This window comes from Hipposideros armiger, unplaced genomic scaffold (assembly GCF_001890085.2).
Source record: "Hipposideros armiger isolate ML-2016 unplaced genomic scaffold, ASM189008v1 scaffold_1810, whole genome shotgun sequence".
NCBI classification, from domain to species: Eukaryota; Metazoa; Chordata; class Mammalia; order Chiroptera; family Hipposideridae; genus Hipposideros; species Hipposideros armiger.
Window position 1 is genome coordinate 36,334 of NW_017733160.1, and position 63,629 is coordinate 99,962.

General features: G+C 40.8%; 1 protein-coding gene across 1 annotated transcript; it reads left to right on the forward strand.

Annotated features, from left to right (window-relative positions):
- Nucleotides 1-9,627: 9,627 nt before the first annotated feature.
- On the forward strand, nucleotides 9,628-60,254 carry LOC109378222 (uncharacterized protein KIAA1257-like; the record flags this gene model as incomplete). Its single annotated transcript, XM_019634681.1, has 10 exons — nucleotides 9,628-9,709; nucleotides 10,332-10,627; nucleotides 14,161-14,351; nucleotides 15,424-15,628; nucleotides 20,117-20,248; nucleotides 21,779-21,854; nucleotides 23,282-23,406; nucleotides 29,293-29,439; nucleotides 33,917-34,101; nucleotides 59,350-60,254. Coding segments are annotated over exons 2-10 (2,228 nt in total), but the record flags the coding sequence as incomplete, so codon positions are not given.
- Between the last annotated feature and the right edge of the window lie 3,375 nt (nucleotides 60,255-63,629).

The following is a 63,629-nucleotide window of genomic DNA, read 5'->3' on the forward strand; positions in this document are numbered from 1 at the left end:
TTGTCATCCACCTCAGAGCCCAGCAGTACCCCTAACTCCAGCTCCTACCCTTGCTCTGACATCACCCCTCTCATCAGAAAGCAGCTCCAGAAGAGAGATGCATAGCCCCTATTCCTTAATAATCATATCATAAAAAGGCTGGAATGTAAGGTACTGTTTTCCCTGAAGGCCAGCTCAGCCATCCAGTAATGGGCACACACCCCTCATCCTGCTTGGCGTGAAACCCAGTGGGCAATACATTATCCATATCCTGCTTGACACAAGCAGAAATTTTCCATTGCCTTACCTCCAGCCATTGCCACCAGCCATTGCTACCACCAGCTGTTGCCACCGGTTACTTACTTCACCCTATAAAAACTAGACCCTTCCCTTAGTCGGGGCTGATGCCTCTCACAGCCTCAGCCCGGCAGGTTAATAAACTTGCTTGCTTGAATATTGGTGTCTCTTGCAATCTCTTTCCTTGGCAAACCTTTCACAAATTACTTGCTCAACCACTAGGGCCATGTGAGCTCAGCAAACATCCTCAACAATAATATTGTCCTTTGTTACTTACATGCAGCCCAAGGAAGAGTTTGTGCCATACTTAATACCTTCAGCTGTCTCTGGATAAATACCTCTTCCCAGGTAGAATTAGAAACAACTAAGCTTCTTAAATTTGCAAAATCTCTTAAGGGACGTTCTAGTTTTGCCTCACATGCCACTAGCTGGTTAGGGTTTAAATTTTCTGATACATTCAGCTGGTTCCCCACTGGGCTCAGGGTTATTTTGAGGTCTGGATTACAAATTGTTCTACTTTATTTAATATGCTTTATTGTCAAGCTGTTGATGTTCTGTATAACCAGGTGCCTAGAGTCCCCTATAAAGACCTGAGCAATGGTTTCATGAAGGATAAAAATGATCAATCAGGCCACTTTATCCCCTTTATTTTTATAATCCATGATAGTTAAAACCTTCACTCCCAATGTTGAATACTATTAGCCAATTATCCCTGGCTTCTTGATGTCAGAAATTGAGTATCCTTGCTTGTTCTATAACTCTTTTTGAAATGTTCTAACCATTTTATACTAGGGTGTAAAAAAATTCTGCTAGACTCAAATCAGTGTTTCAAAATAAACTTAACATCAGAGAATTTCTATGAGTTTGACTGGCACCTGGGAAACCTTTTGTAAACAAATGGCCCTAGTTACTCTATTGGTTACTGCCCAACCATAGGAGTTCCACCAAGGGACTGAATGGGCCAAGAGCAGGTAGCCAAACCACTCTGGCACTGATGTAGGACAAGTTGACCTGACAGGTTTTGATTAAAAGGGAAAAATGTGAAAGCCAAGAAGAAATATATCTGCTAAGAAGGACACCTCATAGTTAACTAGGCCCAAATTTATTACCAGAGCCTAGCAGAAGCCTAGAAGCCTCTCACACACTGTGCATTTCAGGGAAATGCTCCAGACTGAGCTTTTAACCTCCTGTACTATGCTCCTGCCATCTGAGTCAACTATTATAAGAGAGTTCCTGGTTTCATCTTTCAACCAATGGACCTGCCCTTTCCAAGCAGAACTACGCAAGTATATTCTCATTTGCATCTAACTAGACCAATCAGAACTGCACTATATTGACCAATCAGAACTGTACAAATTTGGCAACCTTGTTTGGACAAAACTGAACTAATCAGAAACCTGGGTGAGAAATTTCTGTATCAAAGGCAGCCTTCTCTTTGTCTCAGTAGAGCACACTTCTGGTTTGCATCTGGAGGCTGCATCTCCCCAGTTTGCAAACTGTGCCCCTAAATAAAGTTTCTCTTTTTTATGCAGCTTTGCAGTCCTTTTCTCAGCACAAAGAACTTGGGGGTCTTTAGCCACCTGCCATTCTCCACCTGCAGTCAACCTAGGGTCTTAGTACTTTGAGATGGCTCCCAACAGGGAAGGGCCAAGGTAACCAGACTGGGGACCCTATGTGGAACTGTCCATACATTGGTCCCCTTCTAATGTGCAATGAGTTTTGAGTTTTGGCCCTGATTGATACCAGCGCAGACTGCAGCCTGATTTATGGGAACTTAGAACTGTACCCTGACCAGTAATTGCCATTGATGGCTATGGGGGAAAGACTATTAAGGTGAAGACAGTCTCCTTACCACCGGGCATAGGTAGACTGTCCCTCCATATTTACACAGTGCATATCTCCCCTACACCTGAGTACATTCTAAGGGTGGACGTGTTGCATGGCCTCAGCTTAAAGACCTCGGTCAGAGAGTTCCATCTCTGGGTCTGAGTTGTGAAGACAGTGACACACAGGCATACCCACCACCCCCCTCAAGTGCTGCCACAGCCCTGGTGTGTGGACACAGTGCAACAGTACCCCTGTTGGGGGGGGCATGAGAAGATTGGCAGTACGGTACTAGAACTGGAGAAAGCACATATCGTGAGGCCAACATATAGCCCATTTAACTCCCCTGTCTGGCCAGTGAAGAAGCCAGACAGGATGTGACAAATGACTGTGGATTATAGATCACTGAACAAAGTGATGCTACCTCTGCATGCTACAATACCTTCAAACCAGACTTGATGGACTGGTTAACTGTTCACTTGGGCACGTGTCATTACATATTGGACCTGGCGAATGCCTTTTTCTCCATTGATATTGTGCCTGAGAGTCAGGAGCAGTTTGCTTTTACATGAATGGACATCAGTGGACCTTTCAAGTCCTCCCACAAGGATATTTGCACAGCCCCACTGTGTGCCATGGGCTTATAGCACAGGACTTGGCACAATGGGAGCACCTGTTCTCTGTGGTCCTTTTTCATTATGTTGATGATGTTTTACTAACTTCTGATTATCTTTCAGGTTTGAAGAAAGCAGCTCCCTCTTTCCTCTGCCACCTGAAGCCATGTGGCAGGGCAGTAAATGAGAAAAAGGTCCAGGGTCCTGGCTTATCTGTCAAGTATTTAAATGTTGTTTGGTCTGGTAAGACAAATGTTATACCCGACAGACATTTTCCCAGCTGACCAAGGTCTCCCAACTATAAGCGTATTTAGGCCTGCTGGGATATTGGCAGGTGTTGGTTAAGGATCCTACTTTTTGTTTCTTGCCTGGTTGCCAGCGAGACTGTGGTACAGAAAAAACCCTTCTGGGTTATTGGTGAGTATTTGTACCCCATTAATACAAGTGGCAAAGCCCTTGTATTCCATGGTGAAACAAGGCACCCCATGGGATTGGACAGAAGCCATAGACCAAGTCTTTGTTGCTACAAAATGGGCAGTACAGCAGGCACAGGCTTTACAAGTGTTGGACCCTGGTCACCCAATTGAACTTAGATATTCATGTAACCCAAAAGGGGTATGGTTGGGGTCTCTGGCAATGACAAAAACGTTCCTGGTCACCAGTGGGCTTTTGGTCCCAACTGTAAAAAGTGACAGAACTCTGCTACTACTTCCTGATAGAAAAACAATTAGCTGCTATGTATGCAGCTTTGGTGGCTACAGAAGCCATCACGAGGATGGCAAGGGTGTTGGTGCGCACCACCTATCCCATCCAAGGTTGGGTTCATACATTGGCTCAAGGACCCAAAACGGGAGTGGTGCAGACCACCACCATAGCCAATTGGGGAGCTTACTTGGAGCAATATAGCACCCTCAGTTCAAGCCCTTTGAGTGCACAGCTACAAGTTTTTGGGCCTATTGAGCTTCTAGCTCAGGCTGTGCCAAGCACTCTTCCTACAGGGGAAGACTTGGAGCCCTCACTCTATAAAGAAGGGCAGCCCCCGGTACCTAAAGATGCCTGGTATACTAATGGCTCTTGCCAGGGGGACTGCTGCCATGTGGATGGCTATTGGAGTCCAGCCCCAAACAGACACCATTTGGTTTGATACTGGGGTGGGCCAGAGTAGCCAATGGGCCGAGCTGCGGGCTGTATTGATGGTAGTCAGTCACAAGTCAGGGCCCCTAGTCATTTGTACGGACAGCTGGGCAGTGTTCTGGGGCCTAACGTTATGGCTCCCCACATGGAAGCACCAAAATTGGTTAGTGGGACACTGTCTCTGTGGGGTCAGGCCATGTGGCAAGACCTCTGGGATTTAGGGCAAGAAAAGGAGGTGACCCTGATACATGTTACGGGTTACTCCCCCTTAACATCCGCAGGTAATGATGAGACTGATACCTTAACCTGGGTCCAGAGGTTAGAATGGCCCCTGCCACTGATGTGGCTCATTGGCTACATAAGAAATTGCAGGATGCTGGGAGAAAAGCCATGTGGCAAGTGAGCAGATGCTGGGGATTGCCCTTGAAGTGGCAAGAGGTAGAAGATGCCTGCCACGACTGTGTCTTTTGTGCTCAAGACAGTCCCCAAAGGCGGAAGCTACCCTGGGAAACACAGCAACTCATGTGGGAGAGGGTGCCCCTCACTCGCTGGTAAGTGGATAACATAGGACCTCTACCAAAAGCCCAAAACACTGTGCATGCCTTTACAGCAGTAGATACTGCTACAGGGTTATTGTTTGCTTAGCCATGTTCGGCTACAGATCAGTGGCACACAGAGGCCACTCACATGGCTGTTTGCCCTCTATGGGCGCCCCCAAGTCATTGAAAGTGAAAGGGGCACACATTTTACAGGTCAAGAAGTGCAGCACTGGGCTGCCAGGATGGACATACAATGGTTGTTTCATACCCTATACAATCCACAGGCAGCTGGTATGATTGAACACTATAATTGAAACAGGAGTTTTTTGATGAGTGTGATTGTGTGTGTGCTGGGATCATGGTCTCATGGAACCGAAGAATAGAGACATAGACCAGAGAGGTAAAGTTGCAAAAAAGGAGTGTATTAGAAGAAAAAGTACATTTCAAAGAAACAGAAGTGGGCCAAGCAAAAGAAGCTCACAAGGCCCAAGGGGCCAAGGGCAAGGGCCAGGGCCAGGACCAGGGAGTCATTATTAGGAGAAAAAGTGCACTCCAAAAAGTTTGGAGTGGGCCAAGCAAAGGAAGCTCAAAAGGCCTTGATGGGCCAGGACTTGAAGTTTTTATCCCTTCTTTCTCTAGAATGGGATGTTCCTCTCTGTGCATGGGACCACTTGATTGACACCTGTGATTGACAATAGGCTATTATTTCATCACTTTAGACTGCACATGCTCCTTCCCAGAATTCAGTCTGTTATAACAATATTAATGAATTTCTGGGCATATGTATGATATTATAATGATGGTATAATGACACCCAAGTGAAATGGAGGTCATTATGGCCTTCACAGGTGTGGGTGACTGGTTTAATCCAGTCGGATATTTTGTATGCATTTGTTTCCCTATAGGGGTAGATAATTATGATAAAAAGGAGATGTTTTGGGTGGAAAGGGGAGGTCTTTTGGGCGGTCACATTCTGTGGGACATGCAGGAATGCAGAGACCCAATGCCTCCCTCTAACTCTCTGCCTTGTTTTCCCCTTGAGAGATGTGATCCCCATAAAAATCTCAATGGGAAGTTGAGGGACAGGAGGTCTTTTCTTCTGTATCTACTTCCTGCTGGGCAGGGGCATATAGCTGTCCCTGCCTATTTGGGGGATTCATGTAACTCTCACCTATCTGATCTCACATGAGAGAAAGGGGTCTCGAGATCTGCCTGGAAGACCATGTTGGCTTCTTTGGTTGTGACTGGCAATCTTGCTGGGGTGCCTTCTGTATCCCCAAGATGCCTAAATGAAGAAAAAAATTTTAATTAATAAATTTCTTAAAAAGCAGAGCTCAAAGCTAATGATGTAAGGTGGCTATGGATTTGGAAAGAACATTAGCCTTTAATGTTTACAATCAACAAGTATACTGGACTGGGGAAATGTTCAAATCTATTTAGTCTCTGGGATGAGATTATCCAAGAGTTAGGTCCGAATATCTTGGGGAATGTTAGGAAGCCACACGTTTTAAGTAGTTATCTAAAGCTGGGGTGGGTGAGAGATATTCTCTGATTCAGTCTAGGGGCAATCTTTAGTCTAGGTCTCAGAGACGGATTAGAAGAGTAATCAAAGCCAGGGGCTAAGAAACTAGGGAAGAGGAGACTTAAATTTTTTATAGGAAAACTTAAAAGTTGTCCAGTGGCAGCGGGCGGAGGGAGGGGGGAGTGCTACTTGCTTGGTCCATATCATAATGGCCTTCTGAAGCAAGGCCTTTGGGTGTTCAAACACCCTCCCATGATGTGTGACTGGGTCTCACATCTGTGGGATGTTTTGAGAGCCTCGAATGAGAGTCCATGGAAGGGAAGGCCTTCACCAGTAGAAGCTTTGCTGCATCAGACAGCCACTCCCATACAGTTACAGGTAACTAACTACAAGTAAGACCTTGTTGAAGCCAAGGTACAGCAAAAATGGGAACATTTTGCTACCAGCGCCCACATGACTGAAAGCAGGAGAACAACTACACTGGACTTGGCCCTGGAGGATCAAAAGCCCTCATTGCTGGTGGTTGGGCCTGGTGGTCCCTTGGGGAGCTGGTGTGACCCATGACTTACAAGTCACACCAGGGGTGGTGGCCAAGTGGCCACCGCAAGTGACAGTGGTATACAAAGGTCCCAATACAGGGACAGTTTTGCCAGGCACCTTTGTGCTTTCACTGTGGGCCACCTTTTGGCAGCTCAGCGGCAGCTCAGCTCAGGCGGGACTTGGACCACTGTTGCTCAGAGCTCACACCTACGGGCAGAAAGAAATAGTGGTTACAGGAACTAACAATTGTGTGCAGGCTGACGTGCAGACCCTGACTCTGGACAAGGTCTGGGCCCATATGAGCAGGAGCTGCTGACACGTGGACCCTGTCCCCAGACATAAAAAACTTTTACTCCAGAGCCTGCTGCGCAGGTGCTGGGCTCTGGTGATGTAAGCTCTTTACGTAAGCATATTTCACAGCTGCAGGAGGGAGCATGCCACTTCTGTATGCTCGCCTCCCCCAAAACCTCTATATCATGGTTGCTATTGTTGAATAAAGCTGTGAGCTAGCTTGTCCCTCTTATGTTGGCTCTGTGTGCTTTCTTTTCCTTGGGTATCTCACCGCTGAAAGCCCCCCTGCATCCCCCCTGTGATGACAAATGTCAAGTCCCTCCCACCTGGGAGAATACAAGGTAGCCCACACCTATGACAGAGTGGCCAATGTCTCCAGCTCCTGGATTTGCATGGAGTTTCTGGCCAGTGCTGTGGCAGGGCTGCCGTGGCATATTCATCCAGCTACAGCACAAAACTGCACTTGGTTGCCAGACTGGAACTCCCGGCAAGCGGCCTGGGACGTCACCTGGCGATACATCTTCTCTCGCATGCAAGCTCAGAGAAACCGCACAAAGCCATGGCTGAACTATGCTGTCTGGGATGGATGGGGGTGGCTCATGAATGAAAGTGTGGAGCTTGCCTAAGTCATTTCCCAGTGTTTGGAACGACAGACCAGCAACAGAGTCATGGGCTGGGTGCCTGCAGCCCTTAGCCAAAACATAACCCGAGTGCCTGAAGGTCGTATGTGGTGGAATGACCAGAAGCAACAGAGGTTGGCCCCCACTACTTTTGTCCCAAAGTGGAGCCAGTGGGTTTGTGGCTCATATGGCTGGCCCTAACTCCCTGCTCAGTGGACAGGGCATTGTATGTGGGGGTGGCCTTACCTTCTGGCCAGCGCACGACCCACATTGGAAATTCTACCCCACAATTGGGAGATGTCCAAGTTAAACACCGCTGCATCAAGAGGACGCCTTCGTGGTTGTATCCCTTGTCTATCATTAGCCCCCAGGGTAGTTCTATTGTGGTAGAACTGCGGTTGACTGCTCTTGCTGAGCACACCACCTGGGCCCTCAACCAAACTCACCAGGCCCTGGGCCTCCTGATGGAAGAGGTAGACCAAATGAGGAAAGTAGTCCTCCAAAACCTTTTAACTGCTGCCCAAGGAGGGACCTGTGCCATTGTGCATGCTGAATGCTGTGTGTATATTGCAGATAATAAGAATGTAAGCCAGGGGGCCATCGAGTGGCTCAGTTGGTTAAGAGCTTGCTCAAGAGTGTGAGCTCTGAGCAACAGTGGTCCAAGTCCCGCCTGAGCTGAGCTGCCGCTGAGCTGCCAAAAGGTGGCAGGATGGCTCAGCTAAAAAAAAAAAAAGAATGTAAGCCAGGCACTGTCTTCCCTAGCTGAAGAGATTGATGGCATTCAGTGCTGGGCAGAAGAACCCCTGCAGGAGTAGTGGGCTCATCTTTCCTCCTCCTGGAGGTGGGCCTTAAACTTTATGGAAGGAGTGGCTTGTTTCCTAGTGGCTGTCTGCTGTTCTTTGTATTGCTGCTGTGGGCTCTGGGTACAGAGCTCTGCCCTGCTCTCATGGAGAGCTGGGGTGCAGAGTCCAGCCCGAAGAGGCAAACAAGTCGGAGAGGAACCCTGAAGGGGTGGAGTGTAGGGAAAATAGAGTTAGTCAGGCTCTCTCACCTGGCCATCTGGAAGGATTATGACTCGCCGGGTTGAGGGAGTGGGATGAGCTCAGGTGCTGTGCACCCTGTTTATGTATATACTGATATAAGTGCCTTGGCTGTGTGCCACTTTTGTCCCTGTATAGCGTAAAACCTGGCTATTGTACCAGGTGGGTGGTACCTAAAGAGTCAGTGAATAAAGTATGTCTCTTCTGCCTGAGGCTCTGCGTATCTTCTTCCAGCTCCCAAAGGCAGCACTTCCTGCTGGAATTAATTCCCTCACCCTCGGACAGTGGTGCTACTCTCTCTGGCCAAAAAACCTAATATGACTCTCTATTGTCCACCATCTGAGTGCCCTACCTGCCCTCCACTGCTATGTACCAGGGGTCCTATGTACCTATGTACCAGAGACAGGAGATGACACTCCAGTCTCATCATCCCTACCTGAATTTTCCATGTGCTTTCACCCCTCTGGGCCTTTGCAAATGCTGTTCCCTCTTCCTGGAATGCCGTGTCTTGCTTTCACTGCCTGGCAAACCCCAAAGGCTGGCTTTTGTCTTCTCCTTCATGAAGCATGCCTCTGACCCCTCCTGCCAATTATCTCTGCCCTCCTCCCATCCCCTTCGGTGTTTGGTGGCCTTCTACAATGGGAACAGCAGCCAGGGCTCTCTCAGTGGAAAGACAGGGGAAGGGGTAGGAGGGATTTTACAATTGACCCCAAGTCAGATAATCTGGACTTCAATCCAGTGCTGCCACCACACACTTGCTGTGTGACCTCAGGCAAATCACTGCACTTCTCTAAGCTTCAGTTTCCTCATCTGAGTTTCCTCATCTCACAATCACTAACAGAATTTGCATGATATTTTAGAAGCAAAAAGTCTGTATGAGACAGGTTTGGGGTGGGGTAGGAGGATCCGAGTTTGCAAAGCCCATTGCTTCCTTTGCCTGTACTCTAAGTAAGGATCAGTATTATGGGTGCTCATGTTCAGAGCAGGAATTCCTTATAGATTAAATTTGTGGGTGGATGAATGAATGCAGCTGTTTCCGAATTTAGTTACACTATTTGCTAGACTTCGTTTATACAGCGGATCTGAGACTTCCGGCTGAGGCAGGAAGTCCCGCCCCCAGGAAAGCCCCGCCCCAGGGCCTTAGCCTCGCCCGTCTCCTAGCAACTGTCTAACACAGTTGCGCAGCCAGTCTGGGTGGACTGACTGCGTCCTCCGGGGGCTCCTAGCCCAGGCGGCTGTGCAGCGGGTATGCAAGCCAATGGACGCCGAGGTCCGAGCCCCGGCTGCTACCTAGCGCATCCGCTCGCAGGTACTTGGCACCTTGAGGGTACCGTATGTCCCACCCGCTTCTCACCCGCTGCCCCTACCCCCGCCCACCACCGATTGCAGCCGGGGCTTATTTTCTTAGCTTTAGCCCAGTTCCGCCTCCTTGTACCTTGAGCGCTCAATGCCCATTTGCCTCTGGCCTCAGGGTTCTCGCCCTCCTTGACTTCACTAGACATTTGCACATGCGATCTTCTCCTGCCTGCTTTGCCTGTCCCCAGATGGCAAATGCATATTGTGCTTTGGAGCAGCTCACCCCAAGCCTTCCCTGAATGGAAGCACACGGAATTCTCCCCTCACCCCTTGTGATTCCCGGGGAACTGCACTCACCTAAGATAGATATTCCAGGAGAACCAAATGATTGACTTCTGATTCATGAAAGGAGCAGCTGGGGCTGGAGGGTGGACACAGACTCAAGTCAGAGAAACTGGGGTTACTCAGTATTATGATTACTGCCAGCCACCATTCTCTGTGTGTATTACGTTCAACCTGGAACAAGACAAGGGAAATTAGGGAGAAAAACGGTGTTCTTGAAAGATGTTCAGGAACATCTCAGGTGTTCCCTGAGAGCAGAGGGTAGTGACAAAAGTGCCTTAATTTTTTTCTAGCCAGGAGTGCTGGGCGTGGTGGGCACTCTGCAGCATGTCACTGCATGCCTGGGAGTGGAAGAATGAAGACAGGGTGAGCATGGGGACCATGCCCTCCATAAGCGGCTTTTCCCAGTCCATGAGCGAGTGTGATGTGGAGTACCTGAATGCTAGGGCTCAGGCCCCGGAGTCAGATTCTGAGCACCAGTGCAGCAGCATTGAGTCCTCAGATGGGCCTGCCAGCATTTTTAACTCCGACATGCCCCAGGTCGTCCCCTGCAAATTCATCATCTCATTGGCCTTCCCAATGAATATTGGTAAGTACTAGAGCAGAATTCCAACTCCCTGCAAAAAGGAGTGGACTAATGACCTTCTCCTAGGAGTTTAGGGCACACATGCTCCCTCCACCAGCTCCCCCCAGTAAGGTGGTATATTCTAGGAGCAGAGGTCAGGAAAGAAACTGCAATTTTAGGGGCCCACTGAGAACCAGGCAAGTAAGTGGTTGTGTGGTCTTCACATACTTAATCCTCTCAATAACCCTAAGAAGTAGGTGATGTTATTTCTGCTTTTTGCAGATGAAGAAATGACAGAGAGGTTAAGGCCTTGGTTCCCATAAGCTGGTTGTATATCACCCATTCCTTACTTAAAATACAGATTCACAGATGTATTGAATATCTGAGTGTAAAGATAGATCAATTAGCTATTACTGCAACAATGCTGTGTAACAAATCCAAACAAGCTCACAGTTCAGTAGCTTCACACAGGAACCCCTGTTGTCCTGGATGAGCAAGTTAGCAGAGCTAGCCTGAACTCCCTGCAGTTGCTCTGGGATGAGTATCTCTCATCCTCCCTCCCTCCCGAACATGTGAGCTAGCTCAGACACATTCATATTACCCAAAGGCAGAGAGACACCAGAGGGCAAGCCCAATCACTCAGGTACTCCTCAAGTCTTTGAGCACCTCCTGCCTGCTAATTTTTATTGGACAAAGTGAGTAACGTGGTTGAACCCCAAAATTAGGGGCAGAGAAAAATACTCCACTTTATGATATACCTTTTGTTTTTTTGTCTACTTAAACTGTCCTGCCCACGATGATTAATTTCAGCTTCTCCTTGTAGCTGTCAACTGTTGCTTCAGATATTTTAGAGGCTATGTGGTAGGTGTATATACCATGTTTAGAATTGATCAATTTTCTTGGTGAGTAGAACTTTTCGTCCTTATGTGGTGACCTACTCTACCCATAGTGATGCTTTTTTTTTTAAAGATTTTTTTATTGGGGAATTGGGGGGATGGAACAGTGCTGGGGAATTGGGGGAAGGGGAACAGACAAGTTGCTGTCGTTTTGTTCTTCAGTCTAGCTGTGGAGGACGTTACTTCACTGGCCCAAGTTGGCACCATCATTGCGCTCTTCCCGGGAGAGGCACATCAGTCGCCGGCTTCTGGACGGCTGCTCACTGCGGCTGCTGGCCGCTCACACTGGCTGCTGGCTACATACGGCAGCCTGTGGCAACCCACTGTCACAGGGGCTGCAGCCTATACCGTGGCTGGCGACTCATGGCAGCCCAGCTCCAGGTTGAGCTGTTGTTCAGCATCTCAGCTGTGGAGGGCAGCGTCACTGGCCCTCATATGTGGGACCCGAACCGGGGCCCTCTGGCATCCCAAGCCAGTTCTCAACCATCGCGCCACTCGGCAGGCCCCATAGTGATGCTTTTTATCTTGAGTCTATTGATATCAAGCAAAAGAGCGTGGAAAAAGACTTGTGGCAAATACTAACCAAAAGAAAATTGGTGCTTACCAGATTACCTTAACTTTTACATTTCTTACAGCATCTTCTAGACTTGTTTTTCTTATTTTGGTGCTTCTTCCTAAAGCATTTACAAAATAGATCTCTGTGCTGCAAAAATTTATGAGGCCTTGCATGCCTGAAGAATCCTTTTTATTAATTTATTTTCCAATTACGGTTGACATACAATATTACATCAGTTTCAGGTGTACAACAAAGTGATTAGACATTTATATGCCTTATAAAGTGATCACCCTGGTAAGTCTAGTACCCATTTGACACCATACATAGTTATTACAATATTATTGACTATATTCCCTATGCTGTACTTTATATCCCTGTGACTATTTTTATAACTGGCAATATGTACTTCTTAATTCCTTTCACTTTTTTCATCCACCTCCCCAAACCCTCCAATCTGGTGACCATCAGTTTGTTCTGTATCTATGAGTTTATTTCTGCTTTGTTTGTTTACTTTGTTTTTTAGAGTCTTTCTGTCATGCCAATACCTTTGAGGGACATATACCTGCTGGGTATAAAATTCTAGGTTCAATGTTTTTTTCTTTGAATATCTCAGTATTTATGGATTTGTTTTTAAATGTTTATTTAAATAAATTATTTAGATCCTAAGCATTCTGTTCTACAATGTGCTTTTAAAATTTTTGACGATATGTCTTAGCTGTCTGAGAGGAAATGAGCATATTTGTATTTACTTTGCTGTTGTTTTGTTTTAAACACCTACACAATATTCTATTGTGTGTTTCTAATTTATCCTACCCCTTATTGGTGACATTTAACTTGTTCCCAAAATTTTTCTGTTACAGTTCTGCAGTAGCTCTTCTTGTGGGCATGTTTCTGTGTGTGTGGGTGGGCACTTTTGTAGCCTGAATTTCAAGAAGTGGAATTGCTGGGTTTAAGATACAGGAGGTCCTTGACTAATGTTGTTTAATTCAACGTCATTTCATTATAACATTGATGAGATGCCATAGGGACTTAACTCTTGTTTATATCAATTAGCTTATGGTAAAATTTAGTTTCATTATATGTTGTTTCATTTAAAATCCAGGACCTACCATTGACATTAAGTGAGGACTTATTGTATGCATTTACATTTTCTTATAGACATTGTTGAATTTTCCATCAAAGGGGTTGTAGCAATTTTCTCTCCTATTGACAGGAAGTGAGAAGGTCTGTATGCCTCTCCACTTGCTGGCTCACCTTATATTGAATCAGAACACAGACCTGTAAAATGCAGCAAGCTTTCTGATCAGTTGCACCTTTATAAGAAATCCTAATGCCTACCAAGGACTCGCTGGAGACCTTATTCCGAGCACCTCACAAAAGCTAACTCTTCTGGTGGCACAAAATTAATACAGAATCCTGGGTGTTAAAAATGTAAAAATTTAAAACTACAGCTTTAAATTTAGTAGTCATAATATTTTTATAGAATGAAATTTGAATTAAATATTTATGGAGATCCTGAAGCATCTTCTTCTGGTGTGCAAAGCCCTAGCTTGGAGGGTTCAGTTTAAGGTCAAGGGCAGTGGAGACCCTGGGCTCTGCCTGAAGCCCAGACTTAACTTTCTGCATCCTTTTACCCCATCTATCCACATTGCACAGCTTCACTCATGAGGTTTTGCTGGACTCTGTCCTCTGCCTGGAATATCTGCCAGACAGAGTTTACCCCTGCCTTCTCTGTTGTTCTTCAGAACATTGTTCATGCTGCTGGTATTACACAACACACTGTGCTGTGTTTTTTTTAACTTCCATCTTACTGCAGAGACTAGCGTGAGGCAGGTAAGTGCCTGAGGTGAATAAATATATGGAGACACTCACTCTCAGAGTCATGCACTGAAATTTTGCAACTTGGTGCCTAGTCTTAGTCCAGAGTAGCCTGCTACTCTGCTGGCTAGGAAGGCTGGACATGCATCTTATCCCCCAAGCCAAGCAAGCACAGGGATGTGACCTCCCACAGCCTTGGGCTCTTTCTTGGTTCCAGGAAACTGCAGGGATGGGTGTGCTTTCCCATGCAAGGTTAAAACAAGACTTATTAAATCTATATCTTCTAGGTCACAAAGGAAAATGTACAAGTTTGATAGAAAAATACAGAAAAAACCCTAAAATGGACAAGCCTGTTGCAAAGGTTCGCCATTTCTACCACATTGAGTATTTTCTGCTGCCAGATGATGCAGAGCCTAAAAAAGTAGATATGGTGCTATTTCCAGCAGTGGTCAAAGTGTTCCTGGATTCAGGAGTAAAGGTGTGTGTGTACCCTTATGTATAGCATACAGCCTAATACCCAGTATACAAAGTGTGCTCCCTTGTCCTGGAACTTGTTAGAAATGCAGGATCTTGGGCCCCACCCCAGACCTACCAAATGAGAATCTGTACTTGTTACCAGAAAAATGATGTTGAACCGAGGTTCTTTGTCTTCTTGAAGGAAAGACTTCAATCAAGAGATGGAATTTGTGCAGCATGAACAGCAGAAGTTTATTAGTAAAAGAGAGCACACTCTGAGACATGGAGAGGGCTGACCCCAGGGAGGGAAGCAGCCTAGAACAGCAAGTTTATTAGAAAATACGAGGACACTCTCAGATGGGCGGGGGTTGGGTGGGTGGGGGAGGCCTGACCCTGGGAAGGGGAGCATCCCTGCCTTACATTGTGTGAAGGCTGTTATCTGTATGTGTAGAATTACCTTTCCCTCTCCCCTCCCATGTCTTTCTCCCCCTAAGGTGCCTAGTCTAATGGCATTTAGCAATGCATTTCTTTGATTTAGGGGCATTAGTAAACACATTCTTTTGGGGTGTTTAAAAACCTGGAATCCTGTGGGGCTAGTAAGGTGTTAGAATCCTGACAAACAGAATGTGTTCCACCCCCTGCAACCCCCCCGCCCCCCCCAGGCCCTTCTATTTAAATATTTTTACCTAATAATTGCTTTGGTTTTTCAAAAGTTTTTGTAGCTCTTGCAATTTTTTCTTTGTGTGTATGCATGTGAGGACATGTGTGCGCACACCCAACCGCCCCCCATACACACACAGCTGTCTGTGGCCCAGCTCAGTCAGGGATGGGAGTCACTGGAAAGGACACTATTTGCAGGTAGTTGCTTTGACTTAATTTTTTCCATGGATTCCAGAGGTGTGTCAGGGCACAGCCCATGACACCCATTTCCCTATGTGAGTCCTATCCTGGGGGACAGCCAGACACAGAAGACAGACAGGTAAAGAGCAGAGCCCTGCTTTGCTGCCAATAGGGCAAGGCTTTGGTGATGAGTTCTAGGTTGCTGTGCCTCCCAGCTTTCCACACTGAAAGTCTCTTGATATTCTTTTACACAGACCGTGAGGCCGTGGCATGAAGGGGACAAAGTTTGGGTGTCATGGACCCAAATTTTTAACATCAACATGACAAAGGAATTACTAAAGAAAATAAATTTTCACAAAATAACTTTGAGGCTCTGGGACACTAAGGATAAGGTTTCAAGAAATGTCAGGTATTATCGATTAAAGACTTCTGGATATTCGGAAGATGCAGGATCTTCGGGTAAGTCAGGTATTTGTTTTGTATTTGAAAAGTTTCTAGAGGCTTGTGGCTTCTTACCAGTGACAGGATAAAAGCCAGCATCCCCTTGTTTCCTCTGGCTAATTTTCCTAGTGCATACATTAGTTTCTTTATCAGTGGTATGTGTTGATGAAAAACATCCAGCCTAAGAGAAAACTTGAGTTTATTTGAGCCAAACTGACGACAATTGACGGGAAGCAAAATCTCAATGGATTGAAAAAAATGCTCTGTAAAATGGCAGTTTGAAGTTTATTTTATACATAAAATTCCAGGAGGAAGGTTATATGAAATCCATTGGTGATAGAGGAAGGGGGTGGGAAAAAGCAAAGTGGGGAAATCTCTGGGATTGGATAAAAGGTAAAATGGAGAGACAGGTACTTCTTTTACATAGGTGGGTTCAGGATAGCAAACAGTTAGCTTTTTTACAGCACATAGAAATGGTAATCAGGAGACAAGCATAAAAATGAAGAATTTTGCAGTTTCCAGCTTTGGTCTGGAAAAAAAATTAAAGATGTTATCTTAGGTACAGAAAGACAACAGGCCCACTGAAAAGGCACAGATTAATTTAATGAAGAAGCTGGGATGTGACTTCCTGTCATGGCCCACTTAGTTAAAAAAAAATTGTTTTGTGTGTGTTCACACCATCTTATTTTCAGTCTCCTAAGCTTGTCAGGTTTAATCTGTTGTTCCTTTTACATCCACATGTGTTATCCCTCAGGATGCATTCAGGCCTTAGGAAATGCTGCCCGGTGTCTCTGTGCATGAACATTAGCCACCACCTTCCCCCCAGTCACCTTTTGGGACCTCCTGTGCCTGGGCATCCACCCCGGGCATGTCTCCCTGGATGAGTATTGTGTGTTCAGTGGGGGAAAAAAAGAGGATACCAAGAAACAAGAGAAAACATTTTTTTTAAAGCCCACCATTCTGAGACACCATGTTAACATTTTCACATAGACCCTCTAGACTCTTACTTATGTCAATATTAGGTCAACCTCAGAAAATCTCCATTTGAACTGCCCTGGAGAGTGCTGGCAGGAGTAGAAAGACCCAGGCTTTCAAGTCAGATGGCTGAATTCAGTTCTGTCTCATCTTGAACTAGCTGGTGAATTTGGGCATATATCTGCTTCCTCTGATCAGATGCTTAAAGGCAGGGTCGTGGGAGTGGTCCCCCCAGACACAAGCAATAAGGAGAGTGTGCGCTATCTACAGAGAATTTAAAGAACAGAATAAACAAGCAAACAAACAGAAACAGACTCAGAGATACAGAGAAAAAACTGATGGTTGCCAGATGGGAGGGGGTTCAGGGGATGGAGGTGGTGAAAAGATTAGGAAGTACAAATTGGTTGTTACAAAATAGTCATGGGGATGAGAAATGCAGTATGAGGAATATAATCAATAATGTTATAAAGGCTATGAGGTCTGAAAATTAAGTTCATGAACTTGTATCAATGTTGCTAACCTTTTTTTGATATCAGAGGGATTATTCATTATGAATTTGTACCAACTGGACAAACAGTTAACCAGATTTACTATTTGGAAGTGCTAAAAAAGCTACATGAAAAAGTTAGATGACCTGAACTTTTCACCAACAATTCATGGCTCTTGCATCACAACAATACACCAGCTCACGCAGCACTGTCTGTGAGGGAGTTTTTAGACAGTAAACAAATCATTGTATTGGAAAGCCCTTCAATACAATACAATACTCACCTGATCTGGCCCCCAATGACTTCCTTCTTTACCCAAAGATAAAGGAAGATATTTTTATGACAATCAGGACATCAAGGGTAATATGACAAGAGCTCTGATGGTCATTCCACAAAAAGAGTTCCAAAATTGCTTTGAAGGGTAGACTAGGCACTGGTTTCAGTGCATAGCTTCCCAAGGAGAGTACTTCGAAGGTGACCATAGTGATATTCAGCAATCAGGTATGTAGCACTTTTTCTAGGATGAGCTCATGAACTTAATTGTTCAAACTCGTATGTATGGTGTCAGATGGGTACTGAACTTATTGGGGGAGATCACTTCATAGATTATATAAATGCCTAACCACTGTGCTGTATACCTGAAACTAATATAAAATTTAAAAAAAGTCATGGGGATGTAATGTTCAGCATAGGGAATATAGTTAATATAGTGATAGCTTGATACAGTGTCAGATGGATGCTGGACTTATGGTGATCACTTCTTTAAGTATATAAATTTGAATAACTATGCTATACCCTTGAAGCTAATATAATATTTTATGTTAGCTATATTTTAATAAAAACCTTAAAAAAATAAAAACAATAATAAAACCCTGCCAATTGAACTATGCCATGGCATTAATTGTAAAGATGCATCTCTGTTTTTTAGAGATGTTAAAAGATAAAAACAATATACATCTAAGAATCCATGGACTATGGTAATATTATTGCTGTTGTTAGTGGCTTCCAGACAAGTATAATTGATAGGGTAAGTAGATATATAGAGATGAGCAGGAGAAGGAGAAATTCAGCCCCGATGAGAAAGCCCCTTTCTGCAGCTCCTACTTGGGCCAAGACCCCTGGCAGCTGCCCAGCAGGACTCCAGGCTCATACACACCTCTAAATCAAAGAGATATGTTGTTAGAAGTCACAGATGGTGGTGGGGTGGGGGTACTGGATTGACACACACACTCACACATCCTGTTTGTCAGGATCATTGATACATTATTAGCCCAACAGGATTTGAGGTTTTCACACATCCCTAAGGGATGTGTTTACATATCCCCCCAAATTAAGGGGATGTGTTTACCCATGCCCCTAAATCAAAGAAATTTATTGTCAAAATGCCAGAGACTAGGCACCTCAAGGAAAGAAAGAGATAAGAGGAGAGGGGGAGGCAATTCTACCCTTAGAAATAAAAGCCTTGAGCTGGCCGAGTGGCTCAGTTGGTTAAGAGTTGGCTTAAGAGCGTGAGGTCTGAGCAACAGGGCCGCCGGTTCGATTCCCACATGGGCCAGTGATGCTGTGCCCAAGCTGAGCTGTCACTGAGCTGCCAACAGGTGGCAGGATGGCTCAGCAGGTGTAAAAACAAGATTGCCTATTTGATGGCAGGCTACACCCATCCACAACTAAGACTGAACTCGGCATCTTTAGCTGGGCTGCCGCTTGGATGGCTCAGTGGACAGAGCATGCACTCCTAACAACAAGGCTGCTGGGTTCAACTCCTGCATGGGATGGTGGCTGTGCCTATCTGCAACTAAGATTGAGCACAGCACCTTGAGCTTAGAGGCCACAAGCTGCCACTGGGCAGCCAGATGGTGACTGGCACCCTCCACAATGAAGACTGAAGAACTACAACTTGGCTGGTCCCCTTCCCCAATTCCCCAACACTTTTCCCTTCGCCCAATTCCCCAATTTAAAAAAATCTAAAAAAAAATAAGAAAGAAAGAAATAAAAGCCTTCACACAATGTAAGGCGGGGCTGCTTCCCTCCCTGGGGTTATCCCTCTCAATGTCTCAGAGTGTGCTCTCTTTTACTAATAAACTTCTGCTGTTCATGCTGCACAAATTCCATCTCTTGATTGAAGTCTCCTTCAAGAAGACAAGAACTGAGGTAGTTCAATGTCATTTTCCCTGTAACAGTTCCATGAACTTTCTATATCACCCTTTACTCTTAGTACTTCATTGCTCTGCGACTTTTAATGACTGCCCAGTACCTTAGGGAACCAAGTTCTGATTTTTGAGTCCAGCCTTAAAGGCATCATATAATTTGTTCCCCAAGGCTCCTTTCTCGATGCCCTTCGCATTTTCATACCTGGTCCATCCCCTGGTCCCTGAAGACTCTAGGCTTTTGCTCACTGTGGGATCTGCCTTCAGGCATTTGGCCATATTTGGGGGCTCTTAGCTTCATCTCTTTCTTCAAAATTGTTATCTATCCTTTAACACAGAACCCAGTTTCACCTTTTTTCCTCATGTCTTTCTGGTACCTTCCATCATCTTCATTCACTCACTCCCTCTGCTCATTCATTATTCCATTATGTGTTGGTTGCTGCCTTGTGCATGCAAAGCCCCATACTGACAGAAATGAAAGACATGGAGGGGTCATCTCCATAGCTGGAGAACAAGAAGCTATGAATATAGTCCTGGCTTTGCTAAAGCCAGCTCTCTGGCAACAGGAAAGTTACTTAAGTATCAGATCCTCATCTGTGAAATGGAGAAGTGGTAATGCCTTTCTTAAAGTGAAGTGTTATGATTAAATGGAACAACATATGTCTAGTACTTAATGAATGGTCTTATTTGGAAGAAGCTGTTGCCAGTTGAGGTTTAAGTGTCCTGGTATTTTGAAGCCACAGCCCCTTAGGCAACAACTCAAGGAGGTCAGGGACCTTTCCTATTTTATCCATAGCTCCATCTCCAACACCAGAAGAGATATTGTCACATAGTAGGTATTCAACCAGTATTTCTGCTTGATCGAGTCAATTATTCTTTTTTCTCATGCATTCTAGAAGAAGTAAGACATTTGGTTTTAAATCAGAAAAGATTGTCTGAACAAGGCATTCATGTCAAAGAGGACTGGGACCAGAAGTATGCACCAGGAAAACCAGAAAAAGCAGGAAAACACTTAAAGTCTTTACATGGTGAGTGGAGATGACCTTTGTGGATAAGCCAAGTGCAAACTATGGCAGGGAAAGTGATTGATTGGTGATACTGGTATAGTGTGTGTGCATTAGTGTCCTTCACGTGTATCAGCTGCTAATGCTGGTTCACACTGCCAAAGCAAGCTCTGCTCTCTCTGCATGACTCACTTTTTGTTGTTGATTATTTTTCTTTGGCTTACAAAAGAACTTTTCTAACTGTAGAAGTTATATATGTGTTTTTTAGAAAATTCAACGAATATAGAAAAGCATAAAACAGGGAAACTATAAGTCCATCACTAAGAATAAGCATTGTAATATTTTGGTTATCATATTATGGCAAATTCTTTTTCTTCTAAGATTTTTTTTACATAGACGAGGTTATCTTGGATACTTGATTCTGTATTCTGATAGTAACATGTTATTACATGCACTTTCCTATTTCCCTCAAAACTTTCTATAAACTTCATTTGAGGTGACTAAATAATATTTCATCTGCTGGTACTACTGTAATTTGCTTAATCATTCCCTATAGGTGGGAACTTAGGAATCTGGGAGTGTTTTGAGTACCGTATTTCCCCATGTATAAGATGCTCCCATGTATAAGATGCACCTTAATTTTGGGGCCCGAAATTTGAAAAAAAATGTATTACATGAAGTTATTGAACTCAAGTTTTATTCATCATAAAATTCATACAACTCTTCATCACTGTCAAAACTCCCAATGATTAGCTTGTCCTCATCTGTGTCTGATGATGAATCACCCAATTGCCCTTTGCTCTTTGATCCATATCTTAAATTCCCTCTCTAAATCTGGCCATTTTGCTGACTTGACTCTCACGGCCTTCTTCTGCCATGGTGTTTTCAGTAGGGTTTCTTCTTCCCGTAGCCAGTCTCAGATTGTTTTCTCAGTTGGAGGAGGACCAAACTTACGTTCAGCAGCACGATTTCCATTCACGTTTGCAAACCGGATCGCTTTTAACTTGAATTCAGCACTGTAGGAAAATCTTTTCTGAGCCATTTCTGGGCAGAACGTGGCAAAATGTAACCTACTGTAATATACCGGTAACAAGTGCTAAACAATGAGTGCAAAGACAACAAGCATGAAAAAGTGGGAAATGCAAGTAAAAAAATCTATAACCACTGTATAAGACGTACCCAGTTTTTAGATGCCAAATTTTTCGAAAAACAGCGTGTCTTATACATGGGGAAATATGGTATATTCTATGTAAACAGTGCTGAAGTGGACAACTGAATAAATAATAGGGTTTTCTTCTTTTCTTTTTTCTTTGTGGGCACTATATAAAGAACTGGAGGCCTCCTCTTGCCTCCATTGTCCAAATAATCATAATTAGTCTGTATATTCACTCATGTACTCATTTATTATTAATTTTTTTACTAAATGCTCACCACATACCAGGCCTGCTATTTGGGACTGGTTTTACAAAATGTGTAAAGGACCCTCATTTCTTAGTGAACTAGTATGGAACAAGAAGTTTGGAGACCTTTGCTAACTATGAGGTTCTCATGCAGCAGAGCCTGAAACTCTTTCCAAGAACACCGAGGAATATGAAAAGCTACTCAGAATGGAAGATCTTGCTACAGTTGGGTAAGAATGAACCTATGTTATTTTGGGGAGTGGGGGAGCAGCCCTCTCTTATACTAGTCCTACAGACCCCCCCCCATGAATTGTGTAGATTTTTAGTAACTTCAATTATGTTGGAGTTCATGCAATCCAGGTGAAATGAAAGGAACAGAGGGAGAAATGCTTGTGTTTGTGAGCACATGTTATATGTCAGGCACTGTGCTTTGTCGTGCATTACTTTGTCTCATGTAATCCTCATAACGCTTATTCTGTGAGGTGGTTCTATCTCCATGTTCTACACTAGATGACTAGTTAAGTGATTTGCACAAAGTTCTAAAAGAATTCTTGGGAATCTTAGGAGTATTGGTAAAGCCAGGATCCCAACCCACTCCTTCAGATTACAAGTCCATAGCCCTTCCTTCTGTGAGGGCAATTGCTCTTGGGGCCTCTTGGAGCTTAAGAAGGGTGTGGAGAAGTTTCCTTGGATGCTGTGGAGACTAGGAGTAGAATGGAGGCCCAGCTGGTTACTTGAGGGAATAGGATAGGGACAACCAAGAGAAAATGTCATTGAAAAAAAAATCTTGATTTAAAAAAAATTGTTTTTGCATTGAATTTATAGATTAATTTGGAAAAAAGTTGACATTTTTACATTGTGAATTTCTCCCATCCCTGATCCTGGTGTATATTTTCACCTAGTTCAGCAACTCCTTTATGACGTTATTGATAGAGTTAATTTTTCCTTCCTATAGATGTTGTGGATAATTCCTGTAAATGAATTTCTGGATATTTTAGAATTTCAGTTTCTTTTATTAAAAATATATTATTTTCCATTATATTTTCTAGAAATTGATAGTACAAGTGTGGTCTGCAGACCAATAGCATCACCATTACTGGGAGCTTGCTAGAAATGTGGAATCTCAGACCTACTCCAGGCTTACTGAACCACAATCTGCTTTTTATTTAGCAACATTCCCAGATGGTTTATATGCATGTTGAAATTTAAGAAGCATTAGGTTAGAGTAGGGGTCAGCAAACTTTTGAGATGGAAGAGCCTATCCTATCCCTCAAAGTTTTGCAAGACCTATAAAACAAATGAAATCACCATTATGTGAATAATATCCTTTAAAAATTTTATAAATGAAACTATGATAGTTTTGTTTTCATTTTCAATTTTACTTCAGAGCCACATATACGTACCCAAAGAGCCACATGTGACTTGTGAGCCACAGTTTTCCGACCCCTGGGTTAGAGGAATGCAATGTTATTATTTTTTTAATCTGCTTACATTTTATCCAATAAATATTGGGTTGTCAGAAGAGTCATGATGTATTTTTTTCTATGTTTTCCATTACAAAAATGCATCATGACTTTTCTGACAACCTAGTAGATTCTTAGATCTATCTGGTCCCTGATTTTTTTCACCTTTATTTTTCTCTTTGTGAATTTTCTAGATGGAGTATGTTAAGACTACCAACTATTTCTTTGGGAGGGGCAACTGTGATGGAGATGAAGAAATTAATTGAGAGGCCATCATTTAGAAGCTTAACAAGCATATTAGAAAAGCAAAAATTTCAAAGTAAGGATGGGATTTTGGAATTTTATAACTAGACTTGAAATAATTATGAAATATTTCAAATTCCAAATATTTTAATAAGATTCTGTGATATCTGACCAAATATTACTCAAAATAAAAGAATACTACATATACTTTCAACTTATCCATTCTATCTCACCTCATCCTTCCATCCCCAACATCTATCCGTCCATCCATCCATCTATCCATCCATCCAATCCCATTTCATCCCATTCACTTACCCACATTATCCCATCCATCTACCTCCTCTGTCACCTCCCTTCCAACATTTTTGTGCTCCTAATCTTGTGATGATGTTGTGAATATAGGAAACATGAAAAGCTCTAATGTCTACTGGAGACTTTCAAACAAATAATTACAATCCTATGTGACAGATGCTATGGTGGGGTAGGTATGTGGTATATTGAGAAAGCACAGATGAGTGGGGGATATGGAAAGACTCACTGGAAGATAGGAAGCTATTTGCTTCTTACAGTGGAATGAGGGAATTAGCATCCCAGGTTACAGGAACTACTAATGCAGAAACATGAAATCTTAATGACAGACTGCAGAGAAACAAAGATCTTCATGAAACCAGAGGCAAAACGAGTCCAGGGCTTGTGCTGCCTGTGCCGCTCAGCCAATAGACCAACACAGGAGTTGGGTCATAGAGTAAGAGTTTATTATCAGAGTACCAGTGGTCTGAGAAGGCAGTGCGTTAACACCTCCAAAAACTGCCTTAGCATTTTCAGACCAGCCTGGGATATTTAAGGGAAAACCTGGACATTCCTCCAGAGGCTATGTGATGGTTCCAGGGTGTCTGCATGGAGCATTCCCTTTGGCGATGTGGCTCTCCAGTCGCATCAGCAACCCAGGAGCAGTGATGACAGTAACCTGGAAAGAATGCTAGGCCATAAAGATTATAATTGGCAAGCACGGGGCATTTTGACTAGTAAGCAAGTGTAAGTTTCAGGATAATTATCTAAAGCAGGGAACCGCGACAGGGGACATCCTAAGCTCCAGGAACTGGGACAGGGGACTTTCCAAGCACAAACCACAGGGAAGTGGTTTATCAATTGTTAAGCTCTAGGGCAGGGAGAGGTGAGACCTGTTTTGTGGGGGTCCCAACTGGGCCCTGTTTCACTCAGAAGCCAGTAAATCTACCTCCTCGTTCTTGGCCTAGATCTCCTCACCAGCTTTTCAGCAAGCAGTTGGGTTTCCAGTGTGAGGCAGAAAATCTAGAGCCTGTACACTTGCTGCCTCTTGGGATGGCCATTTCCTGTTCATTCACTTGTAACTGTTACAAGTCATTTCCTTAACTCTCATTCAGTTAGTCTGCTTCTCCTGGTTCTAGTTCAACATTGAAGTTGTGGAGAGAAATGACAGTTTGAGTCAGGCTGTCTACTAGGTGTTGGAGACACAGGTGAATAAAATTCATTTCTATGGGACGATATGGATGGACTTAGAGACTATTATGTTAAGTGAAATAAGTCAGTCGGAGAAAGACAAATACCATATGATTTCACTTATATGTGGAATCTAAAATACTGAATGAACAAGCAAAGTAAAAAGTGGTCTCAGAGATATAGAGGAACAACTGATGGCTGTTAGTTGGGAGGGGGGTGGGGATGAGGGAGAAGGGGAAGGGGTTAGACAGCATAAATACGTAACTACAATATTGCCACACGGACATGAAAGTCAGTTTGAGGAATATAATTAATAATGTTGTAAATATTTTGTAGGGTGTCAGGTGGTCACATGTCTTGCTAGGGAGACTGCATCATGGATGGGGTAGAGGCTTGATCACTGCACTGTACACCTGAAGCTGATGTTGTATAATATTCTATGTCAACTATAAGTGAATATATATATATATATGTATATATATATATATATATTTATAGTCATGGGACGTGGAGTATACTGTGGGAGTGGAGTCAAGGGAATTGTAATAGATATGTATGATACTGGCGGGAAGTGGGGTGGCGGATTGGGGGAGGAGGGTTGTCACTTTGAGGGGTAAAAAGTATAACTATTGCACTGTGTTGTACAGCTGAAACTAATTCTAAAAAATGTGTATTTCATAACAAAAAATAATTTTAAAAATCTAAAAATAATAATAAATAAAAATAATTCTGAAAATTAAAAATTCATTTCTATTTTTAAAGCCCTAAAAGACTAGTCCACACTTTCATATCTGAACACCTCTCAGCTCCTCCTGAGTTTTCTCTTTTTAAGATAAAACTGCCTCACTTCTTTTTTATGTTATTTGAGCATTTTAATGAGGCTTTCAAACCATTCTTTTTTTATCTTGATATAAAGATAGAAACATACACAGAAAAATATAACAACAATGTACCCACAATTTACTGTGTTTTGCCATGTATAATGTGCTCCCATGTATAATGGGCACCCACATTTTTGGCACAAACTTTCAGGGGAAAAAAATCTTTCATTTTAATTGAAATTTTTATTTGTTTGCATTTAGGTACTTGTTTTTTGTATTATAAAGGAATTTTATCTTTTTTTAAAAAAACATTTTATTGGGGAATTGGGGGAGGGGAACAGTTTTGGGGAATCAAGGAAGGGGAACAGACAAGTTGCTGTCCTTTTTGTTCTTCAGCCTAGTTGTGGAGGACATCGCTTCACTGGCCCATGTTGGTATTATGATCATTGTGCTCTTCCCGGCTGAGGCAGTCAGCTGCTGGTCGTTGGATGGCCACTCACAGTGGCTCACGGCGGCTCACGGCAGCTCACAGCAGCTCTCGCCCACTGCCAGCCACCAGCCACTCACACTGGCTGCTGGACACTCACGGTACCTCACAGCAGCCCACTGCAGCCCCACTGCAGCCTATGCTGTCACTGGCCACTCACGGCAGCCCAGCTCCAGGTCCAGCTGTTGCTCACCATCTTAGCTGTATGTAGAGGGTGCAGCGTCACTGGCCCATGTGGGAACCAAACTGGTGGCCCTGCTGCTCAGAGCTCGCATTTCCAAACCAACTCTTAACCAATTGAGCCACTCAGCCGGCCCTTTAGCATTTTTTAAACATATTATGGTACAAGAAATTTTATGTAACAAATAATTACAAAACACAAGAATAGATACAAGGTAAAGCAATTTTATGTACCAGTGACAAATTTATGATATTTATGCATCATAGAAGGCCAAGAACTCTTCGTTGTTGCTAGTTCATCATAAGTTCAACAAAACCAATTATTGTATTCCATGGTATTATTTTGCATACAGATATCATTATTGATTTCTAGAGTTACACTTTTAAGCCATAAGCATAAATAAAAGAATTAAAAACATTTATATAGATACAGAATTAGTACTACCCATGTATAATGTGCATCCTTATTTTTCCCTCACAAATTGGGCAAAAAAGTGCTCATTATGCATGGCAAAATACAGTAGGTTTTATTATTTTTTTATAAATGTCCTTCATAACTTTCTTGTTCTTTTTTCTTTTTTCTGGTTTTAAGAAATAAAAGGTTACAGATACAGTTTCAGCCCCCTTTGCATCCTGTGCTTTTAAGAAACATACTATAACATGGAGTAGAGTGCGGGAAAGGAGTCAATGGAATTGTAATAGATAAGCATGATATTGGGGGTGGGAGGGCAATAGATGGGGGAGGGGGGTTGTTACTTTGTGAGGGTGAAAAGGGTAACTATTGCATTGTTCTGTACACCTGAAACTAACAATAAAAATAATAAAAAAAGAAACATACTATATACTGAGATAGAAACTGGTGTGACCCTTCCTGCCACTCCATTCTTTCTCACACATTCATACAACATGTTATTGATTTTTGTTTTTATGAGTCACAGAAATGATTTCATACCACACATATCTACCTGCAACTTGCTCTTTGCACTCAACTTTATTTCTGAGATTTATTCTTGTCAATATACGTAAGTCCAGCTCCTTCATTACAACTTCTGTAGAGTACCCCATTAGATGAATGTACTATCCTTCACCCATGCAGTCCCCCATGAGAGAGATTGAGTTGTCTTCAATTTCCTGGCCCATCAGCACTGCAATAGCTAGCATCCTTGTGCAGGTGTCCATGTGCACACGCAGGATAGTCTAAAGCATTACCCAATGAGGTCACCAGGTGTAGGAAATGCACCTTTACTCCTTAGGAGATGCTGCCAGTTTACTCTCTGGGTTGCCCTTCTAACAGCACTCCTGAGAATCCCTGTTTCTCCACATCATCACCTATGCTTGGCACAGTCAGGAGCTTAATTCCTGATTCCTAGTGGCGTTGAGAACATTTCATATGCTTATTTGGTCATACTCATATATGATTTGCCTATTCTTATTTCTTTGCTTATTTTTCCGTTGGGTTCCAGATTTTTTCTTATTGATTTGTAAGCTTTATTTTTTACATCTTCGGAATAATTATGCATGTCATTTACATGCATTATAAACCTCACAGACTGAGATCTGTAATTTATCCTTTCACTCTGTGTATGGTGTTTTCTTTTGTACACCAGTTATTTAACAATTCCTTTCTAGTTGGTACTTTTGAAAATATTTAAGAAATCCTTCCTCATCCACATGTCAGTACCTTCTCCTATATATTTTTCTAATGATTTTGAAGTTTTTGTTTCCCACCTTTAGTCTGCAATTCATTTTGCATATGATATGAGGTGCTGATAATTTTATTTGCCTCTAAATGAATAGTCAATATAATTAACTGGCTATTCTATTCTTTTCAATTGATTTGAAATGCTACCTCTGGCATCTATTAAGTCCCCCTATGTGTGTGGATCTAGTTCTGCACTTTCTAGTTTGTTCCATTGGCCTTTATATAATGGAGCCAATAGCTCATGGTATAAACTAGCAGAGATTTATGTCTTAACATCTCCCTTTTATTCTTTTTTTTTAAAGATTTTTATTGGGGAATTTGGGGATGGGAACAGTGCTGGGGAATTGGGGGAAGGGGAACAGACAAGTTGTTGTCGTTTTGTTCTTCAGTCTAGCTGTGGAGGACGTTGCTTCATTGGCCCAAGTTGGCACCATCATTGCGCTCTTCCCAGGCGAGGCACATCATTCTCCGGCTTCTGGATGGCTGCTCACTGCAGCTGCTGGCCACTCACGCTGGCTGCTGGCTACATACGGTAGCCCGTGGCAACCCACTGCCACAGGGGCTGCAGCCTACACCATCACCAGCGACTCATGGCAACCCAGCTCCAGGTTGAGCTGTTGTCCAGCATCTTAGCTGTAGAGGGCAGCATCACTGGCCCTCATATGTGGGATCCGAACCGGGGCCCTCTGGCGTCCCAAGCCAGTTCTTAACCATTGCGCCACTCGGCCGGCCCTCCGTTTTATTCTTGATCTGATCTTGGACTGACCTGAGCTTTTGTGTACCCTTGCTCACTTATTCTTCTCAAGACCCTAGAAAGCAGGTGCTGTTGCCCATACTCAACATATGAGGTAATTGAGGCTCAGAATGGGGAGGTATTTTTCCAGCACTACACTGCAGGAGGGGTAGACCTGGTTCTGGAACTTTGGTGGTTCAACTCCAAAGCCCAAACCTCAACCCTATTCTGTGGTGAAGAGCTGACTTGAAGGAGAACTTATGTTGTGGTGCTGTTGTCATCATGGCAAACTTAGCCCCCTATTGCACACATTCTTGGTAGTAGCAGGTGGGAGATCAGGACACCCCTCAATTTCTCTCTGGATATAACTGGTAACTGGTCAGCTACCCACATTTAGACACCTCTTCTGGTTTCTGGGAAAGGACAGCAGCACAAAAACAACCTCTGCCTTCAGGGAGCTTCCAGTACCTTCCCAAATATCTGTAGCTTGTGTACATTCACATATGGCAGCTTGGATATGAGCTCCTCTTAACACTTGTTTCCTTCTTTTAATTTCACAGTTAAACAGAAAGAATCAGAGAAGAAAAAAAAAAGCCAGAAGAGAAGGAAGAAATCTCGAGCAGAAGAAGACACTGACCCCAAGCTGGCAGGCCACTGGAAGCAGGGCTCCTTCTCCATCCAGCTGGCAGTAATGCCACTCCTTGCAGGTAGCTACACTTGTTCCCAACAGTTTCTGGTTGTCCTGTCAAAAGTGGCCGAAAATCCATAAACAGGATGCTCATGGTGACCAAAGCCTATGCTCTATGCCACTGAACTTCATGTTCACAGCCATCTTAGAAAGCGGGAGTAAGAGTCTCACTATACAGAAGGGGAAACAGAAGCCTAGAGAGTTAAATGCATTATCTAAGATCACATACAAGGAAGTGTGAAGACAGGATTTGAACCCAGCTCTGATTCCAAAGTCTAAGGAAACCTGTGAAAATAATAAATATCATAATTTTTTTTGCTAAACAAGACGCTGCTTTTTAATAAACAAGTTTCTACAGATTTTTATGAAAACATCTAGTAAAGGAAATTAGGAAAGGGAACCAGTAGTTATATCCCATCATTTACTTCTCATGACAAACTCATCCTCTCAAACTTGTGGCAGTGGTGTCAGGAGTGGTTATCATTGTCACCATGTTTTTTTCCAGTTAGAATTCAAGTAACTTAGCTGAGCTCACACAGCTCGGTGATGGAACAGATGTTTGATTTTTTTGTTTTATAAGATCTATCACAAGTTATAAACTAAGTTTTCTACAGTTTGCTAAGTAATAAATAGGTATTTATTATATCCATATGTTTTGGTGATGGAAAGCTGAGAATATATTTTGGGAAAAATTATGTGACTTTATTTTAAAAAGGGTAATATGGGTGAGGGGAACTACACCACAGGAGGTAGTGATCCTTCCTTAGGAAGGAGCCCCTAGACTTCCTTGTTACATCAGTAGTGATCACCTAGAGGCTCACTTATTTCTAACCAACCAGGTTTAGAACTGTTGTTTATTTTGGGAGTTCCTCTTCCTTTTCGCCTTAAAGAAATTTCAAACCTATTTAATTGTGGATTTTTTTTTTTGGCCATCATGGTGAATGTGCGCCCTCTCCTGGCTAATCTGCAGAAATTTAGATTTAAGTCTTCTCTGACATGGAACTGACTTTTGTAGACACGGAGAGTAAAACCCTGTAAAGTCAGTGTTGAGTTCCACAGGTGCTAGAAAAATCGTAATTCTCACAGGCTGTTAGGTTAATGTTCATACATTTTGAAGAAATGCTATTAACTTTTTATTTTGTACCTTTAAATGGATTTTTGAAAATCAGCTTTCACGTAAAGTTGGGCCTTTTGGACTGCCTTAGCTTTCCCACCACATCAGAAATTTTTCTGGAGAAGTAAATTTTCATAGACTCTTACCCACTCTCATGTTGTGCTCTGGGAGGACCAAGCCCCACACACAGCTGTTGCATGCTTCTGCTTGGAGCAAACATCATGGTTAATGCTTCATGGTCATTGAATCCTGAAGAGGAACCAGTGATCCTCTAGATGGGTGAGCTCTGAGTGACCTGCATGACTGTGTTCCTTAATTTTGCTGTGAGGGGAAGGAGAAGCTAGAATGGTCTGGGACTGCTAGGTGTGGCTATTTCCAGAATAGTGAGGCCAAGAAATGCCTGGAACTCCCTCTCTTTAACCTGTGCTGTCGTGGCTGTGTAATATGACAGTTATTGCAAGAGCTCTGGTGACTTTGAATCCTGGCTCAGCCACTTACCAGCAAGTTACCTGCTTTCTCTGAGTCTCAGTTTCCTCATATGTAAAATGGGGGTGATAATTCCTACCTCTGAGGTCTATAGTAAGGATCACATGAGATAATGTTTGTAAACTGCTTAACATGGAACCGTACACACAGTAAGACACAGAGGTTGCTGGCATGGAGGCGGCAGCTGCTTCTATCATGACATTAGGTGGGCTGGATGCAGGACAGTGGGCCTCCAGCAAGGAAAACAGATGTCATGATTTACACTGATGTCATGGTTTATGGTTATAACCAAGAATGGCCTTGACTCAGCAGGCCTATTGTATGTTTGTGTTTCCCATAAAATAGTAGCATAAGATCTATTCCAAAACCAGCATGATTATTTTGATAATCATCTTCAGTTTCAAATTAGGCCATACACTTTGCATACCTTAGTCGTAAATATTGGTTAGTTAGTAACTCAGAAAGATTCTGTGTTTGGAATAAACTCTTATTTTTATTGAATATCGGAGGGGCCAAACCTAGCCAAACAGGACTAGTTTGGACACTGGTTCCAACACTTGTTAGCAAAAGACCTTAGATGATTACTTAACATCTGTGGGCCTCCGTTTCTCATATGTAAAGAAAATATGATAGCAACCACACAGTGCTGTTTGAGGATTAAATGGCATTAATGCATATTCAAGTCTAGCAGCTGTAAGTGCACAAACCATAAAGTGTCCATTCCCCCACACCTTTCCCCTTACTCTGGAACAGTGGTTTTTAACTCAGGCACTGGTGCCTCCCAGGAAACATTTGACAGTGTGTGGAGGCATTTTGGATTGTCATAAGTGAGCGGGATGCTATTGGTATTAGTGGAATCCTGCTAAATGTCCACACAACAAAGAATTATCTGTCCCCAAATGTCCGTAGTACTGAGGTTGAGAAACTCTACTCTGTAATTATGGCTGACACCTCCCTAAATTTATGAATGATGATTTTTAAAAAAGATTTTATTGGGGAATTGGGAGAGGGGAACAGTGTTGGTGAATTGGGGAAGAGGACCAGCCAAGTTGTTGTTCTTCAATCTTAGCTGTGGAAGGAGCCAGTCGCCATCTGGCTGCCCGTCGGCAGTTTGTGGCCCCTAAACTCAAGGTGTTGTGTTCAATATTAGTTGCAGGTGGGTGTAGACACCATTCCATGTGAGAGTTGAACCCGGCAGCCTTGTTGTTAAGAGTGCACACTCTATCCACTGAGCCATCCGGGCAGCAGCTCAGCTCAAGGTGCCAAGTTCAGTCTTAGTTGTAGGTGGGTGTAGCCCACCATCGAACAGGCAGTCTTGTTGTTACACCAGCTGAGCCATCCTGGCACCTGTTGATGGTGACAGCTCAGCTTGGGCACAGCATCACTGGCCCATGTGGGAATTGAACCAGAGGCCCTGTTGCTCAGAGCTCGAGCTCTTAAACCAACTCTTAACCAACTGAGCAACTCGGCCAGTCATGAATGATGATTTGAGTACATGTTTAAACTGGAGATTTTTTTCTATATCAGGCAATCTTTTATATGAAAAGGCTTACAAAGTTCTAGAACACAAATCGTAATTAGTTATGGCCTTAATTAGTGGGTTTTAATGAAGAGAATCACGTGGGAGCAGGGAGAGCTGCTCAGGAGGTGCTCATGGCTTATGGCCATGCAGACGGCTGCACACACCAGGCTCATGACTTGTTTTGGAAGTGACTACTCTTTCTGAGCATGAGTGACTGGGTTTTTATGTGCCCTAGAAACATGTTTATAAGCATTTTGAAAGTAATAGAACTGATTTTTTGAGCATGTACTATGTGCTGAACAGTGTTCCTGGCACCTTTCTATATATAACTCTAAGAAGGGTGGTATCTGTGCCCATTCTGCACATGAGTAAATTGAGCCTCAAAGAGCCTCCACTGTTGTAGGTCACATGACTATTAAGAGTCAGATCTAGGATTTGAACCTAGCTTCTCTGCTTGCAAAACTGTAGCTTTATAAATTGTTTTCCTATACCAGTATGTCTCTACCTGGTGAAATGGACACCTTTTATGAGAAGAGTATTCTCACAGCTATGTGTGTGTCATGCAGTGGCTCAATTCACCCATCCTTTTTCTAGTCACACTATTGCAAAACCGACATAGTATGAGGTGTGCCATGTTTGATTTGGCTCAAATATATCAGTTATGTCTGACATCAATATCTATGCTTTTCCTATTAGACCACAGCAGTTAAAGCAACACTACAGGACACCAGGTAGACACTGGCATGATTTATGCTTGAATGTGTTCTAAGATAATTGCCAGGAGTAGCAGTCTCCAATGGAGCTTCCTGCAGTGATAAAGATGTATTTGCACTGTCCAGTCCAGTAGTCACCAGCCACACATGACTACTGAGCATTTGAAATGTGACTCATGTGAAGAAGAAATCACATTTTAAAGTGTATTCAATTTGAATTAATTTAAATTTAAGTAGTCGCATATAACCAGTAAGTACTGTACTGGACAAGTATAGGATGGTGGTTTTGAATCACCTGGGGAGCTTTTAAAAAACCCAGCATAAAGTCTACACCTAGACCAAGTAAATCTGACTATTTTGGGATGGTGGCTCCCAAGCACCTTTATTCCTTATTGTATCCTATAGATAAATCAGAAACTGCAATATTACAAGATGATCATCAAGATTAAGTCACAAAAATTAAATTCTCCCAGAGAATTTATGGAACCTCAATAGCTGGTGTATAACATGCTGCCTATAAGTGTTTCCCAATTCTTTTTTTAAAAGTTTTTTTAAATTATAATCTTATCATTGGCTCTTCTCAGGTTGCTTGATGCCTCTGTGCTTGTCTTGGGACTGTCATGAGTAACAATCTAATGCTGTATATATTCCCCCCCCCCAGGATGGCAAACTGTTGTCAGTCGTGGCAGTGGGAGGTCTGCCAACATTTTAGATTGTTTTTTGACTTTAAAGACAGAAGTTCCTATCATGACCGAGGAGCAAAAGCAGGACTTAAACCCCCTGACCATAAGGATCAAGTGTGTTTCCTGTCTTCCATCACAGCCTGTGCCCGTCCATGAACTAGAGGTAAGAATGAGCCAGACAAACTGATTTGAGGGCTCCTTTTCCCAACAACTTCCCATTATGTGTCAATTTATCTTCCCCACTGGCTTACACAAGATGTATAATTATCCTCCTTCTTCAATAAATGGTGCTGGGAAAATTAGAAAACCACATGCAAAAAGATGAAACTAGACTGCTATATGTCACCATATGCCAAAATTAACTCAAAATGGATCAAAGACCTGAAACAATAAGTTGCATAGAAGAAAACATAATTACTAAACTTATGGAATTGGTCTTAGAGAGGATTTTGTGAATTTAACTTCAAAGGCAAGAGAAGGAAAAGTAATAATAAATGAATAGCACTATATCAAACTAAAAAGCTTCTGCACAGCAAAAGAAGCCATCAACAAAACAAAGAGGCAGCCAACTGAATGGGAGAAGATATTTGCAAACAACACCTCCAATAAAGGGCTAATGTCTAAAATATATAAAGAAGGTATAGGGCCGGCCGAGTGGCGCAATGGTTAAGAACTCGCTTGGGATGCCAGAGGGCCCGGTTCGGATCCCACATATGAGGGCCAGTGACACTGCCCTCTACAGTTAAGATGCTGAACAACAGCTCAACCTGGAGCTGGGCTGCCGTGAGTCGCCGGCGACGGCGTGGGCTGCAGTCCCTGTGGCAGTGGATTGCCATGGGCTACCGTGTGTGGCCAGCAGCCAGCGTGAGCGGCCAGCAGNAACTTGGGCCAGTGAAGCAACATCCTCCACAACTAGATTGAAGAACAAAACGACAGCAACTTGTCTGTTCCCCTTTCCCCAATTCCCCAGCACTGTTTCCATCCCCCCAATTCCCCAATAAAAAAAATAAATTAAAAAAAATAAAGAAGGTATACAACTAAAAACAAAACAAAACAAAACAAAAACACAATTAAAGGAAATGAGCAGAGGACCTGAACAGACACTTCTCCCAAGAAGACATACAAACAGCCAACAAATATGTGAAAAAATGCTCAATTTCACTAGCTGTTAGGGAAATGCAAACAAAACCACAATGAGATATCATCTCACACCTATTCAATGGCTATCATCAACAAGACAAATAATAACAAGTGTTAAAAAGGCTGTAGAGAAATAGAAACCCTCAAACACTGTTGGTGGAAATGTAAATTGGTACAACCACTTTGGAAAACAATACTGAGGTTTCTCAAAAAATTAAGAATAGAATTACCATATGATCCAGAAACCCCTCTTCTGTGTATCTACTCAAAATATCTGAAAACGTTTATCCATAAAGATATATGTACCCTGATGTTCATTGCAGCATTATTCATGGTGGACAAAACATGGAAACAACCACTATCCTTCAACAGACGATTGTATAAAGAAGATATGGCACATATACACAATAGAATAGTACTCAGCCTTAAGAAAAAATAAAATACTGCCATTTGCAACAACATGGATGGATCTTGAGATAATTATGCTAAGTGAAATAAGTCAGACAGAAAAAGATATATAAAACTGAAATTAACAAAAGAACACAAATAAACAAAGGAACAAAAATTCATAGACACAACAGTTTAGTGGTTTCTAGATGGTAAGGGGGAGGGAATGTAAAAGAGGGAGAAGAAGATCAAATATATGGTGATGGAAGGAGAACTGACTCTGGGTGGTGAACACACAATGCATTTTATAGAGATGCATTATAGAAATGTACACTTGAAACCTATATAATTTTACTAACCAATGTCACCCCAATAAACTTAATTACAAAAAGAAAAAAGCTGAAAAACACATAAACACATGGAGACTAAATAACATGCTACTAAATAGTGAATGAGTCAGCCATAAGATCAAGGTAGAAATCACAATATACCCTGAGAAATTTGAAAATGAAAACACAATGACACAAAATCTATGGGACACAGTGAAAGCAGTCCTAAGAAGGAAATTCATAGCAATGCAGGCCTACTTAAAGAAACAAGAAAAATCTCATCAGACTCATCAAGGAAAAAAGAGAGATGATCCAAATAAATAAAATCAGAAATGAAAGATGAGAAGTGACAACCTACACCACAGAAATACAAAAAAAAAAAAAGAAGAAGAAGAAAATACTACAAGCAACTATATGTGAAAAAATGGGAAAATCTGGAAGAAATGAATAAGTTCCTAGAAGCATAAAATCTTCTAAGGCTGAATCAAGAAGAAACAGAAAATTTGAACAGACTGGTTACTACCAACAAAATTGAATCAGTAATCAACAAGCTCCCAAAAAACAAAGTCCTGGACCAGATGGCTTAACAGTTGAATTTTACCAAACATTCAAAAAAAATTAACACCTATTCTTCTCAAACTATTCAAAAATAGTCCAAGAGGTGGGAAGGCTTCCAAGCTCACTTTACAAGGCCACTATTTACCCTGATTCCAAAACCAAACAAAAACATTACCAAAAAACAAAAACTAAATTCAGCAATTTATTAAAAAGATTATACACCACTATCTAGTGGAATTCATCCCTGGTACGCATGGTTGGTTAAATATCCACAAATCAATGAATATGATACACCACATAAACAAAATGAAAAATAAAAATCATATAGTCATATCAATAGATGCAGAAAAAGCATTTGACATAATCCAGCATCCATTTATGATAAAAACTCTCAGCAAAGTGGGAATAGAGGTAACATATCTTAACATAAAAAAGGCCATATGAGACAAACCCACAGCTAATATCATACTCAGTGGGGAAAAGCTAAAAGCATTCCCCTTAAGATCAGGAACAAACCAAGGATGCCCACTTTCACCACTTTTATTCAACATAGTACTGAAGCTCAAGCTACAGCAGTCAGACAAGAAAAGGTATCCAAATAGGAAAGGTAGAAGTAAAATTGTCATTATTTGCATATGACATGGTAGTGTATATAGAGAACCCCGAAGATTCCACAAAAAAACTATTAGAACTAACTGATAGATGAATTTAGTAAAGTAGCAGGGTACAAAGTTAATATTCAGAGATCAGTTGCATTTTATACACCAATAACAAACTATGAGAAAGAGAAATTAAGAAAACAATCCCACTTACAATTGCAGCAAAATAATAAAATAAAATAATTAGGAATAAATTTAACCAAGGAAGTAAAAGACTTGTACTCAGAAAATTATAAGACATTAAAGAGAGAAATTGAAGAAGATGAAAATAAATGGAAACATGTACCATGCTCATGGACAGGAAGAGTTACTATAGTTAAAATGTTCATACTACCCAAAGCAATATATAGATTTAAGGCAATCCTTATCATAATACCAATGGCATTTTTCACGGAACTAGAACAAAGAATCCTAAAATTTATATGGAACAATAAGAGACCCTGAATAGCCACGGCAATCCTGAGAAAGAAGAAAAAAGCTGGAGGTATCATGCTACCTGATATTAAATTATGCTACAAGGCTATAGTAATCGAAACAGCATGGGACTGGCATAAACATAGACACATATATACATGGAACAGTGTAGAGAACCCAAAAATAAGCCCATGCCTATATGGTCATTTAATCTATGACAAAGGAAGCAAGAATTTACATTGGGGTAAAGACAGTCTAATTAATAAAAGGTGCTGGGAAAACTGGACAGATTCATGCAAAAAAAATAAAACTGAACAACCTTCTTACACCATATACAATAAGCTCAAAATGGATTAAAGACTTAAATGTAAGACCCAAAGCCATAAAACTCCTACAAGAAAATATAGGAAGTAAACTCTCAGGCATTACCCTTAGCAATATTTTTACTGATATATCTCCTCAGGTAAGGGAAACAAAAGAAAAAATAAACAAATGGGACTACATCAAACTAAAAAGCTTTTCCACAGCAAATGAAGCCATCAACAAAACGAAAAGACATTCTACTTAATGGGAGAAGATATTTACCAATTATACATCTGATAAAGGGTTACTATCCAAAATTTATACTGAAAAAAAAAACCCTCATACAACTCAACAACAAAAAGCCCAACCATCCAATTTAAAAATGGGCAGAGGACCTGAATAGATATTTCTCCAAAGAGGACATACAGATGGCAAATAGACATATTAAAAGATGCTCAACATCACTAATCATCATTAAATGCAAATAAAAACCACAATGAGATATCACCTCACTCCTGTCAGAATGGCTATCATCAATAAATCAACAAGTGTTGGTGAGGATGTGGAGAAAAGGGAACCCTTGTGTACTGTTGGTAGGATTACAAATTGGTGCAGCCACTTTGGAAAACAATATGGAGGGTCCTCAAAAATTAAAAATAGAACTACCTTATGACCTAACAATTCCACTCCTGGGTATTTATCTGAAGAAATCCAAAACACTAACCTGAAAAAATATATGTACCCCTATGTTTACTGCAGCACTATTCACAATAGCCAAGATATGAAAACAACCAAAATGCTCATCAGTAGATGACTGGATAAAGAAATTGTGGTGTATTTATACAATGGCATATTATTCGGCCATAAGAAAGAATGAAATATTACCATTTGCAACAACATGGATGACCTAGGGGATATTAAGTTAAGTGAAATAAGTCAGACTGAGAAACACAAATACCATATGATCTCACTTATATGTGGAATCTAAGAACAGAATAAATGAGTAAACAAAGCAGAAATAGTCCCATTGATACAGAAAACAAACTTATGGTTGCTAGATGGGAGGAGTTTGGGGGATGGGTGAGAAAGGTGAAGGGATTAAGAAGTACAAAATTGGGCCGGCCGAGTGGCGCGATGGTTAAGAACTGGCTTGGGATGCCAGAGGGCCCCGGTTCAGATCCCACATATGAGGGCTAGTGACACTGCCCTCCACAGCTAAGATGCTGAACAACAGCTCAACCTGGAGCTGGGCTGCCATGAGTCGCCAGCGACGGCGTAGGCTGCAGCCCCTGTGGCAGTAGGTTTCCATGGGCTACCATATGTAACCAGCAGCCACCGTGAGGGGCCAGCAGCCACAGTGAGCAGCTGTCCAGAAGCTGGTGACTGATGTGCCTCGCCCGGGAAGAATGCAATGATGGTGCCAACTTGGGCCAGTGAAGCAACGTCCTCCACAACTAGACTGAAGAACAAAACAACAGCACCTTGTCTGTTCCCCTTCCCCCAATTCCCCAGCACTGTTCCCATCCTCCCAGTTCCCCAATAAAAAAAATCTTTAAAAAAAAAAAAGAAGTACAAATTGGTAGTCACAAAATAGTCATGGGGATTTGAAATACAGTATGAGGGAATATAATCAATAATGTAAACACTGTGTAGGGTGTCAGATGGGTACTTGATTTATCGGGGCGGGGTGTAAAATACAGCATAAGAAATATAGTCAATGGTATTGTAATAGCTATGTACAATGTCAGATGAGTAGTAGAGTTGGTGGGGTTATCACTTTGTAAGGGATGTAAATGTCTAATCATTATGTTGTTTTGTACACCTGAAACTAAGAACAAAACCAAATCAAACAAAAAAACCTTTCATATAATAAAACAGTTTGGTTGTAAACTTGGTCAAGGGGAACTCCTGGAAAAAAAATGAATTGAATTCTCAAATAAAAATACACAGAGTGTTAAGAAATGGTACATTTCTATGGTATATTTACACAATGGAGTATTACTCAGCTACAAAGAAGAAGGAAATAGTACCATTTGCAACAATATGGATGGAACTAGAGAACATTATGCTAAGTGAAATAAGTCAGTCAGAGATAGACAAATACCATATGATCTCACTTATTCGTGGATTCTAAAAACTGAATAAATGAGAAATGTAAACAGAAATAGTCTCAGAGACACAGAGGAAAAACTGAGGGTTGCTAGTTGGGAGGGGGTGGGGATGAAGGAGAAGGGTAAGGGATGAGACAATACAAATTGGTAACTACAATATGGCCTCAGGGATAGAAAAGACAGTCTGGGGAACATAATCAATAATATTGTAAATATTTTTGGAGGCCCAGATGAACTCATGTCTTGTTAGGGAGACCACTTCATAGTCGGTGTAGAGGCCTGTCCACCACACTGTATTTCTGAAACTGATGTTGAATAATATTGTATGTCAACTATAATTATGTATACATATAGTCACAGGGCATGGAGTAGAGAGTGGGAATGGAGTCAATGGAATTGTAGTAGATAAGCATGATATTGGGGGTGGGAGGGCAGTAGATGGGGGAGGGGAGTTGTTACTTTGTGAGGGTGAAAAGGATAACTATTGCATTGTTCTGTACACCTGAAACTAACAATAAAAATTTTAAAAAAATACACAGAGTGGTTGAATGGATCAAAGAAAAAGACCCAACAATATGATGCCTCCAAGAGACTCACTCTAGCTTTAAGGACACACATATGGTGAAAATGAAGGGATGAAAAAAAGAAATTTCATGGAAATGATAACCAAAACAAGGAAGGTAAATAGTGAATAAAACAGACTACTTTCAGTCAAAATTAGTCACAAGACACAAGGTCACTGTATAGTAATAAAGGGGTCAATTCATCAAACGAATGTAACAATTGTAAATATATGTATATGTATATGTATATATTATTGGAGCACCTAAATATTTAAAGCAAATATTAATATAGTTAATTGGATAAAGAGACAGAATTACAATAATAGTAAGGGGCCTCAGTACCCCACTTCCAACAATGGATAGGCCATCCAGACAGAAAATAAATAAGAAAACAGATTGACTAACACTAGGGACCAAATGGACCTAACAGATATATACAGAACATTCCATCCAACAGCACCTGAATACAGCACCTGAATTCTTCTCAAGTATACACAGAACTTTTTCCAGGAAAGATCATATGTTGGGTCACAAAGCAAGTTTTATCAAATTTAAGAATTTTGATATTTTATCAAGTATCTTTTCTGACCACAATGGTGTGAAACTGGAAACCAGTTAATAGGAAGAAAATTGGAAAATTAACAAACATGTGAAAATTAAGCAACACACTCCTGGACAACTACTAGGTCAAAGAAGAAATCAAAAGGTATCTTGAGACAAACAGAATAGAAGCACAATATACCAAAACTTATATGACAAAACAAAAGCAATTATAAGAGGTAAGTTTATAACGATAAATGCCTACATTAAGAAAAAAAATATTTCAAGTACACAACCTAACTATCTACCTCAAAGAACTAGAAAAAGAAGAACATACACATAATAATCCTAAAGTTTGCAGAAGGGAGAAAATAATAAAGGCTAGCACAGAAATAAATAAAATAGAGACTAGAGGAAACAAAACTAATGAGTTGAATTTTTTTAATAAACAAAATTGACAAACTTTTAGCTAGACTAACCAAGAAAAAGGAGAGAGGACTCAAGTAAATAAAATTATAAATGAAAGGGAAGACATTACAACTTATACCCAAGAAATAAAAAGGATCATAAGAGACTACTATGAATAATATATACAATTTTTATATTCTTAATTAAAAATTAAGAAAACAAATAGATAACATAAGAAATGGATACATTTCTAGAAACATACAACCTATCAAGGCTGAAGAAACAAAATCTGAACAGACCAATAATGAATGAGGAGATTGAACCAGTAACCAAAAACCTCCCAACAAAGAAAAGCCCAGGACTAGATGGCTACATGAGTAAATTCTACTAAACATTTAAATAAAAATTAAAAACAATTCTTTTCAAACTCTTCCCCAAAATTGAGGAGGAGGTGTCACTTCCAAATTCACTTTATGAGGCCAACATTATCCTCATGCCAAAGCCTAATAAGGACTTTATAAGACATGAAAATTAAAGGGACATGTCCCTGGTGAACATGGATGCAAAAATCTGCAACTGATACTAGAAAACTGAATTCAGTAGCATATTAAAAGGATCATACACCATAATCAAGTGGAATTTATCCCTGAGATCCAAGGATGATTTAACATATACAAATCAATAAATGTGATGTTCCACATTAACAAAATGAAAGATAAAGTAATATGATCATCTCAATAGATGCAGAAAACACATTTGACAAAATTTAATACCCTTTCATGATAAAAAAAATTGTCAACAAATGAGGTATAGAAGGAATATACTTCAACATAATAAAGACCATAGATGACAAGACCACAGCTAACAACATAGTCGAGGGTGAAAAGCTTGAACCCTTTCTTCTAAAATATCACAACAATATGATACTTTGTTACAACAATATGATACTGGCATACAGAACAAGCATGCCAATTTTTACCACCTCTATTTATCATAGTACTGGAAGTCCTAGCCAGAGCAATTACATGAGAAAAAGAAATGAAAGGCATCCAAATAAAAAAGAAGTTAAATTGTCTCTGTTTGCAAGTAACATGATTTTACCTCCACCAAAAAAACCCCATTTATTAGACCTAATAAAAGAATTCGTTAAAGATGGAAGATACAAAGTCAACATAAAAAAATCAGTTGCATTTCTATACACTAACAACGAACTATCTGAAAAAGAAATTAAGAAAACAATCCCATTTACAATAGCATTAAAAAGAAAAAAATACTTAAAAATAAATTTTTCCAAGGAGGTGAAAGATCTATACATTGGAAACTATAAGATGCTGATGAAAGAAATTGAAGGAGACATAAATGGAAAAATATCCCATGTTCATGGGTTAGAAAAGTTAATGTGGCTGAAATGTCCATATTACCCAAAAAGATCTACAGATTCAATGCAATCTCTATCAAGATAAATTCCAATGGCATTTTTCACAGAAATATAAAAAAATCCTAAAATTATTATGGAACCACAAAAGACCCCAAATAGCCAAAGCAACCTTGAGAAAGAACAAAGCTGTAGGCATCAGAGTTTTTATTTCAAACTATATTACAAAGTTACCTTAATCACAACAATATGATACTGGCAAATAAACAGACGCTTAAACCAATGCAACAGAATAGAGATAAACCCACACATGTACAGTCAACTAATCTATGACAAAGGCACCAGGAATACACATTGGGGAAAAGGTGGTCATTTCAATAAACAGTGTTGGAAAAACAGGATATCCACATTCAAAGAATGAAATTGGACCCTTACCTTACACCATATACAAAAACCAACTCTAAATTGATTAAAGACTTAAACATAATATCTGAAACCATAAAATTCCTAGAAGAAAACCTAGTGGAAAAGTTCCCATTGGCCTTGGTAATGATTTTTTTAATATAACACTAAATGTACAAACAACAAAAGCAAAAATAAACAAATGGAGGCTACATGAAACTAAAAGTCTTCTTCATAGTAAAGGAAACAAATTTTAAAAATGAAAAGGCAACATATGAAATAGGAGGAAATATTTGCATTGACATATATAAAAAATGAATGGAAAATGTGATGTATGTATGTGTGTATATTGACAGATAAATGTATAAAGAAAATGTGGAATATTATTCAGCTATAAAAATAAACAAGGAAATCCTGCCATTTGTGATAACATGGATAAACTTGGAGGACATTATGCTAAGTGAAATAAGCCAGAGAGATTAAAACAAAAATACTGTGTTATCTCACATATATGTGGAATCTAAAAAAGTCAATCTTCTAGAACCAGGGAATAAAATGGTGGTTACCAGGGACTGGGGGATGAGGGAAATGCAAAGATGCCAGTCAAAGGGTACAAACTTTAAGTTATAAGATGAATAAGTTCTGGGGATCTGATATATAGCATGGTGACTATAGTTAATAACACTGTATTATATACTTGAAACTTGCTAATAGATCTTAAGTGTTCTCAACACACCACCAACAAAAAAAAGTTAATTATGTGAGGCAATACGTGTGTGAATTAACTTGGTTGTGGTCATTATATCATGATGTATGTATATCAAACAAGATGTTGTACATCTTAAATATATACAATTATATTTGTCAATTATACCTCAATAAAGCTGGAGAGAAATGTTAAAGGGATCACCACTACTGATTATTAACATCTCTACTTACAATTTGATAACCTAGATGAAATGGACCAATTCCTTGAAAGACACAATTTACCAAAACTCACACAAGAAGAAATAGATCATCTGAAAGGCATATATTTAGTAAAGAAATTGAATCAATAATTAGTAACCTGCCAAAGTAGAATGCACCAGGCCCAGATGGGTTCACCATTGAATTCTGCTAAACATTTAAGGAAAAAAATTATACCAGTTTTCTAAAATCTCTTTCAGAAAATAGAAGCAGGGAAATGCTTCCTATCTTATTACATTAGGCCAGCATTACTCTAATACCAAAACTCATCAAAGAAATTACAAGAAAGGAAAACTACAGAGCAATACCTGTCATGAACATTGATGCAAAAATCCTCAACAAAATATTAGCAAATCAAATCAAATAATGTATAAAAAGAATTACTTATCATGACCTAATTGTAATTATTCCAGTTATGCAAGACTGGTTCAATACTTGAAAATCAAGTACTGTTAGCCATCACATGAAGAGGCTAAAGATCTGTCATATTGGATTAGGGCTCACCCTAATGACCTCATCTTAACTTGATTACATCTGCAAAGACCCTATTTCCAAATAAGGTCATACTCTTAGGCTCAGGTCTCAGGGGTTAGAACTTCAACATATCTTTTTGGGGACATAATTCACACATAAAAATTCCCCTTTGCCATGTAACATAACATATTCACATGTTTGAAGGATTAAAATGTGGATGGAGTGTTATTGTGCCTATCACACAGTAAGCATAGTTTTTTTTAAATGTCTGTGTGTAATAATTCCAATATCTGGAACCTGTTAGATTATTTATATTTTCTACTGTTTCTGCTGGTTCTTATTCATGCTGTTTTGTTTAGTATGACTATCTTTGTGAGTTTCACATTGTATTTGAAAAATAATTATAAAAATCATTTGAGGCTTAGTATTTATCTTCCTTTAGAAAGAATTATTTTTTCTTTATTCCACTGGTGCTAGGAGCTTAATCAAATTTCAGGAATTTAAATTTTCTTGCTAACCAGCTACCTTGGTGACAAGGAAGGTTATACTTTGTTTGAAGGCTGTGTTACTTCTGGTTTATTCTATCTCTAGTCCAATTAGACCCTCACCTTTGGCAGTCCTGAGCCATATATTTTTGTCTTTGGAGTGAAAAATGGCGCTCAGCCTCTCAGAAATCTATTCTGGAATTAGAAGATGCCGTACCAAATGCTAGATTCGAGTCTCTGGATTTCTTTCTTCTTCAGACTCTTGGATCAGGAATTTAATTTTTCTACCATCTTTATAAATCTCCAGTTGCTTTAAGGAAATACTTTTGATATTTTGTCTTTTTTTTTCTGGATATATTTAGCAGGAAGACTAGTTCTGATTATTTTTTCTGCTCTAACTGGAAGTATATATCTTTTTAAAAAATAGACTTTAATTTCTTTAGTAGGGTCTAAGATTTAAAGACAAATTATGCAGATAATACAAACAATTCCATATAGCCACTTTAACAGCCCAGCTCTGGCACACAAATTTTGCTATTATTAACATCTGCATTAGTATGGTACATTTGTTACAATTAAAGCCCATAGTTTACATTAAGTTTTGCCTTTTGTGTTCTACAGGTTATTGGTTTTCACAAATATATGATAACATATATCCATGATTAAAGTATCATACAGAATTACAACTCTAAAAACCCCTGTGCTCCCCCTATTTTACCCCTCTCTTCCTCCCTAACCCTTGACAATCAATGATCTTTTTATTGTTTCTATAATTTTGCCCTTTCCAAAATGTCATGTAGTATGTATGTCATGTAGTATATAGCTTCTTTCTCTTAATATGTATTTAAGGCTTCTCTTGTCTTTTCATGACCTGTTAGCTTATTTCTTTTTATTACTGAATAATATTCTATTGTATAATGTATTACAGAGCCTTTAGCATATTAATCATAGTTGTTTTAAACTCTCCATCTGATAATTACAAAATCTCTTCTATATCTGAGTGTGGTTCTGATGCTTGCTGTCTTTTTAGATGATGTTTTTGTCTTTTAGTAAAGCTTTAAATTTTCTGTTTAAAGTGTAATATGATTTATCAGGTAATAGGAACTGAGGAATATAGGCCTCTAATGTGAGATTTTATGTTTTTCTGGCTACAAATTAGGTTGTGATTAATGTTTGCTGTAGCTAGGTGTCAGAGGCTTCAATTTCCTAAAGTGAACTTGTTTTTATCTCTCCTGTGGTTTTGAGGTCTCCCTAGAAACTCCTTCTTCAATGAATGTAAAACTTGCCATTCTTTCAGCTAGAATCCACTGTAACTAAAAATGAGCTCAGTTAATGTGGTAAGGTATGGGGAAAAGGAAGTATTCTATAATCCTCAGTCTTTTATTTTCTTTTTTTCTATGTAAAGGGGTGTGTGTGTGTGTGTGTTTTCGTGAGAAGACTTATTTTAAAAAATGGGTCAATAGTACCCTTTGCAACAATATGGATGGAACTAGAGAACATTATGCTAAGTGAAATAAGTCAGTCAGAGAAAGACAAATATCATATGATCTCACTTATACGTGGATTCTAAGGAGCTGAATGGATGGGAGAAGTGGATGGAGATAGTCTCAGAGACACAGAGGAAGAACTGAGGGTTGCTAGTAGGGAGGGGGTGGGGATGAAGGAGAAGGGGAAGGGATGAGACAATACAATTGGGTAATTGTAATTTGGCCGCAGGGATAGAAAAAGACAGTTCGAGGAATACAATCAATAATGTTGTAAGCATCTCTTAGGGGGCCAGATGGACCCATGTCCTTTTGGAGAGTCCACTTCATAGTTGATGTAGAGGCCTGACAACCGCATTGTATTCCTGAAACTGATGTTGAATAATACTGTATGTCAACGATAATTATATATACATATATAACCTCGGGACATGGAGTAGAGTGCGGGAACGGATTCAATGGAATTGTAATAGATAAGCATGATATCGGGTGGGAGGGCAATACATGGGGGGAGGGGAGTTGTTACTTTCTGAGGGTGAAAAGGGTAACATTGCATTGTTCTGTACACCTGAAACTAACAATAAAAAAATTTAAAAAAAAAATGGGTCTTAAGACTTCATAGTCGGTGTAGAGGCCTGACCACCGCACTGTATTTCTGAAGCTGATGTTGAATAATATTGTATGTCAACTATAATTATATATACATATAGTCTCGAGACATAGAGTAGAGAGTGGGAGTGGAATCAATGGAATTGTAATAGATAAGCATGATATCGGGTGGGAGGGCAATACATGGGGGGAGGGGAGTTGTTACTTTCTGAGGGTGAAAAGGGTAACATTGCATTGTTCTGTACACCTGAAACTAACAATAAAAAATTTTTAAAAAAATAAAAAATAAAAAATGGGTCTAAGGAACTAGACGTGGTATTAAAATAGTTCTATTAGAAGTTATGCAACTTAAGGTACTCTAGTCATTCAAGAAATTGATGAGCCCTTTGGCAAATGCAACTCCTTTAACTCTCAACAATCGAGCAACATTATAGGAAAAAAGAGAGTCCACAGAGAACAACAGCATTTTATATCATAGAATTAGAGTGCTTTAGAAATTTTCAAAGCATTGTTTGCAACCCTCTAATTCCAAAGATCATAAAAACCCAAAAAATTAAGGGACTTGACTCACAAACCAACTGAAATTCTAAAAATTAAGAGTGAAGAGCTTGATGTGGAAAATTTTAAGAGGCTTTAAAAGAGTTAAAATTTTAAGTCAGACATTTTCATCTTATTTGGAATATCACTAGGATCATCTTGCCAATAATTCTAATTTAGAGGTTGTCATTCATTTTAATCCATGACTTAAAAAAAAAGCATATATTTGTGAAACATTCTAAAGTTTTAAGCAGATGACAACTGAGATGGAAAATGTATTTGAAAATTAGGACATAATTTCTAGTAATGTTAGTTGGTTTTATCTTTTTATCTAGAACCTACCTTTTAGTGAATTAGATCTTTTCACATGCTAACCAGATGCTGCTCAAGCTGTTCTTTTACCAAAACACAAGGCTGAAATTGAGGCTGTTTTGAAGGACATAGTCCTTAATTTAAAATGGGAATACCATTATCTCAAACACCTTTTTATAAAAATAAAATTTTCTGAAACTTGAATTATTTGCCTTTTGTCACTGTGCAGACATTTGGTGGTAGAATAACTTGGTAACAAGTAAAATTTGTAATCAGTGAACCTTTTCATTAAAGTCATCTGATATTTCTGAGAACCATAAAACAGCTATTGAAACCTGAAGTTTCATAGAAGGAAATCTTTATTATAATAAAGAAACCAGCAGCATTGTTTTTTTTGGTTTTTTTTGTTTTGTTTTTAAAGATTTTTATTGGGGAATTGGGGGGATGGGAACAGTGCTGGGGAATTGGGGGAAGGGGAACAGACAAGTTGCTGTCGTTTCGTTCTTCAGTCTAGTTGTGGAGGATGTTGCTTCACTGGCCCAAGTTGGCACCATCATTGCGCTCTTCCTGGGCGAGGCAGATCAGTCGCTGGCTTCTGGACGGCCGCTCACTGCGGCTGCTGGCCGCTCACGCTGGCTGCTGGCTACATACGGTAGCCCATGGCAACCCACTGCAGCAGGGGCTGCAGCCTACGCCATCGGCTGGCGACTCAGGGCAGCCCAGCTCCAGATTGAGCTGTTGTTCAGCATCTTAGCTGTAGAGGGCGGTGTCACTGACCCTCATACGTGGGATCCGAACTGGGGCCCTCTGGCATCCCAAGCCAGCTCTTAACCAACGCGCCACTCGGCCAGCCCAGCAGCATTGTTTATAAGCATCATTTCCATGGCAAAAGATTAGTTCACTCAATAAGAATTTTGTAACATGGTGCCAGCATGGGTGTAATAAACTTTATGGAATGGGTCATAAGATTAGACTAATTAAAGATAATCTAATTTAGATAATTTTATCTTCTCGAAAAGAAATGTGATGTCATCCTCTGGGAAGAGACAAAGTTTAGTCTCTGGGAATATGCAAAAAAAAAAATAAGAAAATAAGAAGAAAACAACCTCACAAGAGTTGTGCAATAATAAGAATTAGGGTTGATCCAAAGACAGTCAGTCTTAGATCTACCTATTGCCTCTCAAAAGATCCACCACATAGACTGTTCAGTCTTTTCTCTTTTTAATTATTAAGTTTATTGGGGTGACATTGGTAAGTAAAATTATATAGGATTCAAGTTATGGGGCCTATATCCCTGGGATGTGGCCTTCTTGAGTGTATCACAGCATTTTCCCTGATTCAGATGAGCTGTTGTTATTGTTTTGCAGGCATTAAAAATAGACTTACACATAGATTTACCAGTCTCTTTTTCACCATTGATAAAGTAAAAATAAATGTAAGTTGAGAAAGCAAAATCTGTCCTGCCATTTACTAAGCTGGGAAAACAGACATGGCTACAAAGCTAATAGGAAGCAACATTTACTCAAGGACCTGCTGTCACTGTGTGATGAAAGTCCTTTCTTTGAGTAAATATTTTCTTACACATTGAGGTATTTTGTTCTTTAAAATCATAGCCAAATGGGAAATTTGCTCTTTGAAATTATGTTAGTAAGAATGACACATTCCACTCTTACCTCAAGAATGTGAGTCAGAAGAACTTTGATTTCCAGTTGAGGCACAGAACTTCAGATAAGGGGTTTCTGTACACAGTATCCCATGTCTATCTTAACCTTTTGCTTTCCAAGGAAACAGGAGCCTGGGTAAATTTTTCAGTCCAGACTTGAACTGGACTGATTAGTTTTAGATCTATTAAAACACTGGTTAAGTTTCACCTAAACTTTCTTCAAAATCCTATAATAACTCTCTTTTCCTTTGTTGAGATGCCCCTTAGTCCCTCTGTTTTGTTGTATTCCTAATTACTGAGTCAATAAACCTGACTTTGCTGGACCTCAGACTTGTCCTCTGTGGTTTTAGGCTGATTGGGCTAGGATTCCATAGATCCTTTTTTCCCCCAGGTCTTGCTTCTGAGAAAAATTTTCTTTCTGAACTATAATAACATCCTTTAGAAATATATTTAATGAGTGTCCATTGGTGGTAAACCTCTTAATTTCTGTTCATCTGAAAATATCTTTATTTCACTCTTATTCTTGAAAGATATGTCAAAAAGTTATTTTCTCTTGGAATTTGAAAGTTATTATTCCAGTTTCTTCAGGCCACCTTCTTATTTTTGGTGTTCTGATATTTCACCATGATATGTATAGGTGTGTGTTTCTTCTGTTAATTATTCTTGTGACTTGTGCTTCTTCAGCCTAAGAATTTGTCTTTGGTGTGTTCTTAAATTATCTGTCCTAACCTTTCTTATTTTTACCTCTCTGTATTCTATTTCTAATTGTCTTCTGAAACACCAGTTAATGTTAGATCTAATCACATTTTCCTCCATTTTTTCTATACCATTCTATTATATTTCCTCTATCTTTGTCTTTTTGTGTAAACATGGGTAATCCATTCAGCTATACATTCTAGTTCACTAATTCTATCTTCATTATTATCCTTTTTAAAATGTATTTTTCAATTGCAGTTGACATACAATATTATATTAGTTTCAAGTGTACAACATAGTGATTAGACATTTATTTACCTTACAAAGTAATCACCCCAATAAGTCTAATACCCATATGATACCATATATAGTTATAATAATATTATTGACTATTTTCACAGTGCTGTACTTTACATCAATGTGATTATTTTCATAACTGACAATTTGTACTTCTTTCTTTTTTTAGTGTTGGTTCCTTTTTTAAAATTAATTATTTTTTTATTAGTTTCAGGTGTACAAAGCAATGTAATAGTTAGACATTTAAACCCCTCATGAAGCGATAACCCACCCCCCAGCTGCTACCCCTCCAACATCATATATAGCTGTTACAATACCATTGACTATCTTCCCTATGATGTACTTCACTTCCCGTGACTATATATACCTACATATTTAGTTACAGTTGACATTCAATATTATTCTACTTCAGCTCTTCAGGTATATAGAACATTGGTCAAGCATCTACACAATCTATGGCATGATCTCCCTGATAAGTCCAGTGCCAATGTGGCATCTTACATGATCTTTACAAAATTGTTGATTATATTCCCCATTCTGTATTAACTATCAATTTGTATTTCTTAATGCCTTCACCTTTTTCACCCTGCCCCCAACCCCATTCCCTCTATCACCCTGATAGATCTAGTACCTATCTGGCATCATACCTAGTTATTACAATATTATTGACTATATTTCTTATACTATACCCTACTTCCCCATGACCACTGTATAATAACCAATTTGTACTTCTTAATCCCTTCCCCTTTCACCCATCCTTAACTCCCCCTCCCATCTTAAAGAAGTCCCTCTAAGATTCCATGTGATACTGGTTTGGTGGTGATAACTCCTTCAGCTTTTTCTTGTCTGGGAAGCTCCTTATCTATCCTTCAATTCTAATTGACAGCTTTGCTGAGTAGAGCAACCTTAGTTGTATGTCATTGCTTTTCATCACTTGGAATATTTTCCTACCACTCCCTTCTTGCCTGCAAAGTTTCTGTTGAGAAATCAGATGACAGTCTTATGGGGGCTCCCTTGTAAGTAACTAACTGCTTTTCTCTTGCTGCTTTTAAGATTCTCTTTTTGTATTTAACCTTTGGCATTTTAATTATGATATGTCTTGGTTTTGGCCTCTTTGGGTTGTTGTTTGGGATTCTCCGTGCTTGTATGCCCATTTTCTTCACCAGGTTAGGGGAGTTTTCTGTCATTATTTCTTCAAATAGGTTTTCAATTCCTTGCTCTCTCTCTTCTCATTCTGGTACCCCTATAATGTGAATGTTGGTACACTTGATATTGCCCCAGAGGCCCCTTAAACTCTCCTCAGTTTTTTGGATTCTTTTTTTTTTCTGTTCTGGTTGGGTGTTTTCTGCTACCTTATCTTCTACATCTCTGGTTGGATCCTCTGCTTCATCTAATCTATTGTTGATTCCCTATAATATATTCTTCATTTCCATTATTGTATCCTTTATTTCTGACTTGTTCTTTTTTATGTTTCTTATGTCTCTGTTGAAGTTCTCTCTGAGATCATTGAGCATTCTTATAACCAGTGTTAGTAACTCTGCATCTGATAGATTGCTTATCTCCATTTTGCTTAGTTCTTTTTCTGGAGCTTTGTTCTGTTTTTTTATTTGGGACATGTTTCTTTGTCTCCCCATTTTAGCTGCCTCTCTGTGTTTGTTTCTATGTATTAGGTAGGACTGCCATGTCTTCCAGTCTTAGTAGAGTGGCCTTATGTAGGAGGTATGCTGTGGGGTTCAGTGGAACAGTCTTCCTGGTCACCTGAGCCAGGTTCTTCAGGTGTGTCCCTTGTGTGGGTTTTGTTTGTGCTCCTCTTGTAGTTGAGCCTTTGTTGATAATTGCACATCAATGTGAGGGATGACCCTTGGGCTCACTGGTTGTGAGGACTGGCAGTGGAAGTGTTGTTGTGCAGGGGCCGACCCTACAGAGCAGGATCTGCCTCAGCAGGACTGTAGTGTCTGCCCAATCCACACCTTGGGTGTGTCATACTTGGAGGTAGTTTGGTAATGCTCCAGCTCATTTTGAAGCTGGCCACTGGGAGTGCCAGTCCCGGGACAACCTTGGAGGGGATCTGCTGTAGGTCTACTTCAGTCACAGCCCATGCTCTACCCAGGGCCACCCAGCGGGAACCAGAAAGAAATCCACAGATGTCTGCCACCCATGCTGTGCTTAGAAGCACCTTGAGAGGTCAACCCGCGAACCAAGACCAGCTGCCACTAGTACAGCACTTAGGGCTGCTCAGCCAGAGGTACAGGACACGCTTAAGCCAGATGCTGCTTGTCTGGGTTCCGTGAACCTTTGAGAGGCCCTAGGAAAGTCTGCAGCTTGAGCCATGGCATGCGGTCTGCACAAAAAAAGTGACTGGAAGCAGCCTAGGTGTACCCAAAAGTTGGGCAGGGCCAGGTCTCAAATTGCCACGGTGTGCCAAACAAGGTGGAGACTCAGATTTGGCAGCTGCCTGTGTTTTCATGCTGGGAAGGAGGAGGGCTCAACAAAGAAACAATGGCCTCCACCAGTTCCTCCCGTCCAGGAAAAAGCTGCCTCTCCAGCCCCCGACCTAAGCTAGACAACTCAGTTCCCCACCATATGTTCCTGCTGCTTTTCCAGTTGCTGTCCCAGTGCTGGAGCTCAGAGCCTGTGATTCTGTTGGTGGGTAAGTCTTCTCACAGTCCCTTTAAGAGGAGTGCCTGTGAGTGCAGCTGCTCTCAGTCTCACTCAGTCACAATCTCTGCTGATTTTCACAACCAGAAATTATGGGGACTTCTCTCCCCAGCACTGAAAACCTGGTCTGGAATTTCTCACTCTTTTAGGGGATGGGGAGGAAACCCCCACAGCTGAAATAGCCCTCCCAATATTTAATGGTCACATGTGGGTGTGGGACCAGTCTGTTCAGCGACTCCAACCTTCCTACTAATTTGGAGGTGGCTTCTTCTGCTCGTCCTTAGTTGAAAGGCTTCAGTTCAGCTTCATTTTAGGCTATTCTCAATAATGGTTGTTTTGTAGATTAGTTGTGATTGTGAGAGAAGGTAGTAAGCACAGCATTCACCTACTGTGCCATCTTGGTTGTCTCTACCCAATTTCTTTCCTTAATACCTTTCATTTTTTTTACCCTTCCCCCAACACCCTCCCATATGGCAACCATCAATTTACTCTCTGTATGTATTAGTTTTGTTTATTTATTTATTTTGTTTTTAGACTCTACATAAAAGTGAAATCATATGTCATTTTGTCTGTCTGACTTATTCTACTTAGCATATACATTTAGGGTAATTATTGATATATGAGGATTTCCTATAGCCATTTCACCTTTTGTTTCTGGTAACTCGGTGTCTCCATTGTTTCTTTGCCCTTGTGTTTCTGTCTGGTATATTAGTTTGGTAGTATTCTATGTATTGTTTTTTTTTCTATCTGTTTCCTCTTTCTTATGTGTCTCAGTTGTGGATTTTTTCATGTGTGGTTACCATTAAGTTTAAGTAAAAGAAAGTTTCATGTATACAGTAGTCCTTTTCTTCTACATGCATTTTATCTCCATTCCCCTTTGCAAATTCAAATCTTTACTCTCTCCCCTTTTATGTCTTGGTTGTCATAAATTATCCCTATCTATGCTGTGAGTTCATTTCCGAGTTGCAGTAGCAATTTTCTTCTTTTTTTCTTTTTTATATTTTTACAACCTTTAACTTTTATGTTATATTTAAGTGTATAGTAATACCCTCTAGGTCCACTCATGTTGTTGCAAGTGTTACGATTTCATACTTTTTTATGGCTGGAGTAATAATATTCCATTGTGTGTGTGTATAGATTGATAGATAGATAGATAGATACAAATATAGATATAGATAGATTTAGATAGATATAGAGATATAGATATAGATACAAATGTAGATAGATATAGATAGATGATATATAGATATATAGACATAGATATCACTTCTTTTCCTTTTTTCTTGTAAACCAATTTTATTTTGTAATTTTTTTAAATTAAAGTTTATTAGGGTGACAATTGTTAGTAAAGTTACATAGGTTTTAAGTGTACAATTTTGTACACTTAATATATCACCTATATTATCATGTTGTGTGTTCACCACCCAGACTCAATTCTTCCTTCACCATGTATTTTATCTCTTTTACCCTCATCTATCACCCCTTACTCCCTTACCCTCTGGTAACCACTAAACTACTATCTGTGTCTATGAGTTTTTGTTTCTTTATTTGAGAACCAGTGAAATCATATGGTTCTCCACTTTTTCTGTCTGACTTATTTTGCTTAGCATAATAATCTCAAGGGCCGGCCGAGTGGCGCGATGGTTAAGAACTGGCTTGGGACGCCAGAGGGCCCCGGTTCGGATCCCACATATGAGGGCCAGTGACGCTGCCCTCCACAGCTAAAATGCTGAACAGCTCAACCTGGAGCTGGGCTGCCCTGAGTCGCCGGTGACAGCGTAGGCTGCAGCCCCTGCTGCAGTGGGTTGCCATGGGCTACCGTGTGTAGCCAGCAGCCAGCGTGAGCGGCCAGCAGCTGCAGTGAGCAGCCGTCCAGAAGCCGGCGACTGATCTGCCCTGCCTGGGAAGAGCGCAATAATGGTGCCAACTTGGGCCAGTGAAGCAGCGTCCTCCACAACTAGACTGAAGAACAAAACGACAGCAACTTGTCTGTTCCCCTTCCCCCAATTCCCCAGCACGTTCCCATCCCCCCAATTCCCCAATTAAAATAATAATAATAATAATAATAATAATAATAATCTCAAGATCCATCCATGTTGTCACAAATAGCACTATTTCATCTTTTCTTATGGCAGAATAATATTCCATTGTGTATATATACCACATCTTCTTTATCTAATCATCTATCAAAGGACACTTTTGTTGTTTCCATGTCTTGGCCACCATAAATAAAGCTGCAAGAACATCAGAGCACATATGCCTTTATGGATAAATGTTTTCAGATATTTTGGGGTAGATACCCAGGAGAGAGATTGCTGGATCATATGGTAATTCTATTCCTAATTTTTTGAAGAACCTCTACACTGCCTTCTATAGTGGCTGCACCAATCTGCATTCCCACCAACAGTGTATAAGGGTTTCTTTTTCTCCACAGTTTTTCCAACACTTGTTATTACTTGTCTTGTTGATGATAACCATTCTAACTGGTTTGAGGTGATATCTCATTGTGGTTTTAATTTGCATTTCTCTGATGATTAGTCATCTTGAGCATGTTTTCATATGCCTATTGGCCATCTGTATGTCCTCTTTGGACAAATTTCTATTCAGGTCCTCTGCCCATTTTTAAATCTGATTGTTGGGGGGGGGTTGGTGTTAAGTTGTATGAGCTTCTTATATATTTTCGATATTAACCCCTCATTTGGATGTATCATTGGTGAATATGTTCTCCCATTCAGTAGACTGTAATTTGTTTTTTGTTTTGTTTTGTTTTGTTAAGATTTTATTGGGGAATTGGGGAAGGGGAACAGCGTTGGGGAATTGTAGACCAGCCAAGTTGTTGTTCTTCAATCTTCATTGTGGAGGGCACCAGTCACCATCTGGCTTCCCATCTGCAGCTCATGGCCTCTAAGCTCAAGGTGCTGTGTTCAGTCTTAGTTGCAGATGGGCGTAGCCACCATCCCAAAGTGGAGTCGAACCAGCAGACTTGTTGCCAAGAGCACACACCCTATCCATTGAGCCATCTGGGCGGCAGCTCAGCTGAAGGTGCCGAGTTCAATCTTGGTTGTGAGTAGGCATAGCCCACCATCGAACAGGCAATCTTGTTGTTACACCAACTGAGCCATCCTTCCACCTATTGGCAGCTCAGCGACAGCTGAGCTCAGGCACAGCATCACTGGGCCATGTGGGAATCGAACCGGTGGCCCTGTTGCTCAGAGCTCGAGCTCTTAAGCCAACTCTTAACCAACTGAGCCACTCGGCCAGCCCCTAAACTGACATTTGTTGATGATTTCCTTCACTGTGCAAAACCTTTTGAGTTTCGTGTAGTCCCATTTACTTAGTTTTTCTTTGTTTCCCTTGTGCAAAGAGACATATCCAAAAAATATATTGCTAGGAGTGATGTAAAAAAATTCACTTCCTGTCTTTTCTAGGAGTTTTGTAGTTTGGGGTCTTGCATTTAAGTCTTTACCTCATTTTATATTCTTGCCTCCTTTGTCATAGATTAATTGACCATATAGGTATGGGTTTACTTCTGGGATCTCTATTCTATTCCATTGATCTATGTATCTGTTTTTATGCCAGTACTATGCTGTTTCGGTTATTGTAGCCTTGTACAATAGTATAGTTTGATATCAGGTAGCATGACACCTCCAACTTTGTTTTTTGTTCTCAAGATTGCTTTGACTATTGTGTGTCTTTTGTGGTTCCATATGAATTTTAGGATTATTTGTTCTGGTTCTGTGAAAAATGCCATTGGTGTTTTGGTAGGGATTGCACTGAATCTGTAGATTGCTTTGGGTAGTCTGGGCATTTTAATAATATTAATTATTCCTACCATGAGCACAATATATCCTTCTACTTATTTGTATCTTTAGTTTCATTTTTTTCTAATCTGTTGTTTAACCTTTCTGTTGAGTTTTGTTTGTTTGTTTGTTTTTTGGTGTTTTTTTTCTGTTTTTTTTTAATAGCTGAGCCATCCTGCTATCTGTTGGCAGCTCAGCGGCTGCTCAGCTCGGGCTGGACTCGAACCGCTGTTGCTCAGAGCTCAAACTCTTGAGCGAGCTCTTAACCAACTGAGCCACTCAGCCGGCCCTGTTTTTTGTTTTTTTGAAGTGGGATGGAGATTAAGTTTTTAAAAATATTTTCTCATGGAAATATAACATTACTTATAACATTCCAGAACTCTGCTTTTACCCCTTGCAATCTCCAATCTCTCATTCATGCTGCCCCTTTCCAGTAAACTCTACTCTCACCTCTAGCACCTGGAAACCACTGATCATTTTCCACCCTTATAGTTTTCCCTTTTCTAGACTATCATATAAATGGAATCATACAGTAGTAACCTTTTATAGCATGTCTGCTAGAAACAAATTCTCTCCTAGTTTTCTTTCATATGAAAATGTCTTTATTCCACCTTTATTCCTGAAGTATATTTTCACTAGATTTAGAATTCTGGGTGGAAAGTTCTTTTCTTTTTCAGCGCTATAAAAATTTTGTTCTACTCTATTATAGCCTCCATAGTTTCTGATTAGAAATCCAGTTATTTGAGTTTTTGTTCTCCTAGGAGTAATACATCATTTTTCTTTGGCTGCTTTCAAGCAATAAGGATGTATCTGTGTATGTATTTCTTTGAGTTTATCCAGATGGGACTGACTGAGTTTCTTGAATCTGTAGCTTTATGCCTTATTGTATGCTTATCTGTAGCTTTATGTCAAAATTGAGAAATCTTCAGACATTATTTCCTCAAATATATTTTCTCCTCTCTTCCCGGGACTCTGATGATACAAATGTTATACTTTTTGATATTGTCCCATGGGTTCCTGAGGCTCTGTTTACTTTTCAACTTTCAATTTTTTTCTCTGTGTGTTTAGATTACATAGTTTCTATTGATCTAGCTTCAAGTTTACTATTTTTCTTCTGCCATCTCCCTGTTGGTTTTGGTTTTTTAAAGATTTTATTGGGGAATTGGGGAAGGGGAACAGCCAAGTTGTTGTCCTTCAACCTTAGTTGTGGAGGGCGCAGCTAGCTCAGCTCCAAGTCCAGTCACCATCCAGCCACCCTTTGGCAGCTCACGGCTGCTCAGCTCAAGGTGCCATGTTCAATCTTAGTTGCGGGTTGGAGAAGCTCACCATCCCATGCGTGAGTCCAACAAGCAACCTTGTTGTTAGGAGCACATGCTCTCACCAGATGAGCCATCCTGCCACCTGTTGGCAGCTCAGCAGCAGCTCAGCTCAGGTGCAGCTCACTGGCCCATGTGAAAATCGAACCGGTGACCCTGTTGCTCAGAGTTCATGCTCTTAACCACTCTGCCACTCTGCCACTGAGCCACTCTGCCAGCCCTGAAAGTGGATTATTTCAGAAAGGTTTCTTAATATTTTTTCCAGGTACCTGGGAGTGCTACTAACCCAGATATGTTTCAAAATAAATTTTCAGCATCAGTGTAAATTTGATGTTGAATTTGAATTTGGACCACAAACTTGTGTAACAGTTAACTTGAAACATGCAAGGTTCCCAGTTTTCTGCCTCAACACAGCTCTGCCTTCTTTTCCATTTCATTTTCCAAGCCCTCTTAAGCCTCAAACCTCTCTGACTCTTCTTCCCCTTGTCACAGTTTTCTGCTTGGATACTTAATATGCTAAAGGTGAGCTTGTGCCAACTGCCCCCCAAAATATATGTCTGGAAAATATGGTTTACTTGTGTCCACCTTTTCTTTGCCTAGTCTTGGGATAAGAGCTAGAAATATAGATGTGAAAAAGACACATGGCCTGTCATCATGGCACTCACTGTTTGGAAGGAAGAAATAGTGAATAATACTTACTGAGCCCTTTTCTTGTGCCAGCCATTATCTTGGTGCTTTCACATATGTCACCCAGTCCTGGGTGGGAATGACCTGGCAGAGCAGCCTCTCTCATCAGTATTTTGTGGATAAGGAAACCCATGCTGGAAGGGGTACCCATGGTATTTGGGCCCCCTCTATTGGGGACCTTCCTTTAGAGGGGAGACACTGCAGCTCAGTGACCTGATATCTCCTTGCTCTCTCATAGAGGCTGTGTACTCCCGTGTACTGCAGTTACCAGTTCCATAAGACTCCAGTTCACCAGACTGAGGGGAAGCCTCATGGAAGCCATGTCTCCTTCCAGGACATTCATGTCATCTTGCTTGGAGCAATTCACCCCAGTGACCTGAGGGAATACCTGGAGGGCCCTCCCATGGTAGTGGAAGTTCATGATCGGGACCGCAAGTCAGAGGAGTATTCCCAGAAGCCCATCCTGTTTGGGGAGGACCCTCTGGATTCATATCTCAACTTCCAGGCCCTCATCTCTCCCAAAAAGACAGAGAACAACCCCTTTGAATCCCAAAACAAGATGTGGGACCCTTATGGGGTCGCCCAGGTCAGTTTTGCTGACCTCCTGCTCGGCCACAAGAATTTGAACCTGGTTGTCCCCATCCACAGCTGTGAGCCCAAGTGCATACAACAAGGCCAGAACAGCAGGAGCAGGAAGGTTGTAGGGTTTCAGGTCTCTACAGATGGCCTTCATCATGGCCCAATGCCCATGGGTAACTACCTAGAGGCCAACTCCTTGCTCAAGTTGCGAGTGGACATTGCAGTGCCACTGCAAACCAGGGCAGAAACCCCTGATCCAGGCCTCACAAGGACCCAGTTTGGCCGCATCATTTTTGTATTTGACTCCAGGAAGATCTGCCTTCTATACAGTCTGCTTCAGGATATCACCACAATTAATGCCAAGGCCCTTGGTCTGGACTCCTACCCTAACAAGAACATCCAACAGATCCTGTCAGCCTTTAAGATGCGGGTGAAGATCCAGGAAAGGCAGGACCTGGATGTGCTCACCGGCTTCCATCTGCTGGATGGGAAGATCCACCTCCTTATTCTGGAAGGCTTGGCTGACCAAGGCTTGAAGCGGCTGTGGGAAAGCCACCAAAGCCGGTAGGTGGTTTATTTTGCATTTCGTGTAAAAGTGATGGCATCTGGATACTGAGTGGAGAGATCTTTAAAGCCAATCTGAGGTTCAGGTTTTTTTGTCTGTGAGAGGGGTATGTTGATTTATTTCCTCTTGGGATTTAGTATAAGGTGCTTTATAAGGCTCAGTAATTGGACATTATAACAGGAAGAATTGATTGCATTTAGTTGAAGGGAAGATTTTAGGGGTATATAGAAGAGAAGGTCATTCAGGACAATGAGTTCTGACTTCAGACCTCTGAGGAGCCCACCTGGTTAATAGTGAGCAGACTGTTCTGTATGGCCCTAAGGTGGACATCACAAGGAGATAGATTTCAACCTCCCCAACTAAGACATATCAATTATTTTTAATCTAGAGGGTCTGTCTGGGCTACAGAAAATTCCCCTTCCCTTGGGGCCTTCAGGAGCACTCAGTAGGGACATTGTTTGATTCTGGACTGAAGCAATGGCCCATCATGGCTCTTCCATTCTTTAGTTGTGGTGACATGATAGTTCTCTTTTCCTTCCATGATCTGAAAGTATCATAGTTTGGGTAAATAAGACCTCCATCATTTGAGTCTGCAGGCTTCCTAACTGTCCTCAGAGCTCAGATGCCACAGGACCCAGATGTTAACAGCAGGGAGCCTGGAATTTGAGTCTATCCACCCGTAAGGGAAGTGCAGCCCTGTGGGGGCCTGTCTTGACTTGATGGGCCAAAAGGCATTGGGAAGAAGCTGGCCTTATGGCTGGTTATCTGCCCAAGAGAACTGAAAAATATGTGTACCCAAAAACGTATACATGAATGTTCATAGCAGCATTATTTATAGTAGTAAAAAAAGTTGAAACAACCCAAATGTCCACCATCCGATGAACAAAATGTGATATATCCATACAATGCAATAATAATCTGCCATAAAAAAAGGAATTAAGTACTAATACACATATTTCAACATAGATGAACCTTGAAAACATTATACTAAGTAAAAGAAGCCAGACATAAAAGGCCACATACTCATATTATATGATTCCATTTATGTGAAATGTCTGGAATAGTCAAATCCATAGAGACAGAGATAGATCAGTGGTTGCCGACGTCCCAGGGGAGGCATGAGGGAGAAGTGAGGACTGCTAATGGGTACAGTTTCTTCTTGGGTGATGAAAATGTTCTAGAATTAGACAGTTTCTATGGTTGCACAATATGGTGAGTATACTAAAAGCCACTGAACTGTACACTTTAAAAGAGTGAAGTTTATGATGTATAGTAAAGAAATTGGCCTTGCAAACGGAAGTCTAGCCTTTGCCCTTGTCTTCCAAGAGGTAAACTGTGTTATACCATATAGGAGTGTCTTTGTTTAGGTTTGGGGCTTACCATACCAGATATGGTGATAGCAGCCTCACCTGATAGTCATAGGATGAAGGTTGGCTGTGCCAGAAAGACCAACAGTATGCTATAGGGTGGGAGCTTTGGATCATGCAGTATATATTCACCTGGAGACTGAAATTGTCACATGGGCCATCAAACAATTAATCAGTCATGCCTCTATAATGGAGCCCCAATAAAAACTCAGGATATGAAGCTTTGAGGGATCTACTCTGCATATTGTCACTCATCAATGTCATAATGGCAACACATCCTGACTCCATGAGGAGAAGCCAATGGAAGTTTTGTGTTCGAAATCATCCTGGACCCTACCTTATGTATCTTTCTTTGGCTGATTTTAACCTGTATCCTTTCCTTGTAATAAAATGTAAGTGTGAGCATTGTAACAGCTTCCTCTGAGTACTTCTAGCAAATTGATGAACCTGAGTGTGCTTTTAGGAACCCCCCAAACTTGCATTTGGCATCAGAAGTCTAGGCAGTTTGGGGGACTGTGTCTTTAAACTTTGCAGTTTGGCTAACTAAAGGAATGTGGTATGTGAATTACATCTCAATGAAAAGGTTTTTTCCAATGGCAGAAATAATATGAAGTATATTCACTGATTTCAGTTCAATTAAGCTAGAAAGAAAACACAAATCATTAACAAGAAAAAGTTCAAATCCTTGGGAAATCAACAAATACTTCCAAATAATCCATGGGTCAAAAGAGAAACTGTAATAGAAAGTAGACATTTTTAAACTCAACAGTACTAAAATAGCATAGATCTAAATTTGTGGGATGATGTTAAAACATTATTTAGAGGAAGCTTTATAGTCTTAAATGCTTACATTAGAAAAGAAGAAAGGCTGAAAATTACCGAGATGATTACTAAGATGTTGCAGACATTGAAATGAGTGTATTAAACTGTGTTGATCAGTTTAAAAATTTATAAGAGATTCAAAAAATAATGCCAAAAATATTCACAGATTAGTTTAATGAGGCTTCTCAATACAAAAATTAATGTATTTACTGAATTTCTAAATATCATTTACATACAAAAATAATTTTTAAAGAGGAAACATTTTTAAAGTACCATAAAATATGACATTCATAGAAATAAATTTGACAAAAAGGAGCAGACCTCTGTCATGAATATTATAAAACTTTTTGAAACATCACAGAAAACCTAAACAAAGGAAGAGAGATATCATGTATCCTGTCAGATACTTGTACATGAATTGGAACACTCATTATTGTAAAGGCATCAATTATCCCCAGATTGGATCTATAGATTCAATGTAATCCCAATTTAAAAATACCATATTTTTATGGACTAAAATGGCCGCAGTAAGGAAGTCACTGAATTAGCTCGCGCAAACCACGGCAGCGAAAACACAACTCTGCGGGACACGCTGAGCAGCAAAGGGACTCCCACGCAGACTACTTAGAGGTGGGCAGACCCGGCGGGTTCGGGAATTGGGTGGCGAGGCGAGTGGAGACACGGGCGGCGCCCGGTCTTCTGAGTCGCGGAGCTCCGCAGATTGGAAACTTCCCCTGCCTGTCCGCCAGCCCGGGCGCGCACTAGGGCAGAGTCATTGGGCCGCGCCAAGCGTTTATGAGGAGGACGCGTGGGAGGAGGCCGACTGCTCGCGCCCACGGAGGCGGAGACGGGGATTCTCAGTAGATCGGAGAGCGATCACTGCTCACCCCCTACCCTGCTGGCGCGCGCGCTAAGGCAGAATCCCCGGGCCGCGCGCATCGCTGATCGGAGGAGAAGGAGGGCGTGAAAACGGAGACAGCTTGCTCGCTCCCGGTGGCTGAGACGCCGGATCTCAGTGGATTGGAGTTCTCGCGGCTCTCTCCCCACCCCTCCAGCGTGGGCGTGCTAAGGCAGAGCCCTTGAGCTGCGGGCAACAGACCACGGGCATAGTCTGTGTGCTCCTGCGGCTGCGGGTATCCAGGACAAGGCAGACGGAGTTTTCGGCATCTGGACGCGCTCAGCCTT